The sequence below is a fragment of the Schistocerca cancellata genome, chromosome 1 (assembly GCF_023864275.1).
Source record: "Schistocerca cancellata isolate TAMUIC-IGC-003103 chromosome 1, iqSchCanc2.1, whole genome shotgun sequence".
NCBI classification, from domain to species: Eukaryota; Metazoa; Arthropoda; class Insecta; order Orthoptera; family Acrididae; genus Schistocerca; species Schistocerca cancellata.
The window spans coordinates 814,268,684-814,340,772 of NC_064626.1; positions in this window are offsets into that span (position 1 = coordinate 814,268,684).

A 72,089-nucleotide genomic window follows, 5' to 3' on the forward strand; every position below is an offset into this window, starting at 1 on the left:
AGACTGCGATGGAGCTCCGTATGCCACGGCAAACTGGCTGACACTGACGGCGGCGGTGCACAAATGCTGCGCAGCTAGCGCCATTCGACGGCCAACACCGCGGTTCCTGGTGTGTCCGCTGTGCCGTGCGTGTGATCATTGCTTGTACAGCCCTCTCGCAGTGTCCGGAGCAAGTATGGTGGGTCTGACACACCGGTGTCAATGTGTTCTTTTTTCCATTTCCAGGAGTGTATATGGTTTTGGCACTGGATGGATGTCATATGGTGAATTTTCAACAGTTTGTACATCAAGTTCCCGATTTTTAAATCGTCAAAACGCCTTTCACCTCTTCGGACAGGTGCATGAAGAAACGTTTATTTTTAGCTGTTCATAGTTACGAGGGGCTTTCAATAAGTAATGAGACACATTTTTTCCTCGGTGTATTTCGTTGAAAAAATGCTGAATTTTTTGTGAAACCTCATGGAATATTTCCGATTCAGATTCTATAGTTCCACGAAGTCCTGATAGGTGGCGGCGCTAAACGCAGCCTCCGAGGGCTACGAGAAAGACAGGCCGCGGCGCGTACGTACGGAGGTAGTCCTGCGCTCGCTCGCTCGCTCAAATCAGCAGACAAACTACGTTTCTACACCTGTTAACTCGTAACTAGGCGTGTGTCCGTACAATCGAAAACTGAGTCTTCTACTGGAATCCGCTATTATGGAATCTCACTGTTAGTATTTCTATAATGACGGGAAGTCCATTGGCCTACCTGTAATTTGTTACGGCTGTACTGGGGTACAATAAAATAAAATCATGCTAAAGTGATTACCAGTTGCATAAGGCACCACTTCTAGCATGTAATGAGTACTGTTAATCAGAAGAGACTAAATGCTATAAACAAGCCGTTATACCATTTGTATCGAATATTGATGTTAAATTAAATTTTGCTGTAGTACTGTTTGTGGTGTCACAGCCAGACACCACACTTGCTAGGTGGTAGCTTTTAAATCAGCCGCAGTCCGCTAGTATACGACGGACCCGCGTGTCGCCACTGTCAGTAATTGCAGACCGAGCGCCACCACACGGCAGGTCTAGAGAGACGTACTAGCACTCGCCCCAGTTTTACAGCCGACGTTGCTAGCCATGGTTCACTGAGAATTACGCTCTCATTTGCCGAGACGATAGTTAACATAGCCTTCAGCTACAGTTGCTACTACCTAGCAAGGCGCCGTATTCAATTGCTATAATACTTCTGTATCATCAAGAGCAATGTTCTATAAATGTGGACTAAAGTTAAGTATTCCAGAAGCTACGTACTTTTCTTTATAGCATTCATTACGTATCCTGTTTCAGACCTCACGCCAGACTGCTTGAGTTTAACGCGTGCATTTCGGCCTTCTCTAGCTATACAACACTGTTAATCAGTAAGACTTCACAATAGCAGATTCCAGTGGAAGATGCAATTCTCGTTAGTACTTACACGCCCAGCTGCGAGTTAACAGGTTTAGAAACGCATTTTGTCTGCTGAGCTGAGCGAGCGAGCGAGTTCAGGACTACCTTCGTGACGTACGCGCCGCGGCCTGTCTTTCTCGTGGGCCTCGCGCAGCCTCGAAGTGACGTCTGTAGCGGAGGTGCGTTCTGGGCAGAGAGCTGTCATTGAGTTTCTTTTGGTGGAAAACCAGAGCTTCGTAAATATTCACAGGTGCCTGCAGAATGTCGGCGGAGACCTAGCAGTGAACAAAAGCATGGTGAGTCGTTGACGCATCATCGCAAAAAGGTGGGCAAACCTGTCCAATATCCCGCGTGGCGGCCGGCCGCACACAGCTAAGACTCCTGCAATGTTGGAACATGCGGGCACTCTCATTCGACGTGACTGACGGATCACAATCAAACAACTCTCTGCTCAACTGGACGTCTCTGTTGGTAGTGCTGACACACTCGACCGTGAGTTGGGGTACTCAAAGGTGTCTGCTCACTGGGTTTCTCGCCGCCCAACAGAAGGCCATAAAGAGCAACCAAGGACCATGTGTGCACTCCGCGGAAAGCAGTACGTGGATGATGGGGAGTTTACTGATGCAACAAGAAGTTATCTCTGACGTCGACAAGTTGATTGATACAGTGGAAGCGTACAGGTCCTCCCATTAAAGTGGCATATGGCCGTCTCCTTGGACTGTGATTATGTTGAAAAATAGTGTTTTGTAGCCAAAAGGGTGGAGAATAATATGGTGCAGTGGAATTCCAAATAAAAAGAACCTGCTTTCAGAAAAAAATGTGTTGCATTACGTACTGAACGCCCCTTGTATCTCCACGTCATGTTTTACCTCTCAAGATCAAAGATATTGCCACGTCATTCCAACGAGATAGTAGTTTTTCGCATATGGCTTGTACGTGTATGGGGAGTGCGTGCATCATTTTGTGGTATACTACTTGGATGAGACCTGCTGCATTCATTTATCACTTATTCCATTATGTACACGATGTCATTTTGCAATCATTGCAAGAACACTCCAAGACGAGCAGTGATATTTTCGACGCATGTCGTAGCTGTTAAAAAGCTTTTTAATTCAAATTAGAAGCCATTCAGAGTTGACTTCTCTTATTATTGTACCCTCTATTTTAAACGAATTCTGCGAACACGAAGTTACGTAATGCTTGTCACAGATCATCTTGATGCAGGCAAACATGCTACTGGCAGTTAAAACTATAAAACCAGGACGGATAGCACACAACGAAATTTTAATTGATAGCTGAAGACAGAAACGTGTTATAGAAGTCGGAAATCATTATGAAGCACTTGTGCAAAGTTAAATGTCTTATTGTACGTGTACGGAATAGGAGGTAGAATATATTATTATGTTCGTGGGTGATCTGTGGTGTAAAGGATGTGAAATTTAGAACACAGAGCTGCTACCACTGGCAGAAAGTACTAATGTACACTATGTGATCAAAAGTATCCGGACACCCCCAAAAACATACGTTTTTCATATTAGGTGCATTGTGCTGCCACCTGCTGCCAGGTAGTCCATATCAGCGACCTCAGTAGTCATTAGACATCGTGAGAGACCAGAATGGGGCGCTCCGCGGAACTCTCGGACTTCGAACGTGGTCAGGTCATTGGGTGTCACTTACGTCATTCGTCTGTGCGCGAGATTTCCACACTCCTAAATATCCCCAGGTCCACTGCCCCCGATGTGATAGTGACGTGGGAACATGAAGGCACACGCGTAGCACCAAAGCGTGCAGGCCGACCTCGTCTGTTGACTGAAAGAGACCGCCGACCGTTGAAGAGTATCGTCCACTGACAAAGGCAGACATCTATCGACACCATCACACAGGAATTCCAAACTACATCAGGATCCACTGACATAGGCAGACATCTATCGACACCATCACACTTGGTGTAAGGAGCGTAAACATTGGAGGATTGAACAGCGGAAAAATGTTGTGTGTAGTACACATTGTGGCAATCCGACGGCAGGGTGTGGGTATGGTGAATGTGATCTGCCAGCGTGTGTAGTGTCACCAATAAAATTCGGAGTCGGTGGTGTTACGGTGTTGTGTTTTTCATGGAGGGGACTTGCACCCCTTGTTGTTCTGCGTGGCACTGTCGCAGCACAGTCCTACACTGACAATTTAAGCACCTTCTTGCTTCGCACTGTTGAAGAGCAATTCGGGGATGGCGATTGTATCTTTCAACACGCTCGAGCACCTGTTCATAATTCACGGCCTCTGGCGAAGTGGTTACACGACAACAACATCCCTGTAATGGACTGGCCTGCACAGAGTCCTGACCTGAATCCTACAGAACACCTTTGGGATGTTTTGGAAAGCCGACTTCATGTGGGGTCTCACCGGCTGACATCGATACCTCTCCTCAATGCAGCACTCCGTGAAGAATGGGCTACCATTCTCCAAGAAATTTCCCAGCACCTGATTGAACGTATGCCTGCGAGAGTGGAAGCTGTTATCAAGGCTAAGGGTGGGCCATCACCATACTGAATTCCAGCATTACCGACGGAGGGCGCCACGAACTAGTAAGTCATTTTCAGCCCGGTGTCCGGATACATTTGATCACGTAGTGTGCGTAGCCCGACTGGATATCGATTCAAGTTTCAATTACAGGCGATGGTATGTCACTCCATGTTGCTTCAACTCTGTTGGCAGAGTTCATCAAACGAAACGGCTCGCGAATACGTGGCCGGCAACGCATACAAGATGTCCTCAGTAGGTAATAGATTCGGAGAACACGCTGGCCTGAACGGCAGTCGAACACCGTCTATATGGACGTAGACCAGGAGAGCACAGGAAAATGAAGTCTCGAGTTGTCGTGTTGAAAGATAACGTTGCGCAGACTTGAGAGATAGAAATTCCGACCTTAAATGGACCAGAGGTGATAGTCTTGTTTACCCAGAGACAATCCGGACCAAACACATGATGCTCGTCTCGCATGACGATGATGAGAACAGCCTTACAACGTTCCTCGAAGCGTTCACACAGGGATACGCCCGTGTTGATGCCGTGCTCAGAACCGTATTCAGCGACATCGTTGGGCACGCCACAGTCGGCGCGGCTCTCACTGCTGCCGCATCAAGTAATGCAGCAGAAATGGTCACCCTGTTGACAGTACGTAGCGCTCCAGACGTCGTCACACTACCCGCGTGTATACTTTTCCTACTGCAGACAAGCCCATTTCCTGACGCATTGCGCATGACATAGTTATAGGATGCTGCGACACCGAAAAAATGTCTGTCCTATCGGAAACTCGCCTCCTGACACCTTTTATATCCAGCATGGTGTCGACTATCGCCGTGCTGCAGCCATACGAGTAGTGCACTGGGACCAACACAAGCAGTAATATCGCCAGAACGACAAAGCACAGTCACGACAAATCATGAACCTGCCACTTTCCAACATTCGCAAGTTCTCGCAGACTTTTGTCGTTACATGCCTTGGATTAGTAATCAAAACTTCCTCGGTCCCGGGTTCGAAACCCACCGCCGCTTAAATTTGGATTAATAAACATTGGCGGCCGAAGACTTACGACATAAGAAGTCACTCTCATTCTGTGAACGGCCTTGTCAAAGAGGGTGGAGGTGTGGAGAGGGGTTCCGGAGATTTTCTCGTCCTTGGGGTGAGAAACTGCCCCTAAAGGCTGAAGAATCAGCAATGATCAACGGCATGAAGATGCAAAAGGCAACGGAAACCACTGCATTAAAGACACATAACATTTTTCCACAGCACGTGTGGCCTGTAATTGAAAAATTTTCATGAAGAACTCTCCATTGGCGAAATATTTCAGAATAGTCCCCCATTCGGATCTCCGGGAGGGGGCTGCCGAAGGGGAGGTGACCATGACAAAAAGATTGAATAACTAACGAAAGGATAACTGTCTACGAGTAGGGGCGTGCAACGTTAGAACCTTGTACGTAGTGGGGAAGCTAGTAAAACTGAAAAGGGAAATGCAAAGGCCAACTTGTGTGGCCGAGCGGTTCTAGGCGCTTCAGTCTGGAATTGCGCGACCGCTACGGTCACAGGTTCGAATCCTGTCTCGGGCATGGATGTGTGTGATGTCCTTAGGTTAGTTAGGTTTAAGTAGTTCTAAGTTCTAGGGGACTGAGATGTTGAGTCCCATAGTGCTCAGAGCCATTTGAAGCATTTTTTTAAATGCAAAGGCTCAGTCTAGCTACACTGAAGTGAAATGGAAAGAAGAGATGGATTTCTGGTTAGATGAGTATAGAGTAGTGGCCTGTAATTGAAAAAGTCTCATGAAGAACTCTCCATTGGCAAAATATTTCAGAATAGTCCCTCATTCGGATCTCCGGGAGGGAGAAAATTATATAACGCCAGTAGAATTCGTTATGAATAGGAAGGGGGGGTGGGGGACAGAGAATTTGTTACTGCGAGCATTTGAGGTGTAGGGTTGTTCTTATCAGAGTCGAAAGCAAACCAACACCGACAACGATAGTTTACATATATATACCTACGTCGCAAACTGAAGATGAAGAGAGAGAGAAAGTATATGGGGATATTGAAGGGTAATATAGTACGCAAAGGGCGAAGAAAATCTAATAGTCATGGGGGACTGGAATGCAGTTGTTTGGGAGGAGTAGAAGAAAAGGCTAGAGGAGAATGTGGGCTTGGAACAAGGAATGAGAGAGGAAAAAGTAATCCGTAATACATTTCAGCTGGTAATACCGAATACTCTGCTCGAGAATCACAAGAGATGGAGGTATACTTGGAAAAGGCTGGGTGATACGGGAAGATTTCTGTTAGATTACATCATGATGAGACAGAGATTCCGAAATCAGATACTAGTTTGAAAGGCATACCCACGAGCAGATATAGACTCAGATCACAATTTAGTATTGATGAAGAATTGGCTGAAGTTTAAGAGATTAGTCAGGAAGAATCAATACGCAAAGAAGTGGGATAAGAAACTACTAAGGAATGGCGAGATACGCTTGAAGTTCTCTAAGGACATAGATGCACCAATAAGGAATAGCTCAGGAGGCAGTACAGTTCAAGAAGAATGGAGATCTCTAAAAAGTGCAATCACAGAAGTTTGAAAGAAAAATGTATGCACAAAGAAGGTAACTGTAAAGAAACCATGGGTAACAAAAGAAATACTTCAGTTAATGGATGAAAGAAGAAAGAACAAAAAAGTTCAGCGAAATTCAGGAATACGGAAATACAAATCCCTGCGGAATGAAGGAAACAGGAAGTACAGGGAAGCTAAGACGAAATGGTTGCATGAAAAATATGAAGAAACCGAAAAAGAAGTTATTGTCGGAAGGACTGCCTCAGCATATAAGAAAGTCAAAACAACCTTTGGTGAATTTAAAAGCAAGAGTGGGAACATAAAGAGTGCAAAGGAGGAAAGAGCGGATAAATGGTATGAGTACAATGCAAGTCTCCTTGAGGTCGAAGGTTTGTCTAATGTGTTACAAGAAGAAACAAGAGTCGATGTAGAAGAGAGAGGGGATCCAGTATTAGAATCAGAATTTAAGAGAGCTTTGGAGGACTTAAGATCAAATAAGGTAGAGGAGATCGATAACGTTCCATCAGAATTTCTAAAGTCTGTGGGGAAGCGGCAACGAAACGACTATTCACATTGGTGTGTAGAATGTATGTATTTGTCGATATATCATCTGAATTTCGGAAAAAATATCATAAACACAATTGTGAAGACTGCAAGAGCTGACAAGTGCGAGAATTGTAGCACGAACTGACGCTGCGGTTGGTAATGGAAGCAAGACTGAAGAAAAGTCAAGACACGTTCATAGGATTTGTCGACCTGGAAAAAACGTTCGACAATGTAAAATGGTGCAAAATGTTCGAAATTATGAGAAAAATAGGGGTAAGCTATAGAGAGAGACGGTTAATACACAATATGTACAAGAGCTAAGAGCGAATAATAAGAGCGAACAACCAAGAACGAAGTGCTCGGATTATGAAGGATGAAAGACAGTGATGTAGTCTTTCGCTCCAACTGTTCAATCTGTACATCGAAGAAGCAATAATGGAAATAAAAGAAAGGTTCAGGATTGGAATTAAAATTCGTGGTGGAATGGTATCAGTGATACGATTCGTTGATGACATTGCCATCCTCAGTGAAAGTGAAGATGAATATCACGATATGCTGAATGGAATGAACAGTCTAATGAGTACATAATATGGATTGACAGTAAATCGAAGAAAGAAGAAAGAAATGAGACGTAGCAGAAATCAGGATTGATGGTCACGAAGTAAATGAAGTTAAGGAGTTATGCTACCTAGGTAACAAAATAACCAATGACGGACGGAGCAAGGTGGACATCAAAAGCAGACTATAGCTGGCAAAAAGGGCATTCCAGGCCAAGAAAACTCTACTAGTATCATACAAAGGCGTTCATTTAAGGGAGAAATTTCTAAGAATATACGTTTGGAGCACCGCATTGTGCGGTAGTGAAACATGGACTTCAGGAAAACCGGAACAGAAGAGAATCGAAGCAATCGGAGAGGAAAGGCATATGTGGAAAACACTGACAAGGAGAAGGGACAGGATGGTAGGACATCTGTTAAGACATCAGGGAATAACCTCCATGGTAGTAGAGGGAGCTGTAGAGGGTAAAAACTGTAGAGGAAGACAGAGATTCACATCCAGCAAATAATTGAGGATCTAGGCTGCAAGTGCTACTACGAGATGAAGAGGTTGGCGCAGGAGAGGAACTCGTTGCTGTCTACATCAAACCAGTCAGAATTCTGACAATTAAAAAAAAAAAAAAAAAAGAAACGGTAGATGTCAAGTGCATGTACAGATAAACAAATTATTACAATTTCAGAAAAACTGGATGATACGTTCTGATATATTCAAGGTGAAGAGCTTCACAAATTGAGCAAGACAGTAATGCGCTGATCCACCTCTCACTATTATGCAAGCAGTTATTCGACGAGGCAATGATTGATAGAGTTGTTGAATGTCCTGCCAAATGCTGTCCAATTAGAGCGTTACATCGTGAAAATCCCGAGCTGCTTGGAGGGCCCTGTCCATAATGCTTCAACTGTTTTCATTTGAGCAGAGTTCCGGCGACCTAGCTGGCCAAGGTAGTGTTTGGAAAACACGAACACGAGCAGTAGAAACTGTCACCGTGTGCAGACGAGCATTATCTTGCTGAAATGTAAGCTCAGGATGGTATGCCGCGAAGTGCAAGAAAACGGATCGTGAATATCGTCTATATACCACTGTGCTGCAAGGATGTCAACCAAAGAGGTCCTGTTATGAAATGAAATGAAATGAACTCCAGACCGTTACTCCTTATTGTCGGGACCCATGGCAGGCGACAGTCAGGTTAATCTCTTACTACTGTCCGAGGCGTCTCCAGGCACCTCTTCGGTCTGGCATCTCATTAATGGCAGTATAATTGTCTTCCGTGGCAAGTCCCGCTTCGAAACGAGCCCCGATTACGAACTAGTGTCTGGAGAGGTCGCTGGATGTCTCCTCAGTTGAGAACGTTTGGAGCATTAGGGACAAGGCTCTCCAGCCACATCGTGAATTTGACGATGTAACGCGCCAATTGGACATATTTAGTCACAATACACCTCATGAGGACACCCAACGACTGTAAGAATCAGTGCTAAGCCGAATAACTGCTTGAATAAGGGCCACAGGTTTACCAGTGTGTTATTGACTTGCTTAACTTGTGAAGCACTTTCACTTGAACATCTCATCCATTTTTTTCTGAAACGGTGCTCATTCTTTTTCTGTACATCACATCTGCCGATTTACGTGCCATTCGTACATTGTCTTCGAGACGCGTCTACAGAATGTAGATGGCATTCATCCTACTTCAGCGGTTGTGCTAACATACTGATCATTAGCATATTCACCCAACTAGTAAACTTCAAGTGAATTGATGCTGTTTGTAATGTCATCTTCACAATGCAACAGTGCAAAAAAGGAATTAACCTCACTTTTCGCGACAATGCTGTGTCAAATGTAATGCACCAATGTTACAACGTATAGGGGAGCATGCGAGGCAGGTTATCAATAACTGCTTCCTCCTGTACTACGTTGGTTAATGCGCCATTTCTGAAGTGAAAGTTACTGTTGCTATTCAGTTGTCTTCGCAAGGCGGAGTGGTCCCCATTCCCTATCTCAGAGAAAGGAGGAGTTCCTAAGGATGTCTCGTATCGAACTATGGTAGTGTTGATTACACAGGTATCGAGGCAGTTCCATAGAGCCAACAGTGGCAGATTTTATAAAACAATGGACCTAATGACCTGTTCATGAGCTGCTGGTGAAAGTGTGTGATAAAATGACAAATACCAGCACACGAAGAACGTAGAACATGTTGCTCACTATAATATTTCACTGTTACATTGAATAACAATGTAGGTAGCGACTTATTCCAACTGAAAACCGACTGCATAACAAACCCTTACTTTGGTTAAAGTTCGGCGAGGAAGAAAGTCCGCAAGCTTCTTCAGGTGTGCCATATACAGCTCAAGCTACTCATAGAACTACCTCAATGTGGGAATTCTGATGGCTTCGTTCACACCCTGTTCCAGACATTATCCATGTGATTGAGATCAGAAAATTAAGCCAGCCCTTCGATATGCTATAGGATGCCAGAGTATTCGTCAAATCAGGAAACATACTTGCAGCTGCACAAACAAGACCGTTGTCATTTTTGAAGGCAGGACTGTCCACAGCAAATACATATCATGAAAATGTGTACAAAGGGGAACACTTAGTCACCGAGGATACTGGAATGAACATCCTGGTTCATGTTCATGGTAATCTGAATTAGTCAGCCCAAGTTATGGATTAAAAATATACCCCCATAGCATCACAGAACCACCTCTAGCCTGAACCACATGTTCCATATTTTGGAAACGCCTCTTCCGAACATCGCACAACATTGACGCTTGTATCATCTGAAAAGAGGAAATGTGGCGACGAGACGCATTGTACGCCTCTAGTCAGCTACTGTCCACTCTTTTTTTGGGAAGGGGGGGGGCGGGGGTAGGGAGAAGGTTTAGTGAGCTCCAATTGTCAGAGCAGCAATTTTAGTCGAATTTGAAGCTGAATGACTCTCGTCTCTGGTTCTTGATGATTAGAGCCTCTTTACGACCACTGTTCTTGAACCATGTTACTTTGGTGTGAATGGTACGAAGGTGGCTATAATTTCTCACCTTACAAGAACTCATCCACATACTTTGCCATGATCTACAAACACAATTAGGAATCATGTGATAGGTTGTACATCGTATATATGAATATATAAAGGAGACTGACATTGTCATGTACGTCTTGTAAATAATTGTTAACGCTTGTTGAATGAAAGGTGATGGAGTGTCTTTATTATAAAAACGACGTAATGAATGATTGCCTATACTAGTAGAGGCTGGAACGCCAGTGGAAATGAAATGGCTGGTGGAACTGAAGCCCTGGGTGGAAGGCCCACACAGGTGTGTTTGTCCTGCTTTAAAACAGGAAATAGCAAGATGGACGTCGTAGCACCTAAGCCCTGGAGCACAATAGAGTCGCGACCCTCCGATGTTGTAGCCGAACCTGAAGGATTATACTTCTGAAACGCTGAAAATGTTGGACGCAAGTGAGAGGAACGGAGAAGCGGCACCTCAGAAACCACGTAGGCTGGGTTGTTTCCAAGGATTTTTACTCAGAAGCATACGAGTATAGGTTTTTCCTCGCACTTTTCGCGCTGGACGACAAAAGACTAAAATATGGTTGGTCGGCGTTCGGAAGAATCTGTAGAGAGGGAGAATATTCTGTGGTTTCGGGACTATGATTCGTTTTCGGTATTACGATGGTGGGGAGCCACGCCTTGCTGAGAAGCCAGCGCTGGAGAGACGCGGTCTTCTGTTGCGAGCGCCCGTGTGCGACGGTCGCCCGATACCAGCTTTTGTTGGTACAGCCGGACTTGCTGCCTTCGCTTTCAGGAGAGTTCATAGTTAGAACAGTTAGGCACTGTAATGTTGCGAACCTATACGATTCTGGACTTCACCTACGGGTTGGAAGTCGTTGTTGAGTACGCAGCGTCCAGTAATTGAGAGCACATCCTCTGCCTATACTTACGTTAAGACGTTTCTGAAGTCCGTCCTTGTGGTTGGGAGTTCCCGTTTCTCGTCTGTAGAACACAGAGGAGAAGACAGTATTAGAGTATATTAGTCAGATGACCGCCTTCTGTCGTCCTAGTGTTTATTTTGTTTAGAGGTTATTTTGCGTCTGAAGTTCTTCCATCGTCGCAGACGTGTACGAGAACCATCACTCCGACGCATCTGACGCAGTACATACGGTGATATTGCTAATTGCTTTGGCTTATTAGGGGCTATAAGACTAAACAGCTGTGATCACGTAGGATTTATTTCCACTGACGTTGCACTCCATTGTAGATCATCTTTAAAAGTAGTGTCTTCTTGTGTTTGGGTACATAGACGATGTCAGTCATTTCGCGTCATTTATATTAGATCGCGCAGTCATAATAAAAGGGCAGAGTTGTTCAATGGCTCAGTAATTTTATTTAAGAAATATAAACATTTGTAATAAAGATTGTTTTTAATATACAATAAATGTATAAGCAGCAATAACGTTTATCATTTAGTAGTATTAGTTGCCTTCATCATTCATTTATGTTTAGATGGTAATTTATAGGATCTGCTTCAGAGGGTAGTCAGACAGGGCCAAATCTTCATTTTTAGCGTTTATTATTCTCCGTTGCGCACATTCATTTTACACCCGCCTGGAGTAGCATCTCGGACCTTGCAGATATGTTGGACAGTCGGCATTGATACACCTACTAGTCGACCAATTTCAGTTATGCTGTGCTCATCGTCACGTCTAAACGTAATAGTTCCCACCTGCCATTCTGTCATGCCTCCACGGCGACCTGTTATATTACAATGTATCCGTACAACCTACCGGTACATATATACAATTTTACTGCCGTGTCGTAAGGCAGATGTAGAGGGTCACTTGACCGCCTGTTACCAGTTCTACACTGAGTACAGTGTTCCAAAGTGAACAGTGTGCTCTTTTAAGGGATTACTAATACTTCGTCCGGTGAGCTTATTAAGTAAATACTGTACAGGGAGTTTATAAATTAGCTATACAAAAATAACCTTTGATACTGAAAAGAGTAAATAGCTTTCAGACCGTTGATACGGCACTGAATGCAGTATATCTTCAAGTCTTATTCCCACTTAACACTGTTATTTCCAGACAATCCCTCTAGGCCGCATGCGCGAACGAGTTATTCCAACAATCATCATCGAGATGTGTAACGGTGTAGACAGTTCACAGCGTTGTCTGTGGCTTCATGAATCCAAATCCGCTACTACAGTGCAGTAAAATAAATCGTCATAATGTTCGGATATGGGGTGAGCAGTAGCCACGTCACGTAATCGAACATGTACAGAACTCGTCTAAAGTAAATATTTTCAGTGCTGTAAGTTGTAACAAGACTTACGATCCTTTCTTTTTTGCCGAGTCAACTGTAATTGGCATATAGTACCTGGACATACTTGAACATTTTCTAACGTCTCATTTATAATATACAGGGTGATTCAAAAAGAATACCACAACTTTAAAAATGTGTATTTAATGAAAGAAACATAATATAACCTTCTGTTATACATCATTACAAAGAGTATTTAAAAAGGTTTTTCTTCACTCAAAAACAAGTTCAGAGATGTTCAATATGGCCCCCTCCAGACACTCGAGCAATATCAACCCGATACTCCAACTCGTTCCACACTCTCTGTAGCATATCAGGCGTAACAGTTTGGATAGCTGCTGTTATTTCTCGTTTCAAATCATCAATGGTGGCTGGGAGAGGTGGCCGAAACATCCTTAACATATCCCCATAAGAAAAAATCGCAGGGGGTAAGATCAGGGCTTCTTGGAGGCCAGTGATGAAGTGCTGTGTCACGGGCTGCCTGGCGGCCGATCCATCGCCTCGGGTAGTTGACGTTCAGGTTTCATAACTAACCTTTTTCGTAGGACTCTCCATACAGTTGATTGTGGAATTTGCAGCTCTCTGCTAGCTCTGCGAGTCGATTTTCCTGGGCTGCGAACAAATGCTTGCTGGATGCGTGCTACATTTTCATCACTCGTTCTCGGCCGTCCAGAACTTTTCCCTTTGCACAAACACCCATTCTCTGTAAACTGTTTATACCAACGTTTAATACACCACCTATCAGGAGGTTTAACACCATACTTCGTTCGAAATGCACGCTGAACAACTGTCGTCGATTCACTTCTGCCGTACTCAATAACACAAAAAGCTTTCTGTTGAGCGGTCGCCATATTAGCATCAACTGACGCTGACGCCTAGTCAACAGCGCCTCAAGCGAACAAATGTACAACTAAATGAAGCCCTATAGCTCCCTTAATTCGCCGACAGATGGTGCTTAGCTCTGCCTTTTGTCGTTGCAGAGTTTTAAATTCCTAAAGTTGTGGTATTCTTTTTGAATCACCCTGTATAATATGGGCACAGAATTCTTTTTCCAGCTAGATGACGTTCCTCCACATTAACATCGTGAAGTTGTCGCATATCTCCCTAGAAATATATTTACTTGGATTGGACGTGATGGAACAATATCCTAACCAGTACGGTAACCTGGTTTAACCTCAATGGACTTCTGTGTTGGGGTTTCATTAAAGATACAGCGTTTGTTCCTCCACTTCCGAGAAACCTCGACGAGGTACTGCCGCTATACATGAAGGCTTGCTTCATAGGATTTGGCAGGTAACTGATTACAAATGGGACATTTGTCGTGTTACGAAAGGTTGCCGCACTGAACATTTGTTGACAAGATATACTGCAGTCAGTGCTGTCTCAGAAATTTCTAAAACTTAAACGTGGTTGGGAAGTACATGCTTTAATAACTGAACAAGACCCTTTCACTAATTCAGGTGTCTATGAAACCGTCTGTAAAGATTGCCCTAGTTATTGTAGAACCATTAAAGCATGATGTAAGGAGCACCTGTTGGGTACGAAAGGGAGAAATGTTTATAATTCTTCATTTGCTGAACACTTACTTATTTCAGACCATCAGATTTATTCTTTTGAAGGGAGACCAGAGTAAAAAAACAAGTGTAACTAATATTTTCACCTGTCAGCTTATACCTGTTTTTCTAGTAAGATGGCGATCTGAGGAGAGCTGTTTATTTAAAGTTGAACGTGATAGTACAATGATGTCTATCGGAAAAAGATCTTTGGAAAAAGAAAAACACCTGAATATTCTGGGTGGTTATAATAAAATTGCAGCTAATCACAGAGGTGCAGCGCGGGCTTCAGTTATCGTATGACAGCAAAAATTGATAGATATTGTAAGGTGTTAATGCTGAACCGCTTTACAGTAGAAAAAGCTGGTTCCAGTTTTGGCCACCAAGTATAAAATTGGCACTGTTAATGTAACAAAGACGTGCAGAAATATTTCCATATGTAATGGATTAGGAACGGGACTTGGGCAGAAAAGGTCAAACAAATGGTAAAGGCATAATGTTGTTATTACAAATCGCCTCTTTCACAATTTATGTAATATGGGCACAAGAGACATCGACAAGATACTGCACAGCACCAGATTTGCACCTGGTGGGCAAAATTGGAACTAATTTTTCCAGCGTAAATCGGTTCCGCATTACCACATTAGCATATGTACAAAGCTTCGGTACCATACAACAATTATAATTCACATTTCGTGAGTAGATGCGCTTTAATTTTAAGAACTCGGTTTATTGTTCAGAGGGCAAATAAGTAGTAAGCGCAAAAGGTAAAGCTAAAAGGCCGAAGGGAATGTATAGCGGTGCTTGACTTGAAGGCAATATTATACAAAGAGAACAGGAAACAATTGAAGATGAGATGGACATAATATAGAGCGAGAAGAATTTTACGCAGCACGGAATGATCAAAGTCGAAAGAAGGTCCCTGCTAAATACCACTGCTTCTCCAGAAGAATGTAAAAATTCCAATCCAAAAGAAGGCAGGTTATGACAGGTTTGAATACAACCAACTCGTAAGTCTAATAACTATGCATTTAGATTTTATACGAATTAGTTATAGAAAAACGGAAAAACTGACGGAAACCACAGTCGGTGAAGATCAATTTAGATTCTGAAGAAATGTGGGTACACGTGAGGCAGTACGGACTCAATGAATTATCTGAGAAGACAGGTTATAGAAATGCAAACATACGTTTATAGCATTTGTAGATATAGAGAAAGCTTTTGACACTCTTTGAACGGCTGAAGACAATAGGGATAAATTACAAGTAAGGTTATTTACAACTTGTACAGAAACCAGGAAGCACTTAGAAAGAGTCGAAGACATGAAAGAGGAAGCAGTGCTTGAAAAGAGAGTGAGACCTGTTTCAGCCTGTACATTGAGCAAGTAGTAAACGAAACCAAGGAGAAATTTGGGAAGGGAGCTAAAGTTCAGGGGAAAAATAAAAGTTTGGTAATGTGCCAATGATACTATAACTCTGTCGGAGACAGCAGAGACCGTGGAACAGCAGTTGAACGGGATGGATAATGTCTTGAAAAGAGGTTATAAGATGAACATGAACGAAAGCAAAACAAGGCTAATGGAACGCAGTGGAAATAAATCAGGCTTGTTGAGAGAATTAGATTAGAAAATGAAACACTAAAAGTAATATGTACACTGTTGTTTTGTTGTGGTCTTCAGATGCAGCTCTCCATGCTACTCTATCCTGTGCAAGCTTCTTCATCTCCCACTACCTACTGCAGCCTACATCCTTCTGAATCTCCTTAGTGTATTCATCTCTTGGTCTCCCTCTTCGATTTTTACCATCCACGCTGCCCTCCAATACTAAATTGGTGATCTCACGATGTCTCAGAACATGTCCTACCTACCGATCCCTTCTTCTAGTCAAGTTGTGCCACAAGCTCCTCTTCTCCCCAATTCTATTCAATACCTCCTCATTAGTTATGTGATCTACCCATCTAGTCTTTAGCATTCTTCTATAGCACCATATTTCGAAAGCTTCTATTCTCTTCTTGTCTAAACTATTTATCGCCCATGTTTCACTTCCATACATGGCTACACTCCATACAAATACTTTCAGAAACGACTTCCTGACACTTAAATCTATACTCGATGTTAACAAATTTTTCTTCTTCAGAAACGCTTTCCTTGCCATTGCCAGTCTACATTTTATACCCTCTCTACTTCGACCATCATCAGTTATTTTGTTCCTCAAATAGCAAAACACCTTTACAACTTTAAGTGCCTCATTTCCTAATCTAATTTCCTCAGCATCACCCGACCTAATTCGACCACATTCCATTATCCTCGTTTTGCTTTTGTTGATGTTCATCTTATACCCTCCTTTCAAGACACTGTCCATTCCGTTCAACTGCTCATCCAAGTCCTTTGCTGTCTCGGACAGAATTACAATGTCGTCAGCGAACCTAAAAGTTTTTTTTTCTTCTCTATGGATTTTAATACCTACTCCGAACTTTTCTTTTGTTTCCTTTACTGCTTGCTCAATATACAGATTGAATAACATCAAGGATAGGCTACAACCCTGTCTCACTCCCTTCCCAACCACTGCTTCCCTTTGATATCCCTCGACTCTTATAACTACGATCTGCTTTCTGTACAAATTTTAAATAGCCTTTCGCTCCCTGTATTTTACCCCTGCCACCTTCAGAATTTGAAAGAGAGTATTCCAATCAACATTGTCATAAGCTTTCCCTAAGTCTACAAACGCTAGAAACGTAGATTTGCCTTTCCTTCATCTTTCTTCTAAGATAAGTCGGAGGATCAGTATTGCCTCACGTGTTCCAACATTTCTACGGAATCCAAACTGATCTTCCCTGAGGTCGGCTTCTATCAGCTTTTCCACTCGTCTGTAAAGAATTCGCGTTAGTATTCTGCAGCTGTGACTTATTAATCTGATAGTTCGGTAATTTTCACATCTGTCAACACCTGCTTTCTTTGCGATTGGAATTACAATATTTTTCTTGAAGTCTGAGGGTATTTCGCCTGCCACATACATCTTGCTCACCAGATGGAAGAGTTTTGTCAGGACTGACTCTCCCAAGGCTGTCCGTAGTTCTAGTGGAATGCAGTGTACTCCCGGGGCCTTGTTTCCGCTCAGGTCTTTCAGTGCTCTGTCAAACTCTTCACGCAGTATCATATCTCCCATTTCATCTTCATGTACATCCTCTTCCATTTCCATAATATTGTCTTCAAGTACATCGCCCTTGTATAGACCCTCTTTATACTCCTTCCACCTTTCTGCTTTCCCTTCTTTGCTTAGAATTGGGTTTCCATCAAAGCTCTTGATATTCATGCAAGTGGTTCTCTTTTCTCCAAAGGTCTCTTTAATTTTCCTGTAGGCAGTATCTGTCTTACCCCTAGTGAGATAAGCCTCTACATCCTTACATTTATCCTCTAGCCATCCCTGCTTAGCCAATTTGCACTTCCTGTCGATCTCATTTTTGAGATGTTTGTATTCCTTTTTGCCTGCTTCATTTACTGCATTTTTATATTTTCTCCTTTGATCAATTAAATTCAATATTTCTTCTGTTACCCAAGGATTTCTACTAACCCTCGTCTTTTTACCTATTTGATCTTCTGCTGCCTTCTCTATTTCATCCCTCAAAGCTACCCATTCTTCTTCTACAGTATTTCTGTCCCCCATTGCTGTCAATTGTTCCCCTATGCTCTCCCTGAAACCATGTACAACCTCTGGTTCTTTCGGTTTATCCAAGTCCCATCTCCTTAAATTCCCACATTTTTGCAGTTTCTTCAGTTTTAATCTACAGTTCATAAGCAATAGATTGTGGTCAGAGTCCACAACTGCCCCTGGAAATGTCTTACAATTTAAAACCTGGTTCCTAAATCTCTGTCTTACAATTTAAAACCTGGTTCCTAAATCTCTGTCTTACAACTATAATAATAATAATAATAATAATAATAATAATAATATAATCTACCTGATATCTTCTAGTATCTCCAGGGTTCTTCCATATATACAACCTTCTTTCATTATTCTTGAACCAAGTGTTAGCTATGATTAAGTTGTGCTCTGCGCAAAATTCTACCAGGCGGCTTCCTCTTTCATTTCTTAGCCCCAATCCATATTCACCTACTACGTTTCCTTTCTCCTTTTCCTACTCTAGAATTCCAGTCACCCATGATTATTAAGTTTTCTTCTCCCTTCACTACCTGAATAATTTCTTTTATCTCGTCATACATTTCATCAATTTCATCTGCAGAGCGAGTTGGCATATAAGCTTGTACTACTGTAGTAGGCGTGGGCTTCGGGTCTATCTTGGCCACAATAATGCGTTCACTATGCTGTTTGTAGTAGCTTATCCGTACTCCTATTTTTTATTTATTATTAAACCTACTCCTGCATTACCCCTATTTGATTTTGTATTTATATCCCTGTATTCACCTGACCAAAAGTCTTGTTCCTCCTGCCACCGAACTTCACTAATTCCCACTATATCTAACTTTAACCTATCCATTTCCCTTTTTAAATTTTCTAACCTAGCTGATCGATTAAGGGATCTGACATTCCACGCTCCGATCTGTAGAACGCCAGTTTTCTTTTCCTGATAACGACGTCCTCTTGTGTAGTCCCCGCCAGGAGATCCGAATGGGGGACTATTTTACCTCCGGAATATTTCACCCAAGAGGACGCCATCATCATTTAATCATACAGTAAAGCTGCATGCCCTCGAGAAAAATTACGGCTGTAGTTTCCCCTTGCTTTCAGCCGTTCGCAGTACCAGAACAGCAAGGCCATTTTGGCTAGTGTTACAAAGCCAGATCAGTCAATCATCCAGACTGTTGCCCCTGCAACTACTGAAAAGGCTGCTGCCCCTCTTCAGAAACCACACGTTTGTCTGGCCTCTCAACAGATACCCCTCCGTTGTGGTTGCACCTACGGTACGGCTATCTGCATCGTTGAGGCACGGAAGCCTTCCCACCAACGGCAACGTCCATGGTTCATGGGGGGGGGGGGGGAATATGTACACTATTGGCCATTAAAAGTGCTACACCAAGAAGAAATGCAGATGATAAACGGGTATTCATTGGAGAAATATATTATACTAGAACAATACGTAATTTCACGCAATTTGGATGCATCCTGAGAAATCAGTAGCCAGAACAACCACCTCTGGCCATAATAACCGCCTTGATACGCCTGGGTATTGACTCAAACAGAGATCCCCCCAGGGGCTCAGCATTCATTTGCTGAGTACGCGCTTGGCGACCCCGGGGTCCTGAGCTGGGGAATGGTCAGTGCCGCCAGTCTCCTGTCACTGTAAACCCCGGACATACTTCAGCGACCACCGCATGGCGCGGCGGTGGAATGTTGTGTTCTGCGGAGAATGGTAATCTTGGCTTGACCGCCTGGATTGCGAGGAAGGTAAACCTCTATAAAAACCCCTCAATCTTACGGTGTGCTGCGCGCCTATAAGATGCATGGCTGTTGGGGTGGAACAGTGGCAAGCGGGCAACATCTGGGGCACCTGCCGCACCCCACTTGTATGAGGCTTACTCAGGCACGCGTGGCTCTGTCTGAGCGGACCTTTAGTTCCCTAGCTGCTCGTGGGACCAGAATGGACCCTTCGACCTCTACGTTTCCCCCTACCAGTGGATTGGGTGGGCCACTGGTAGGAAAACACACCCAATCGAAAAAGCGACTTCGGGCTGGGAGTCCTCCAGCGCCTGGTGTTACTAGAGATTTATCAGACTGTCGTAACAGAGCACATGCTGATAATCAGAATGTGTTTTTGATTGTCAAACGGAAGGAAGGTAGCTTTGAGAGAGTTTCTCCCTTTTACATCCACAAGGGTCTTGAGGGAATTGCAGGAACACTGAAATCTGTGAAGCGTCTGCGCAATGGGACTCTGTTAGTTGAAACTTCTAGTTCCCGTCAAGTCACTTCTCTTAGGAAAGCAACCTGTCTCGGAGAGTACGCTATCGAGACCGAGCTCCACTCCACTTTGAACTATAGTAAGGGTGTTGTGACATGTAGGGACTTGGTGGATATCCCCAAGGACGAGTTGAAATCTGAGTAGGCTGACGAAGGTATTGTCGACGTGCAGCATATTATGAAACGAGTCGATGGTGACCTAGTCAAATCCGACTCGTTTATTCTCACGTTCAATTGCCCGAGACTCCCAGAGCATGTTAAGGCGGGTTTCTTACGTTTGCCAGTACGGCCATATTTCCCCAACCCAATGCTCTGTTTTAAATGTCAGCGCTTTGGGCATACTACGTTGGGGTGCAATGGGATAGCCACTTGTGGTAAATGTGGTCAGCCTGCCCATGAAGGAGCCGATTGTTCATCGCCTGTGAAGTGCGTGAATTGCTCTGGGAGTCACCCTGTCTGGAGCCGGGTCTGCCCCATCTATCTTGAGGAACGGAAGATACAGGAGATCAAAACAACTAAGAGCATCCCCTATGGTGAGGCCAAGAAGCTCTTTAAGGCCATGCAGCCTCCTGTGTTTACAACATCTTTCGCTCCCACTCTGCAGAAACCGGTACAGTTGGCCACTGTTGCTACACAAACGAAGGTTGCTAGTGTCAGCACTAATACCTGCGTTTGCCAGTGCACTTGTGCTGCTGCGGTTGTTTTGCAACCTGCAGCTCTCCCCACAACGTCGGACAAGGCCGTGGTTGCTGACATTGGGGTACTTCCTGCCCCTCCCCATACGGCACGTTCTGCCCAGGCGAGTAAAGCTCCAACTGTTGACAAGGTTCTGCATTCTAAGCCCCCCAAGACGAAGACGCCGAAGGTGAAGGTTTTGCCACCTGAGGAGACTAGTCAGGGTCAGTCCGATGACGATGCCATCGTACTATCTGACATCTCCCTTGGGTCGCCATCAGAGCTGATGGACATTGATGTCGACCAGGGGCGATATTCTCGCCCCAGGAATAAATCTCCGGCCAGTACGGGCTCTCCTCCAAAGCACAGGGGCAGGGTGAAAATTCAGGCACCCTGATCACTGGGTCCCATATTACAGTGGAACCTGAATGGGTTCAGGAAGCATGTGGCCGAATTACAACTCCTTGTACAAGAGCGCCCCTTGTGCTTATGTCTCCAAGAGACACATTTCCGGGCCACTGATGCTCCTTCTTTACGGGGCTATATCGTGTATCGAAAAGATGATCTGATGGGGGAAAGGGCAAAGGGTGGTGTTGCAGTTTTTGTCCGTGACATGCACCACTCATATGAGCTCCCTCTCGTTACGGACTTGCAAGCAGTTGCAGTTGACCTTCTTGTGAGGCGGAGGCTCACAATCTGTTCCGTTTACTTACCACCTCAGGATGCAATAGACTCTGAGGCTCTCACAGACCTTATTACCCAACTCCCCCGCCCATTTCTCCTTCTGGGGGACTTCATTGCTCATAATGTCTTATGGGGCTCTACGATTACTTGCCCCAGGGGTCGCATTCTGGAAAGCCTCATGGCATCCGAAGAACTGTGCATCCTCAACTCTGGTGCTCCCACTCATTTCTGTACTGCTTCTGGGTCGTCGTCAGCTATTGACCTTTCCTTTTGCTCTCCAGCACTCGCGGATTCTGCTCTGTGGGAGGTTGCCGCTGACCTCCATTCTAGTGACCACTTCCCCCTTTGGATTCGCCTCCTGGATGAGACTGTGGCATTACCAGTGCCACCCAGGTGGCACCTCTGCAGAGCTGACTGGACACATTTCAGCCAACTGGCTGTTTTGGAACACCGTGCCAGCGTCCACGAATGGGTAGACCATGTTACAGCCGTGATCTCCCATGCTGCTGAATTGTCCATTCCACGGTCATCCGGTAATCCCAAGAGGCGTCCTGTCCCTTGGTGGACCACTGAGTGCCGCTCAGCCATCCGAGCCCGCCGTGCAGCTCTGCGCCGCTTCAAGTGCCGTCCCTCAGCTGACAATCTTGCGGCCTTTCGGGTGGCAAGAGCCAAAGCGCGGCGAGTGATTAAAGAGAGTAAACGACGGTCATGGCAATCGTTCCTGAACTCCATCTCCCGCTCCACTAGTTCTACAAAAGTATGGGAAGCCATCAGGAGGATTTCCGGGAAACGCAGCCAACTACCTGTCACGGCATTGCTGCATCAGGGTTGTCTACTCACGGCGCCGAGAGACATTGCCCAGACACTGGCCATGTATTTTGCCGAATCTACTGCCACCATCAACTGTGATCCAGATTTCTGCCGCTACCACACTGCCATCGAGAGGGATCACTTGGACTTCCGGTCTCCAAATTCTGAACCCTACAACTGCCCCTTCACAATGTGGGAACTGGATTCGGCGCTGTCTGTGGCTCATGATACTGCGCCAGGTGATGATCAAATCCTGTACAGCATGCTGCAGCACTTGTTGCTGCCATCCAAGGAAGTTCTCCTCAATTGTTTTAATATGATATGGTCATCCGGCACGTTCCCTGACTCGTGGAGGGAGGCGATTTTGATTCCCCTCCTCAAACCGGGAAAAGACCGAATGCATCCCAGTAGTTACCGGAGTATTGCTTTGACGAGCTGTGTCGGGAAGACATTGGAACGCATGGTCAACCGTCGCCTGGTTTGGCTGCTCGAGACCAGGCAGCTCCTTAGCCACTCTCAGTGTGGCTTTCGGAGATGTCGTTCAACTATAGACAACATGACCCTGCTTGAGGCGGCCATCCAGCAGGCCTTCCTGCGTAACCAGCATCGTCTAGGTGTATTCTTTGACATTAATAAGGCGTATGACACTACGTGGCGCCGCCTTATCCTCAATCAACTCCATCAGTGGGGCTTTCGTGGCCATCTCCCCATCTTCATTCGGTCCTTTCTTTTCCGCCGCCTCTTTCGATACCGGGTTGGTAATGTGTTATCTGATTTGTACGTGCAGGAGAATGGTGTTCCTCAGGGAAGCGTTTTAAGTGTCACCCTTTTTGCCGTCGCCATTAGCAGTTGGAGGTGAGCCGCCAGCAGTGGTGGATGTGGGGAGAGAGATGGCGGAGTTTTGAAATTTGTAAGACTGGATGTCATGAACTGCTATATATATTATGCCTATTAAGGTAAATACATTGTTTGTTCTCTATTAAAATCTTTCATTTGCTAACTATCCCTATCAGCAGTTAGTGCCTTCCGTAGTTTGAATCTTTTATTTAGCTGGCAGTAGTGGCGCTCGCTGTATTGCAGTAGTTCGAGTAATGAAGATTTTTGTGAGGTAAGTGATTTGTGAAAGGTATAGGTTAATGTTAGTCAGGGCCATTCTTTTGTAGGGATTTTTGAAAGTCAGATTGCGTTGCGCTAAAAATATTGTGGGTCAGTTTAAGCACAGTCTTGTATAATTTTTCTAAGGGGACGTTTCAAAGTATCACGTCCACTATCCGTAGTCCTGCCCAGTGCTCCTTGTTTGTGGACGATTTTGCTGTTTTCTGTTCTTCCTCCAGTCTTGTCACTGCTAGTCGGCAGCTGCAGCTTACGATAAAGCGATTAGAGGCATGGACTGCGAAGACGGGTTTTACCTTTTCTGCAGACAAATGTGTGTGTGTTCATTTTAATCGTTCTCGATGTGCTTTTACCTCCCCTGAATTGCGTCTGAGGGGCACCATTCTTCCTTTTAGGGACACTGTGAGGTTCCTGGGCCTCACTTTTGATTCCAAGCTGTCGTGGTTGCCGCACCTTAAAGACCTCAAGGTGCGGGCCCTGAAGGCGCTGAATATTTTGAAGTGTCTGAGCCATCGGTCCTGGGGAGCAGATCGGGCGCGTCTGCTGCAGTTTTATAGGGCTTTCGTCCGGTCGCGTCTTGACTATGGATGCACGGTGTATGGGTCAGCGAGGCCTTCGTATCTGAAGATTCTTGACGCAGTACACCATGAGGGTATCAGGCTGGCTACTGGTGCCTTCCGTACCAGTCCCATCCCCAGCCTGTGTGCTGAGGCTGGGGAACCGCCGCTCGCCATCCGGCGGAAACTCCTCATGGTGCGACGGGTGTGTCAATTCCTTGCCTGTCCTACCTCCCCTGCATACCCTACTGTTGCCCGACCGCCTATGGAACGTCTCTTTTCCAGTCGCCCAAGGGCAACGAGACCATTTGGGATTCGTGCCAAGCATTTGCTTGAGTCCCTTGGTGTGGAGCGTGTGGCACCCCAACTCCAGGGTTTTACCCGCTTGCCATCCTGGTTGCTCCAGAGGCCCAGCGTCTTTTTAGACTTGTCAGAGTACCGGAGGGGCTGCACTCCTGCGTTTGTTTTTACCTCCTTATTTTATGATATTTTAAACCAGCATCCCGGCCATGTACCAGTATTTACGGATGGCTCTAAACAGGGGGACTCTGTTGGTTGTGCTGTTGTTTTCCCTGATCGAGTCGTCAAGTTACGGCTTCCTGCAGCGTTTACCATTTTTGATGCCGAATTGTTTGCGATCTTGCGGGCATTGGAGCAGATGAGATGTGTTCCCAGTCTTAAGTTTCTCATCTGTTCTGACTCCCTGAGTGCCCTTCAGACCATGTAACACTTGTACCCAGCGGATACGGTCGTCCAGAACATCCACGATGCCCTACTCCACCTGCAACGGCAGGGGAAGGAGGTTTCTTCCTGCTGGGTGCCGGGGCACGTGGATATTAGGGGAAACGAACTGGCGGATGTGGCTGCCAAAGATACATGTTACCTCCCTCACGTTGTTGAATGTGCCGTCCCCCTCCATGCTGTTACTTCCCTTTTGCGTTTTCGTGTTATGTGTCAATGGGAAGAGGAGTGGCTGGCAGTCGGTTAAAATAAGCTGCGTCTGGTCAAGGCCACCACGCGGCCATGGCGTACGTCCTACCAGTCATGCAGGCGGGATGAGGTTCTCCTCACTCGCCTCCGCATCGGGCACAGTCCCTTAACGCACGGTTTTTTACTCCGGCGGGAGGACCCCCCAATCTGCAGTGCTTGTGGCGTCCAGATTACGGTCCGCCACATTTTACTTGACTGTCCTTTATTCTCTGACCAGAGGCGGTGGTTTCCTTGCCACCGGATTTGCCCTCTATTTTGTAAGACGACGCAACGACTGTGGTTAAGGTCTTACGGTTTTGTGTCCTGTCCAATTTGTTGCCTCGGAGTTTAGGGAGAGGATTTTAATGTGCTGCTGGGTGACTGGCTCACCTACACTTTAGGTAAGAGGTCCGCCAGTCACGATTACCTACTTGTTTCACTTCGATTTCTGTTCTCTTTTCCTTGTGTTTCCTTTCCTCTTTTAGTGCGTTTCTTCTCCTCTTGTTTTGCCTCTGTATGTGAGGATTTGGAACTGCGTCAGGGCTGTGCCTTTTAGCCGTTCTCCTTGTTCGGTGTCCGTCTTCGTCCCTTCACTGCATGTGCTCCTGTTTCTATGCGTTTGGGCGCTGGTGACCACGCTGTCTAGCGCCCGAAAACCTCAAACCACACACACACTCAAACAGAGATTGGATGGCGTGTATATGTACAGCTGCCCATGCAGCTTCAACACGATACCACAGTTCATCAAGATTATTGATTGGTGTATTGTGACGAGCCAGTTGCTCGGCCACGATTGACCAGACTTTTCCAATTGGTGAGAATCTGGAGAATGTGCTGGCCAGGGCAGCAGTCGAACATTTTCTGTATCCAGAAAGGCCCGTACAGGACGTGCAACATGCGGTCGTGCATTATCCTGTTGAAATGTAGGGTTTCGCAGGGATCGAATGAAGGGTAGAGCCACAGGTCGTGACACGTCTGAAATGTAACGTCCACTGTTCAAAGTGCCGTCAATGCGAACAAGAGGTGACCGAGACGTGTAACCAATGGCACCCCATACTATCACGCCGGGTGATACGCCAGTATGGCGATGACGAATACACGCTCCCAATGTGCGTTCACCGCGATGTCGCCAAACACGGATGAGACCACCATGATGCTGTAAACAGGACCTGGCTTCATCCGAAAAAGTGACGTTTTGCCATTCTTGCACCCAGGTTCGCCATTGTACATCATCGCAGGCGCTCCTGTCTGTGATGCAGCGTCAAGGGTAACCGCAGCCATGGTCTCCGAGCTCATAGTCCATCCTGCTGCAAACGTCGTCGAACTGAAACTTCCTGGCAGATTAAAACGGTGTGCCGGACCGAGACTCGAATTCGGGACCTTTGCCTTTCGCGGGCAAGCGCTCTACCGATTGAGCTACCCAAGCACGGCCCACGCCCCGTCCACACAGCTTTAATTCCGCCAGGACCTCGTCTCCTACCTTCCAAACTTCACAGAAGCTCTCCTGCGAACCTTGCAGAACTAGCACTCCTGGAGGAAAGGATATTGCGGAGACATGGCTTAGCCACAGTCTGGGGGATGTTTCTAGAATGAAATTTTCACCCTACAGCGGAGTGTGCGCTGATATGAAACTTCCTGGCAGATTAAAACTGTGTGCCGGACCGAGACTCGAACTGTTCGTGCAGATGGTTGTAATGCAAACATCCCCATCTGTTGACTCAGGGATCAAGACGTGGCTGCACGATCCGTTACAGCCATGCGGATAAGATGCCTGTCATCTAGACTGCTAGTGATACGAGGCCGTTGGGATCCAGCACGGCGTTCCGTATTACCCTCCTGAACCCACCGATTCCATATTCTGCTAACGGTCATTGGATCTCGACCAACGCGAGCAGCAACATCGCGATACGATAAACCGCAATCGCGACAGGCTAGAATAAGACCTTTATCAAAGTCGGAAACGTGATGGTACGCATTTCTCCTCCTTACACGAGGCATCACAACAACGTTTCACCATGCAACGCCGGTCAACTGCTGTTTGTGTATGAGAAATCGGTTGGAAACTTTCCTCATGTCGACACGTTGCAGGTGTCGTTACCGGCGCCAACCTTATGTGAATGCTCTGAAAAGCTAATCATTTCCATATCACAGCATCTTCTTTCTGTCGGTTAAATTTCGCGTCTGTAGCACGTCATCTTCGTGGTGTAGCAATTTTAATGACCAGTAGTGTAGTTTTGCTATTTAGGCAGCAAAGTAACTGGTGAACGTCGAAGTAGAGAGGATATAAAATGTGTATTTTCTGTAGAAGGGGGAGAATTAGTGATAAACAGAAATTAATTTACATCTAACACAAATTTATGCGTTGGGAATTCTTCTCTGAAGGTATTTGTCTCGAGTGTGGACATGCGAGGAAGTGAAATTTGGTTGACAAATAGTTTAAAAAACAGCTGGATAGCATCCTCTAAAATGTGGTGCTACAAAATAATGCAGAGGATTAAATGGGTAGATCGAATAAGTGTCAGGCAGGGTTGGAGAAAAAGAAATAGAGGCCTGACTTGACTGCTAGATGCGACTGGTTGACAGGACACATCCTGAGGCATCATCGAATCGTCAGTTTGATGACAGATGCAAGCGTAGGTGGCAAGAATTGTAGATGAATATCAAGGCACGAATGCAGGAAGCAGGTGAAGCCAATGTAGGTGGCGGCAGCTACGCAAAGTTGGAGAGAGCTGTAGACTAGCGTGAAGGGCTGCATCATATCAGTCTTCCGACTGAAGACTACGGCAACAACGACAGCAGTAGTAGGCTGGTAGTGGAAGAGGGCAGGGCAGTACGGGAGACTGCAGAGGCTCCAGCGCCACGTGACTGGAGGGCCGCCAGCGCAAAGTTGGCGGGCCAGGCCGCGGCGCGCGCGTGCCGCGCCTCCCGATGGGGGCGCAGATGGCGGAAGGGAAGCGAGCCAGCGCTCCTGCTTCCGGTCGCCTCAAAGGAAGCCTCCTTGTCCTCCGAGGAGAACAGCTGCTGTCTCTGGCCGCGTGTCCTCCACATCCTGCCCAGACAAAGCGGGCCCTTCTCGGCACCGCCAGCTGGGGCCGTCCTCTTGTCTTTATTGTCGACGCAGAAGGCGAAGCTGTGCGTCTCAGAGTCGGTCTTTGTTGCCAGTTGTTCCTTGCAGTATTCACTTTATCCCTGCGTAGCTTGTGTTTTCCCTAAAATTCTTATTTCTATTGTTCGCAAGCAGTGCATCTTGAACGAAATTTTCTTGCAGTTGCCGTTAGCGGCCGACATCCAATGGATCGCGTAAGTTGCGTTTCGTCGCGTCTACGGCAATAACCTTTACTTTAAAAGAAAAACTTTCTTATATTTTAAAAATAGCTGCACAGCATCAACGGTTTCACGTAATAAAATTATAAACAGCCGACCAGTGCAATGGCTAGAGAAACTCTTTACCTAGGTTTCGACAAACATAAATTTGTCTTCTTCAGAAGGTAGCAATTTTACATTAGTAAGTACTAATGTACCATCGCCGTTTTTACAATTGTCGGCATAGATCCATGTGTCAAAAATAAAATATAGCCCTAGAGAAAAAATGGTTCAAATGTCTCTGAGCACTATGGGACTTAACATCTGTGGTCATCAGTCCCCTAGAACTGAGAACTACTTAAACCTAACTAAGGACATCACACACATCCATGCCCGAGGCAGGATTCGAACCTGCGACCGTAGCGGTCGCGCGGTTCCAGACTGTAGCGCCTAGAACCGCTCGGCCACACTGGCCGGCTAGCTCTAGAATTAGGGTTTGTCACGTAAATATAAAATAGCTCATGGATCTTGTAGCGCTCACAACCGACAATTGTAAAAACGGCGATTGTACATTAGCCCTTACTAATGTAAAATTGCTACCTTCTGAAGAAGACAAATTTATATCTGTCGAAACCTAGGTAAAGAATTTCTTTATCCATTGCAACTGGTCGGCTGTTTATAATTTTATTAAAAACTTTCTTGATTATTAGCGTGCATCATTTTCCCCTTCAGACCTCTTCTATAGCAGTAGCCTTTCCAGCTCCACTGTTGGGTTCTTCTTTAGAATACGAAATGCTAGTGGCTGTGTTATTAAGAAATACGATGCAATGTCCCTTCGGACATGCGTGCGTATCCGAGGGTACACTGCATCGTATTACTCAATAACACAGACACTGCTATTTTGTATTTATTCGCCAAGACTAGACCCTCGACTCTCAATAAATATGTCTTTCCTGGACGGGAACATCAGTACTGCGCGATTGCAGGGTGTGACACAAACACTTGGACATATCGAAGTTTGTGTCTGGCTGTGATTCGTGCACGGATAGCCGAAGCGGTTAAGGCGACCGCTCATCTGAAGTACGAAAACCAGGTTGGAGGACCCGTCCGGCACAAAATTTCATTGTTAGCATTCAGCTATGCAGCCGAAGGTGGTTCACACTCGCAACTGCAGATACATTTCCTTTCCTGTTCAGAACTGATTTTATGTGTCCAACTGGCTGAACACTACCTGAGAAACCAGTGAGATATCCAAGAATCAAAGAAATTTTAAAACGGAAGACGACTACAGGCTTCAGCTTCGCGGCTTTCGGTCATCAATGAGGCAAACACCCAGCCATGATGCGTGATAACTACATATAACTACGGCGAAGCCACCTCAGCTATTCTCTTTCACTACCTGTTATCGCCACCTAATAAGAAATCCATTTTACTCGGTAACTCCAGTTTTAAATAAGAAACTGAAAACGTCCTTTCGTAAGGGAACACATTATTGCTTTCCAAAAATGTGTTAAGGCAGTCAAGGATACCAGGAGAGTCCTGAAGAAGACTTCGGCAGATGGTCGAAACGCGGGTTTTTTAAAGCGTGACGTAACTTGTCCCTACAACATGTAAGATTTTACCTTCAATGACAACGGCCACGAAATCGTGCAGACTTGTACACCCTTTATTTTTTGTCTTCGGTTAACTAGTGGAACAGCGCTGAACGGAAACACGGCAGGAGACGGTCAGTTCAATTTGCCTTGAAATGTTGGCAATAACGTCACTTGCGGTAAACTGCTCGCAGTTCGGTGATCGTTAATTTTTTTTCCAAATAGTTCTTTAGCATCTGATTACGGTATTGTACACACGTGCGTCTACATCTACATACATACTCTGCTAGCCACCAAGCGGTGTGTGGCGGAGGGCACAACTGGCGCCAAAGTCACATCCCCCCCCCCCCCACCTCGCTGTTCCACTCGCGGATCGCGGGAGGGAAAAACAATTGTCTGAATGCCTCAGTACGAGCTCTAATTTCCCTTATTTTTGAATGGTGATCATTGCGCGATTTGAAAGTTGGTGGTAATAATATATGCTCTAGATCGGATTTCTGAATTTAGTGAGCAGCCAGCCTTCTCCGTTTAGTGCGTCGTCTATCTACAAGCGTGTCCCACTTCAAACTTTCTATGAGATTTGTAACGCTCTCGCGATGGCTAAATGTACCAGTCACGAATCTTGCCGCTCTTATTTGGACCTTCTCAATCTCTTGAATCGGACCCAACTGGTAAGGGTCCCATACAGACGAATAAAACTTTAATACTAGACGAACTAACGTATTGTAAGCAATTTCCTTTCTTGAAGGACTGCATCGCCTCAGGTTTCTACCAATAAACCGCAATCTAGAGTTCGCCTTGCCCGTTACTTGTGTAATCTGATCATTCCATTTGAGATCATTTCGAATAGTCACACCTAGATACTTGACGGATGTTACCGCTTCCCAAGACTGGGCATTTATTTTGTACTCGTACATTAATGGGGATTTTCGTCTTGTTATACGCAGTAGGTTACACTTACTAATATTGAGAGATAACTGCCAGTCATTACACCACGCATTTATTTTCTGCAAATCCTCACAACTTTCGTGTGATACTACTTTCCTGTAGACTACAGCATCATCGGCAAACAGTCGTGTACGTAGTGCTGCGAAACTCCACAGTGAGAAAGCTGCAGTGTTCTGCAAAACGTAAGAACGAGATAGATAAACATAACATATTAACGATTCGGCTGAAATGGTGAGGTGATGAGGTCAGAGATCTGTTAGTAGCGCACAGAAAGCTGGACATCGTATGGCGTGGCATGCGGTTAGTGTGACTACAGTACCAAATAAGGCTGGCGCCAACACGAGGCTGTTGAAGGAACGGAAGAAGACAGTGTGTGTCAGTCTGCGAACAGCTACGGTGCATTGCGATAGAGTTCTTCTGTACAACATGGTCCGGAGACAACATCTGGAGGACTTCACACGGGGAAGAGTAACCAGCAAAATGAAGGAGGGGTCAAGTGTGACGAGTGAAGCGTGGGACGAGTGTAGCCCAGGAGTTTGGTATTGCTCAGGTTGTTTCAGGTGCATGCGGAGCGTTCCGGACCGCAGACATTGTTGCACCATGAAGAGGTAGTCGTCGACTACGGTCAAGTACTGCAGCAGAAGGCCGACACAATCTTTTAAGTGGCAAGAAGGGACCCACGTTAAACAGCTGGTGCAATTGCAACCATATTGAACAGGATTCCAAAGAACGCAATATCACAGGCCACAGTGGCTCGGCGACTTTATGGACCTGGTGTCTTTGCCCGAGGTTTGCAATGGCGCCAGTAGCATAGATACTGGACCAACAAGGTGTGGGGTCGCGCGTTAGTCGCGGATGAGATAAGATTCAGTCTCAGTTGTGATGGCGTACTCTCGTATAGGCAGAAGTGGAAACACATTATTCACCTAGGAACATTGTAGAACATGACCGTTTTGGTGGGCCAGGTGTTATGTTGTGGTAAGGCATAATGTGGCATAGGCATACTGAGTTCCAAATCTTTGAATACGGCGCACTCACCGGTCAATGTTATTGTGATATTCCTTTCCCACGTACGTCTTTTCAGAAGTCTATTAGGCCCAGAAGTCATTTTTACGCAAGGTAATGTGCGACTGCATCGAACCGTGCATGTGGAAGTGCTCTTGAACCGAGAAGATATTCGGCGAGTAGACTGACTTGCCAGTTCCCCGCCTTCAATCCCATCGACAACGTGTACGATGCGCTGGGGAGACAGTATTGCAGCCTGTCCACATACACCAGCAGCGGCCGTCCAGCAGTTAACGGCGTCTGTGGGGGGAGGGAACGACTTTCCACAAGATCTGGTTCAAATGACTCTGAGCACTATGGGGCTTAACATCTGAGGTCATCAGTCCCCTAGAACTTAGAACTTCTTAAACCTAAATAACCTAAGGGCATCACACGCAACCATCCCCGAGGCAGACTGAAGTGCCTAGAACCGCTCGGCCACTCCGGCCGGCCCACAAGAATTCTTTACGAATCTTGTGGTCAGCATGGGCGAATATTGCAGAGGGTGCATTGCCGGCCATGTTGATCACACACCCTATCAAGAACCATATATCCCCTTGTGTAATTTCTAGGAGACCATCGGAAGTCGCGGTGGCTTGTTTGTAATTATTGTCTTTGAATAAACTTATCTTTTTTTATTAATTTCCTTGCGTATTTTTTAAGTTACCCTCTGTACTAAACTCTGGTCAGAGTTCTATCAAGCTGTGTTACGTAGCAGAGACGCGTCATGCGAACGTTACTTTCGTTCTGAAATTTCTTACATGACTGTCTATTACGTAGGTCTGCAAGCTAGATATAGAAGGTCTATGTGTAGACACGATCAGAAAGTGAATAAAAGTAAATGTTTTAGTATGCTTCCAACAAAACTAACTGAAATTTTCAAAATATGAATGAACGATTGTCTGAGAAGAAATAACTACCGAAATGGTTGTGTCTGCGTTTCTCATGTCTCAGGACTTATCATAAAATCAGGGTTATTTATCATCAGATACTGTCATATTCCAACAGGAATCGTCCAGATTCATTCATCATCCAAATATCTCGTGACAAAATTTCGCAATGGTCACTTGTTAAGTAAGAGACAATAGCACAATAAAATTTATTCTAACGTTTATAGTAATTCTAAGACAAGTACCGCAAGTAATAATCACCACACATGACACTTGCTTCCTTAAAATAAAACTGACATGTATTAAAACGAAAATCGTATGAGTTCTTTAAAACAACACAGGTAATAATTAGTTTATTATCTACCGGGCTATGTTGCTCATCGACCAAGAAAAGCTGTGTGTCTGCATCTTGAGCGGACATTTGTGCAATATGGCAGGATGCTTGATGATAACGGTTGTAGACTGTGGCTCTGCTACGAGAGAGACAAAGCTCACATATTCGCCTCAAAGTTTCTTCTGTGTCGTCGCACATACATTTCGTTATAACACTTTATAAGCAGACGTACTAACAAATACGTATGGAAAGCCGCGTGCAGAATCACTGTTTTGGAGGGGGGATTTGGAACATCGGGTAAAATGTTTTTGGTTGAGCCCGGACCAGCGGACATTTTTATAATCATTCTAACATCTGTCTTACATCTACATCTACATCTACATCCATACTCCGCAAGCCACCTGACGGTGTGTGGCGGAGGGTACCTTCAGTACCTCTATCGGTTCTCCCTTCTATTCCAGTCTCGTATTGTTCGTGGAAAGAAGGATTGTCGGTATGCCTCTGTGTGGGCTCTAATCTCTCTGATTTTATCCTCATGGTCTCTTCGCGAGATATACGTAGGAGGGAGCAATATACTGCTTGACTCTTCGGTGAAGGTATGTTCTCGAAACTTTGACAAAAGCCCGTACCGAGCTACTGAGCGTCTCTCCTGCAGAGTCTTCCACTGGAGTTTATCTATCATCTCCGTAACGCTTTCGCGATTACTAAATGATCCTGTAACGAAGCGCGCTGCTCTCCGTTGGATCTTCTCTATGTCTTTTATCAACCCTATCTGGTACGGATCCCACACTGCTGAGCAGTATTCAAGCAGTGGGCGAACAAGCGTACTGTAACCTACTTCCTTTGTTTTCGGATTGCATGTCCTTAGGATTCTTCCAATGAATCTCAGTCTGGCATCTGCTTTACCGACAATCAACATTATATGATCATTCCATTTTAAATCACTCCTAATGCGTACTCCCAGATAATTTATGGTATTAACTGCTTCCAGTTGCTGACCTGCTATTTTGTAGATAAATGATAAAGGATCTATCTTTCTGTGTATTCGCAGCACATTACACTTGTCTACATTGAGATTCAATTGCCATTCCCTGCACCATGCGTCAATTCGCTGCAGATCCTCCTGCATTTCAGTACAATTTTCCATTGTTACAACCTCTCGATACACCACAGCATCATCTGCAAAAAGCCTCAGTGAACTTCCGATGTCATCCACCAGGTCATTTATGTATATTGTGAATAGCAACGGTCCTATGACACTCCCCTGCGGCACACCTGAAATCACTCTTACTTCGGAAGACTTCTCTCCATTGAGAATGACATCCTGCGTCCTGTTATCTAGGAACTCCTCAATCCAGTCACACAATTGGTCTGATAGTCCATATGCTCTTACTTTGTTCATTAAACGACTGTGGGGAACTGTATCGAACGCCTTGCGGAAGTCAAGAAACACGGCATCTACCTGTGAACCCGTGTCTTTGGCCCTCTGAGTCTCGTGGACGAATAGCGCGAGCTGGGTTTCACATGACCGTCTTTTTCGAAACCCATGCTGATTCCTACAGAGTAGATTTCTAGTCTCCAGAAAAGTCATTATACTCGAACACAATACGTGTTCCAAAATTCTACAACTGATCGACGTTAGAGATATAGGTCTATAGTTCTGCACATCTCTTCGACGTCCCTTCTTGAAAACGGGGATGACCTGTGCCCTTTTCCAATCCTTTGGAACGCTACGCTCTTCTAGAGACCTACGGTACACCGCTGCAAGAAGGGGGGCAAGTTCCTTCGCGTACTCTGTGTAAAATTGAACTGGTATCCCATCAGGTCCAGAGGCCTTTCCTCTTTTGAGCGATTTTAATTGTTTCTCTATCCCTCTGTCGTCTATTTCGATATCTACCATTTTGTCATCTGTGCGACAATCTAGAGAAGAAACTACAGTGTAATCTTCCTCTGTGAAACAACTTTGGAAAAAGACATTTAGTATTTCGGCCTTTAGTCTGTCATCCTCTGTTTCAGTACCATTTTGGTCACAGAGTGTCTGGACATTTTGTTTTGATCCACCTACCGCTTTGACATAAGACCAAAATTTCTTAGGATTTTCTGCCAAGTCAGTACATAGAATTTTACTTTCGAATTCACTGAACGCCTCTCGCATAGCTCTCTTCACACTACATTTCGCTTCGCGTAATTTTTGTTTGTCTGCAAGGCTTTGGCTATGTTTATGTTTGATGTGAAGTTCCCTTTGCTTCCGCAGCAGTTTTCTAACTCGGTTGTTGAACCACGGTGGCTCTTTTCCATCTCTTACGATCTTGCTTGGCACATACTCATCTAACGCATATTGTACGATGGTTTTGAACTTTGTCCACTGATCCTCAACACTATCAGTACTTGAGACAAAACTTTTGTGTTGAGCCAACAGGTACTCTGAAATCTGCTTTTTGTCACTTTTTCTAAACAGAAAAATCTTCCTACCCTTTTTAATATTCCTATTTACGGCTGAAATCATCGATGCCGTAACCGCTTTATGATCACTGATTCCCTGTTCTGCGTTAACTTTTTCAAATAGTTCGGGTCTGTTTGTCACCAGAAGGTCTAATATGTTATCGCCACGAGTCGGTTCTCTGTTTAACTGCTCAAGGTAGTTTTCAGATAAAGCACTTAAAAAAATTTCACTGGATCAATGGTACAATATATTAAGCTAGTTTAGAACCACGAACAGAGGCTGGCGGTCAGGCAAATTAAAATTGCAAAAGATTTTAGAAATTAATGCTCCGCTAACGGCATCATTTTTATGTGCAAAAACATTCACCCTCGTTCGGATCTCACGTACAAAAACAGTCACCGTTAAATAACTCCATATGTAGCGAGACTGATGATTCAAATTTGGTCCACGAATGTATAGGAGGTTTAGGGGTTTGTAAAATGTTTGTATGTTTGGATTTTATGTGCAAGGAACACGTTTTTCTGGGAAGTACTTGAACAGCGACACTTTTGTACTTTGAACTTTTACGAAGTATATAAAGTCGAAACAATTTTTGTTTTATCGAATATCTTTTTCCCTCGTCGAGATGCAATAGTTTGAAGTCGAGCTAAATATAGCACGGAGAATTCGTTCTTACGTAAATTGAATGCACGGAAGCGGTTTAAAGTAAATAAAATTAATAAAAATGTGTTCTTACGGCAAACTGAAAGCCCGTTGTCAACAGCCTAGCTTTATTCGGATTAAAGTGTAGGAACAAGTTTTCTGTGAGTTTTTTTACGCGTTCCACTTCCGTGTTTCCAACCTGTATGAATCTGTTCATCTTTTTTAAGAAGACAAACATATACCCTGTTGAATGGTCATCCTGTTGTTTTGTGTGAGTTCTGTCCGTTGGTATGGGGTAAGTAACATGGGTCGAAAGACAATCAAAATTCTATACCGGATCAGCCGTCGACAAGGCAACAAAAATCTATATCGGTTGCCAAGGTATGGTTGTCTAATGCCCAAAATTATGGTAGAGTAAAAGCTGGGAACCGGAATGAATAATAGTCCTATCACGGCACCAAAAAGCGAATATGTCCTGGGCAGAGTTAGGTATGTGAAAGAAGGGAAGTAGCTTTTTATGGACTCGCATTAGGGAGGACGACGGTTCATTCCCGCGTCCGGCCATCCTGATTTAGGTTTTCCGTGATTTCCCAAAGTCGCTCCAGGAAAATGCCGGGATGGTTCCTTTGAAAGGACACGGCCGACTTCCCTCCATAATCCGATGAGACCGATGACCTCGCTGTTTGGTCTCTTCCCCCAAAAAACCCAACCCAACTAGCTTTTTGATTTATCTGGCACTTCAAAGACGTCTAAAACAAAACGTCTTGAGATATTCACGCTATTTTACTGGTTAACCCTACTTCTCCAGCGCAGTGAGCTCTCTTAGCTGCAAGGTGATGGCACATTTGCAGCTTGGAAGATATAGGCTTAAGTCTCTGATACTGTGCCAAAAATCCAGAGGATGCGCCAACGATAGTAAACATATATATCATATGGAATTTTAATGACAAGTTGTGTCATATTGCACGACATGACAAATGCCATGTTGGATGAAATGATGGCATGTAGCATGATTGCATGATGGATGAAATGACGGCATAACATCCGTATCATGTTACTTTACTTGAGACGGTGCATTACGTCGTATGACACGGATAGTGAAACTAACAAGTAAAAAAGCGTGAGAATGTCAAGGTGTTTTGAGGTAAATACCTTTAAAACTACCAGATAAATCGCGTTTTTGGTTCTGTGAAGGGATCATGTTTCATCCTGGTGGATGTATAGAATATTCCAACCAAAATAGTGTTGTTCTCTCCTTCTTCTCATCACATATTAATCTCCCTCTTGTCATCACATATTAATGTGACATACATCGTGTGATGGATCTAGATCCTATAATGATTCCAAATTCATGAAGGACATTTGGCAGGTTGCCAAATCATCGTCTTGTTCTAAGCGAGATGTCGTACCTCGCCCACCATGAAACTCGGCAAACAAAATCTCTTCGGCTGGCACACCATCACAGCTCTACATTAGCGGAATTAAAAAAAATCATTAATTGAATGTGTAGAAAAGTCGATAACGGTAGCAAATATAATTACAGTAATTTATATTTAAAGTCAATTTAATAATTACGTACATTGTGGAAGCGAGCAGATAAATTACGGAGAATAATTACATTTTAACAAAGGCTTGACTTCAATGAAATTACCTTTAACAAAAAATAGGGTATAAAAACTCTGAAATCAGCTGTAGGGAATTTAAGCTAGAGGACAGTTGAAAGACCTGTGGCACAAATTTTTTAAGTGATTAAGAAATTCGTAACGGAGGTGAACATTCAGTAACAAATGTCGTATGCCGTTATCAACTTTGATGATATAAATTAAATAAACTAACATTGCCAGTTAGTTCAATAACGAGGTATTTTTGTTCATTTTTTTATTATAATACCTCTCAACTATTCATGAACGGATTCTATGCGTTAAAACAGCTTCGTTATGATGTGCCGTTAATATTAATTTTCAGTCTACCGGAAACGGATATGCAAAAATAAGTGTTTTGGACATGGTCCTTCCCTCCTTTATGAGTCGTAATCTCGAGCAAGGATATTATGGGATAGCTGTATACCTTTTTAAAGTTATGGTTCAAATGGCTCTGAGCACTATGGGACTTAACTTCTGAGGTCATCAGTCCCCTAGAACTTAGAACTACTTAAACCTAACTAACCTAAGAACATCACACACATCCATGCCCGAGGCAGGATTCGAACCTGCGACCGTAACGGTGGCGCGTTTCTAGACTGTAGCGCCTAGAACCGCTCGGCCACTCTGGCCGGCTTTTAAAGTTATGCTCACGGCTATCGGCAGTGAAGTAATGTCATACTTCGACACGTTTCACATGTGTGACACTATAAATCCACATCTACATCTACATGATTACTCTGCTATTCACAGTAAAATGCCTGACAGAGGGTTCGATGAACCACCTTCAAGCTGTCTCTCTGCCGTTCCACTCTCGAACGGCGCGCAGGAAAAAAGAGCACTTAGATTTTTCTGTGCGAGCCCTGATTTCTCTTATTTTATCGTGATGACATTTCTCCGTATGTAGATGGGTGCCAACAGAATGTTTTCGGAATCGGAGGAGAAAACTAATGACTGAAATTTCATGAGAAGACCCCGTCGCAACGAGAAACGTCTTTGTTTTAGTGGTTGTCACTCCAATTCCCGTATCATGTCTGTGGCACTACTTCGCGATAATACAAAACGAGCTGCCCTCATTTGTACTTTTTCGATGTCATCCGTCAGTCCCATCCGATGCGGATCCCACACCGCACAGCAATACTCCGAAATAGCGAGGACAAGCGTGGTGTAAGCAGTGTCTTTAGTAGACCTGTTGCACCTTCTAAGTGTTCTGTCAAGGAATCGCAGTCTTTGGTTGATTCTACCCACAACATTATCTATGTGATCGTTCCAGTTTAGGGTACTTGTAATTGTAATCCCTAAGTATTTAACTGAATTTACAGCCTTCAGATTTGTGTGACTTATCGCGTAATCGAAATTTAACGGATTTCTTTTAGTACTCATGTGAATAACTTCACATTTTCCTTTATTCAGAGTCAATTGCCACTTTTCGCACCATACAGATATCTAAATCATTTTGCATCTGATGACTTTACAAGACGGTAAATGACAGCATCATCTGCAAAGAATCTAAGACGGCTACTCAGAGTGTCTGCTATATCGTTAATATAGATCAGGAACAATACAGGGCCTATAACACATCCATGGTGAACGCTGGATATTACTTCTGTTTTACTCGATGACTTTCCGTCTGTTACTACGAACTGTGACCTTTCTGACAGAAAATCACGAAACCAGTCGCACAACTGTGGCGATACTCTGTAGGCACGCAGTTTGGTTAAAAGATGCTTATGAGAAACATTGTCGAAAGCCTTCTGGAAATCTAAAACTATGGAATCAATTTGATATCTCCTGTCGACAGCATTCATTACTTCATGTGTATAAAGAGCTAGTTGTGTTTCGGAAGAACGATATTTTCTGAATCCGTGCTGACCATGTGTCAATGAATCGTTTTCTTCGAGGTACTTCATAATGTTCGAATACAGTGTATGTTCCAAAACCCTACTGCAAATCGACGTTAGTGATGTGGGACTGTAATTCAACGAATTTCTCATACTTCGATTTTCGGATATTGGTGTGACTTGAGCAATTTTCTAGTTTTTAGGTACGGATATTTCTGTGAGCGAGCGGTTGCATATAATTGCTAAATATGGAGTTATTGTATCAGCATACTATGCGAGGAACGGAAGCCTTACTGATTTATGTTGATATGCGACACTGAGGATATCTATTTCTATGTTTCTCATCTTGGCGTCCGCAGCTCGTGGTCGTGCGGTAGCGTTCTCGCTTCCCGCGCCCGGGTTCCCGGGTTCGATTCCCGGCGGGGTCAGGGATTTTCTCTGCCTCGTGATGACTGGGTGTTGTGTGCTGTCCTTAGGTTAGTTAGGTTTAACTAGTTCTAAGTTCTAGGGGACTGATGACCATAGATGTTAAGTCCTATAGTGCTCAGAGCCATTTGTACCATCATCTTGGCAGTTGTTCTTGATCGGAATTCTGGAATATTTGCTTCGTCTTCTTTGGTGAAGGAGTTTCGGAAAGTCGTGTTTTATAACTCTGCTTTAGTGGCACTGTCATCAGTGACTTCACCGTTGTTATGGCGCAGTGAAGGTATTGATTGAATCTTGCCACTGGTGTGCATTATGTATGACCAGAATCTCTTTGAATTTCTGCCAGATTTCGAGACAGAGTTTCGTCGTGGAAGTTATTGAAAGCATCTCGCATTGAAGTACGCACTATATTTCGAACTTCTGCAAAACTTTGCTAATCTTGGCGATTTTGCGTTCTTTCAAATTTGGCATGGTTTTTTTGGCTGCTTCTGCAACAGCGATCTGACCCGTTTTGTGTACCATGGGGGATCAGTACCATCACTTATTAATTTAAGTGCTACATGTCTCTCAATAACTGTCTATATTATGTCTTTGAAACCAGTTAACAACTTTTCTAGCCTTAGATGATCAGTTAGGAAGAAGTGCAAACGGTCTCTTAAAAAGGAGTTTTTATCAGATTTTTTAAGTAGATATACTTTGCGTTTCTTTTTGATGGTTGTAGGAGTTACGGTACTGATCGTTTCTATAACTGCTTTACTGTGTTTTACCTGCCACCTTGTAGACGGACGCCCTTTCTGTGGTTCCCTGAGGCCCTCTAACCTAAAAAACCGCCCAGTCCCTTTACACAGACCCCTCTACCCTGTGACCGCTTCCTGTGTGTAGTGGACTGCTGACCTATTAAGCGGAACCCGGAAACCCACCACCCGATGGCGCAAGTCAAGGAATCTGCAGCCTACACGGTCAGTGAACCCTCCAATCGGCTCTGCACCTAAGGACCACAGTCGAACCTATCGACGATGCTGCAGAGCGAAAGTCTTCAATACTATGTATAAAAACAATTAAAACAGAAGTAAGTTACACACGTCGTTCCACGCTAAGACATTGCGCAACAACAGTGCCGCATTGTCAGAAGAAAGTTCATGTCTCGGGTATCCCGCAGAGTTCTGCTACGGGGCGGATGACAGGTGCACGATGTGCGACTGAAACTGCACGGAAACTGATAACTTATTCCAATGCTAAAGTACGCTAGACACTACGATTCTTGTGGGAAAAACGCCTAAATTTCACGCACAGTCATCGTGAAATTCTGGTGGTATACGGAAAAAATGCCATGTCGCGTGCAGCCGCACTGAAATGGTGCTAACAATTTGGCCAAGGCCATACAGAAGTGAGTGATCCTGATCAGGAAGCCCAGCCATTACACCATGCGATTTCCATCTTTTCCGCCATGGTCGCAGAATCGAATCGTGCCTCGGGCATGGATGTGTGTGATGTCCTTAGGTTAGTTAGGTTTAAGTAGTTCTAAGTTCTAGGAGACTGATGACCTCAGCTGTTAAGTCCCATGGTGCTCAGAGCCATTTGAGCCATCCATCTTTTCAGCATGCTGGAAGAATTTCTGGAGGAAGAGAAAGAGAGTTTGAAACGAGGAGGACGTCCGCACAGCGGTTCTCGAATGATTCCGTGACCAAAGAGCGGATTTCCATCGTCGAGGAGTTGAACGATTGATGGTAAGCTCCAACCGTTGTTTCTACAGTCTTTGTGACTGTAAGGGGCAGTCAAATGAAACGAAACACCCGCAAAAACGGGACCATGGAATGGCTACATTCAGATGTAAGCAGCACAAACGTTATCCCACTGGGGGACGAGGTGATCAATTGCTGCTTCGTAGAACGCGGTCGGTCCCTGACGGGTCCACACTACTCTTCCCCGTGTCAATGAAACCGACGTCCGTGCATGTCTTTCTTCAGGTCGCCAAAGATGTGAAAATCGCACGGTGAAGAATAGAGGCTTCACGGAGCATATTGCAGTGTTTCCCACACAAATCGCTAAAGCGTAGCCTTCGTCCGATTGGCAGTGTCGGAGGCGGGTGTTAGCGTGCTGCAGGATGATTCCGTCCGACAGAATTTGCTGGTGTTCTGACTTCATGGTGTGACACAGTTGAGCCGTGGTAAAAATTGCTGTTTTGAAGAGCGAGCCGCAGCGCGTAGTGTGAAGCAGTCGCCCTCAGCTCCTGGCGGTGGCGCCGCTGTGACAATCGCAGCTTTTGTGTATCCTTCTGGTGGGAAAGGGGAAAAGTTGCCTGTTCACGTGCACTTAAGGGGCGCTATGAGCTCGGAAGGGGGAGTCTGTCAGTCTCGGCGAGTTGGAGTCAGTTGGTCAGCCGGGTCGGTGTGGGGCAGTCAGTGTCTGTCTGTCGTCCGGAGTGCTAGTATGTGTTAGGCCGCCACTCTGCTCGTGTTTGCTCAGGCAATGGACATTGACGGTTGGATCGATCGGTTGGTCAGTCGCGCACTGAGACACAAGATGACTTGTCCGCCTTGAGCGTCGGCGCATGCGAGGTCGCCACGTGAGTCCAGTGGGCCGCGCCGTATAGCGCGGCCGACACGAGAGCAGCAGGAGCCAACCCACGACATCGGTCTGGTCGGTGCGAGCTGCGACGCCGTGAGACATGAGATCGGCGCGCCTTCCTGCGTCCGTCGAAGCGAAGGCTGAAGAGCGGCGTAATAAGCTGCTGCCAGCCCGCCCCCTTTAGGCGGAATCGAAACCCAATAAAGGAAAAAAAAATAAAAAATAAATAAAAAAAGTCGAAGCGACTGGCAGCGGACGGTTCGGGAGAGCGTTTTGGGGGTGCTGCGCCAGGTCTTCGCCAGACATCGCCGTTTGTTAGAAGTTAAGTGACTCGTGATATGTTGTTTCATTTACTTGTTCAATTCTACTTGTTTTCTTGGTCAGTCTCTCGTCCCCAGCTTGCTCGACTGTCTCCCGTCCGCATTTGTTAGGCAGTTAGTGTCTGTCTGTCTGTCTGTCGGTCTGCCGCACGTTAATAGCTGCCTCTGTCATGTTTGTCGGATTCGGTGTTAACGAATATATTGCTTAAGCTGTAAAGGCCGAATTCCTGAAATATGTTTTCATCTTGCCTATCATCTTGAGAGGCGTTATATGTGTAATGTAGAGCATGTTTGTACATTTTATGTAAAACTGAGTTTCATGGATTTTTATTTAAATTGTCATTTTAGTATATAAAGTTGCCACCCTTCCACCGTAAGAGTTTTCTTTTAAAAACAAGTTGCACTTTCGGTGGCAAATAATTTTAATGTGAGTGTTTTGTACCATTTTCATCCCTCTTACGGGGTGCATAGTTTATGTGTTTGTGTGAGTTGTTAAAATTTTTAGTTGAAAGTAATCTAGGGTGTTGCAGATTTGCACCAGTGTAGTCTTTCAGAGGTTGTTGTGAGCGGTCGTGGCTACGGCCGTGTAAAAAGGAAGCGGCAAGGTTCTCAGCCCGAAAACTCATACTATATATATAAAAAATGTTATTTCTGCGTCTGAATAAATTGTAACTTGATATTTACAGCGTGCTTTCTGATTATAGTTTTGAATCTGTTAAAAGAAATTAAAGCCGGCCGCGGTGGTCTAGCGGTTCTAGGCGCTCAGTCCGGAGCCGCGCGACTGCTACGGTCGCAGGTTCGAATCCTGCCTCGGGCATGGATGTGTGTGATGTCCTTAGGTTAGTTAGGTTTAAGTAGTTCTAAGTTCTAGGGGACTGATGACCTCAGATGTTAAGTCCCATAGTGCTCAGAGCCAAAAGAAATTAAAATAAAAAAAGCTTTTAAGAATAAAATTTGCATTTATTGAAAAAAAATGTTTTTATTGTTTCTTCAGTTACCATTGGCAACTACCTCCACGCTCACATAGTATGATTAAATGTGTTAATGTTCTTGATGAATCGCTAGTAAATAAAGTAAATTCTTAAGAAAAGGTTTTGAGAGTAAATTCACGGTTCAGCAGTTCCTGCAAAGTATCTTCATAGCGCTGTGCATTGATTGTGGTTTTACGTTTGAGGAACAGCCGAGGGCCCCTGCAGTCTAAGAAGAAGGTCATCATGATCATACAAGAACTTGTGTGAACAGCTTTGGCTTCTTTTGGCAGGGGAGAAGTAGGATATCTCCACTGTTGGCTTTATGGCTTGCCCAAGGACTTCAGTGATTTTGTTGGGAAACACTGCAACATGCTGCGTACAACCCGGATCTTTCACCGTTTAATTTACACATCTTTTGCGACTTGAAGAAAGTCATGTGTGGACACCGATTTCAGTTCGGCGAAGAAGTGTGAGTGGGTACGGTGGTCGACCCGTCAGCGGCCGATCGCTTTGTACGAAACAAGAACTGATCGCCTCGTCCCCCTGTGAGATAAGTGTCTTAACGTATGTGGTGATTACTTTTGAATGGGATCATTCCATGATTGTGTTGTGCATGGTGTTCAGTTTTCTTTTGAATACCTCCCGTAAGCTGCAATGTAAATTAGTGTATTTGTCACTTGGAAGTGTACTGCAGTACTTACTGGCCTGCAGTTATAAAATGTAATTTACTTTTAGAAGAGTCATAAATAGTAGGTATTCAAGACCTATCATACGGCATAACCTAGAACACTGCAAGAGTAACCTGTTGATTGGTTCAAATGGCTCTGAGCACTATGGGACTTCACTTCTAAGGTCATCAGTCCCCTGGAACTTAGAACTACTTAAACCTAACTAACCTAAGGACATCACACACATCCATGCCCGAGGCAGGATTCGAACCTGCGACCGTAGCGAGTAACCTGTTGAATCGCCTGTCATTTGAGTTGTTTAAATTTCACAGGTAATTTACAAAGGGCGCAACGGCAAGCATAATTAAGGAAATTTTTCTTGTTCGTGTGCAGTATAGTGGAAAATTATTATCCCAGAGTTCATCAGTAGCATTCATTGGCGATCTATGACCGGGTGTTTTGAACGAGTGAGAGTTCTGTAGCTTCACCTACAAAGATGAGTGGTAAGCGTGTCTGACTGCTATGCAGGTAGTGTCAGTTGAGTTCCTGCTCGACCGTGAGGCGAACGAGAAACGAGGTATTTTAAATACTGAATATAAATTCGATCCCCAGAGCACTACCAGCACCCACAGTAAATAAACAGGGCTTTCTTATAATATAACTCGAGAGAAAATAACAATATTATGAAAAGGATAGTTGCTGCTCGCCATATAGCGGAGATGTTCGGTCGTGGAGAGGCACAACAAAAAGATTTTTGGAAAGTCAACTCTCGGCCAACAATTCCTTTGTCGAAAATAGACAAAACACACACAAAGACAAACACACACACACAAACACACACACGCAGTCGCGTGCAAACGCCACTCATACACGCATGACTACAGTCTCCGGCAGCTTCTCTGCTTTCAGGCCGGCCGGAGTGGCCGTGCGGTTCTAGGCGCTTCAATCTGGAACCGCGCCACCTCTACGGTCGTAGGTTCGAATCCTGCCTCGGGTATGGATGTGTGTGATGTCCTTAGGTTAGTTAGTTTTAAGTAGTTCTAAGTTCTAGGGGACTGATGGCCTCAGATGTTAAGTCCCATAGTGGTCAGAGCCATTTGAACCATTCTGTTTTCAGACCAGGCAACCTTAGCAACGACATACTTATATGTGGGCTCATACTGCTAAGTTATTTGGAAGTATGACTCGATTTTATAATTACCAAAATAACATGACATTCCCTCTCGACCGGCAAAGTTTAATTTCGTTTGCTGTGCCCTTTCTCGATTCTTATGGCCGACAGTGTGCGATATTGCCATTTTCTGATGCACACATAACGTAAAACCGCATATATATCAGAGCGTGGCATATTAAATGCAAACGTCGTTTGCAAATTCCAATGTTGTAAACGAGACAGCATTGCAAACGCCACTTATGAATATTTGTCAAGCATTATAACACATCCCTATTAGACGCCAATATGCTGATGGTGTGTGGCAATATGAACCCTAGCAATACCAAGGAATTCCCTTTGACACACATTACCTATCCTAAAAACCCATCTTAAAAAAAATGGTTAGTTGTTGTCGACTTATATTAACAGCATACCTTTTAGCTACTTGTCAGTAGGGTCCAGAACTTGAAAATATCTCTTAGTTCACTGTTAGCAATACAACGCATTTTAATTGTGTTTATTACCAAGCCCGGGTTAGTTTATGATCACCACAAAAATGTTAAAAATGCTCATTTCGTTAATTTTTGTTGACTTTTACTCTCAAGGTACTATTTAAAAGAGATGTTGAAGTGTAGGTAATGTCCTGTACCTGAAAATATTGAATATAATGTTATTTGTGGAAAGCGACATAACAATAATGAAATCTGGTAGAAGGAATCACTAGAAACAATATATATATATATATGTTTTTTTTTTAAGTTTTAAAATGTACGATAATTGACTAGATTACAATATTTTCGTAAGGTGGGCATAAAATAATCCCCCCCCCCCCTTTGGTACTGCGAGGGATAAAGGTTTTTAGTGCCAGTTGATAGAGGTACAATATGATTTTAGATGATCTAAATCTGATGTTTCGGCTTTTCCTCTGTTGTGTTCAATTTGAACACCAGTCTGATCCAACAGAGACTGTATGGGAGGTGCAATTTTGTCATATGATGACGTGATGGAGACAGTGGCTGTTGTTTGAAGACAAATGTTGATGGTGTTGGGACAGCAACCAGCCACAAATTTACTTTCAGTTCCTTTATTCAAGGGGTACCGTTACCGGTTTCGAATCGTTGTGATTCATCCTCAGACGGTTTACACGCTTTCATTATGACATGTCGTGTGTTTTTTAGAGATTAATTGTCCTAAAATATAAATAATACGTAATTATAAACATGCCACATACAGATGGTTGCGTTACAGATTTTCGTTGCATGTGACTTACGTGAAATGTTGGTTTGGAGTGTTTGTTTTCATAACATTCGTCCAACAGATGTGAATACATTCCCACTGCATTCTTATTGTTGCACACGTAAATTAATCTGTAAAAAAAGCACACCACATGTCATAAAGAAAGCGTGTAAACCGTCTGAGGATGAATCACAACGATTCGAAACCTGTAACGGTACCCTTTGAATAAAGGAGCTAAAAGTAAATTTGTGGCTGGTTGCTGTCCCTACACCATCAACATCTGTATGGGAGGTTTGGAAACAACGATCGGCATCGAGTCGTGACTTTAGGCCACACACCGTAGCACGGGTTAATAGACTGTGGCCATTTAACGAGGTGCAGAATTCCGCAACTGCGCTGCGTGTGTAGCAGTGAACAGCACGGCCCCGGGAAGCCGGCCCGCCGCAGCCAGCTGCTGGTAACGGCCGCTCTGCGCTCCGCCATATGGCGCACGCCAGGCACTCGCTGGCCGCCGCAGCAACTGGTGGTGGCCGTACAGAACTGAGCTGCACACACCGTACCGTACCGTGTCGCGCCTCAGTTGCTGGCCATTCTGCAACCCGCCCTGCTTCCGCTCCCAGGCATTTGCCTGCGGCAGCTGGCCACGCTGTCAGCGCCGTTGTCGCACTGTGCTACACGTAACGACCAGATCAGGTTCGCTGAACAGACTGGGTGCCTGTGTTACGCACACCGTCTTCGGTTGCGATCGCAGTGCCACCGATATCGTCGGATACCTCTCCTACGACCGACCTCTGCTGAAGACTGTCCATCTTTTCAAAACAGTACGCCATCACGTGCGCTGTCATCAACGTAGCCAATTTCATCGCCCGGAGGAAAAGATTTCAGACTACAATCCCGTAAAATTCAAACCAGTTTTGTTTTTCGGTGATGATGGCCGACGCGACACGAAACATGGACTGCGGGAAACTGATAAGTTCAGTCAAAGGAGGAGTTTGCGGCAACCTGAGGATGTAAAATATGATAATCGGGATACAGTTAGGATGGTATGTACTGAAATCGCATGTTTATTCGAAACCAGAAGTATGCAAAACCTTTATCGGAAACTTTAGGTGTAGATTATAACCTCGAAAAATAATTTGTTCAAGTGAGAAGCATAGAGTATCTTATGTGACTTCGTAGGCTTCCCCGGCGTAATAAGTCTTGAGAGTCTCTTCGGGTTTGCTGCCAGACTCGATTCAATATTTCAGCGATCAAACTGTTGGCCATCTATAGGAGAACGCTGCTCCTGCTAATGAGTCCCGCTGACAACTGATGTCAGGCCGCAAATCGACGTCCTATGTAGGCCTCCGTACCGTACACGGTTCTCAGCGGGACTCATTAGCAGAAGCAGCGTTCTCCTGAAGATGGCAAAAAGTTGGATCGCCGAAATAATGAATCGAGTTCATTTTAGGATCCGGCAGCAAACACGAAGAGACTTTCAAGACACGGCGTACCTTATGATTAAAGTTACTGTAGTGGGTCTTTTTTGGATTGCAGTGGAGGATATCAGCTGTCTAAAAATTATTGTTACTCGTTACTGGTGGTTTTATGAAAGTAGGCCAGTGATTCTTCTACATGAAATGGTTTTGCAAATGTGGTGTACGTATGTGTTTCCACTCTTTATTGGTGTAAGTGTTCAGAGTATCTTACTCCAAACTTTATTTTTGTCTTTCACACGTATATTGAATGACTGTCATTGCAAGTTAAATGACCTGCACAACTTCAAATAAAAATCCGATACTCACATTAAAGATGCAGTTGTGGTTCAAGTAAATCTAAAAGTGACCCTTTGATATTTGACATCTGGAGACTACATATTTTTAATAAATATGTCTATTACACTTTCTGAAAGTACCATTTTTAAGTTTTTGTGTGATATGTTGATTTATGTTTACGGTGCTCTAAATACTGATTTAAAAGCTAGTATTTTCACTCTTGCAACGCCAAATACTACGAAATTTTTAATTTATTCTATACCGAATTTTTGAATGCTTCGTCGAAATGCACTAAAAGGCACTGTAATGTAGTTGAGTTTGTTTTCTAAAAGCTATATTCAATCTTTTACTGAGCTTATAGAGCTTATAGAAGACAGGACATTATACAAAAATTCAACTGATGAACAAGGAAAAGCTGAATACAGAAGACTAAGGAATTTAGTTAATGGAGAAGCTAGGAAAGCAAAAGAAAATTTTCTTGAAGAAATGTGCAGGGAAGTGGAAGAAAATGTGCAAAACGGAAGAACTGATTTAGCTTACAAAACAGCAAATCAATTTTTTAACAAACGTAAAACAACACTCTCAGGCACAATAGAAAATAAAGAGGGGAAAATGCTGTTTGGTGAAGACATGGTGAAGAGATGGAAACAATACATAGAGGAGTTGTATGCCGGAACACCTCTTTCGGAGGAAGTAATAGGATGAGAACAGCGTGTAGACGAAAGTAACAAGGAAGATGACATTCTGCAATACGAATTTGACAGAGCTCTAAAAGACAAGCGGGACAACAAAGCAACGGGTATTGATGACATCCCTGAAGAACTAATAAAGAATGCTGGTGTCAGCATGAAAATGATGCTGCTTAAACTTATTGCCGGTCGTTGTGACCAAGCGGTTCTAGGCGCTTCAGTCTGGAACCGCGCGACCGCTACGGTCGCAGGTTCGTATCCCGCCTCGTGCATGGATGTGTGTGACGTCCTTAGGTTAGTTAGGTTTAAGTAGTTGTAAGTTCTAGGAAACTGATGACCTCAGATGTTAAGTCCCATAGTGCTCAGAGCCATTTTTAAACTTATTAGGTCCACCTATAACACAGGTGAGATACGACAGACTTCCAGAAATGTATCATTGTTCCTATACCGAAGAAGGCAGCAGCTACAAAATGTGAACAGTACCGAACTCCAAGCCTAATATCACATGCATCAAAAAATCTTATAAAAATAGTTCTGAAGAGAATTGAAGAGAAGATGGAGGATATGCTGAGTGAAGATCAGTTTGGCTTCAGAAGGGGATTGGGAACAAGAGAGGTGATTCTGGCGCTGAGACTTGTTATTGAAAAGCAATTACAGAAAAATAAACCAACTTATATTGCCTTTGTAGACATGTAAAAGGCATTTGATAACTTTATCTGGCAAGAGATGTTCAGAGTGTGGAGGAAAAGTGGAATAAAGTACAAAGACATCCGTGTGATACTCAGTTTCTGTAAGTATGAGGTGGCAGTGAATAGGAACTGTTACGAGGAACAAGAAGCAAATATTAGAAAAGGGGTAAGAGAAGGATGTGCTCTCTCTCCTCTTGTATTCAGTGCTTACATCCAGGAAGCCGTAGACCAAGTTCGAGAAACTACTGAGTTGTGGATCAAGATTAATGGGCAGAAGATAGACAAGCTACGTTATGTAGATGATATTGCTATAGTCACGGAGACAAAAAAAGATCTAGAGGAAGTCCTCAGAACAGTGGAAAAAATTCCATGCAATCAGTATGGAATGAGAATAAACAATAAAAAGACTAAAGTGATGGTATGCAGTGCAGGAGCAGAATATGAACCTCTGAGAATGAGAATTGGAAGGGAGGAGCTGGAAGTGATAGAGGAATTTACTTACCTGGGAAGCAAAATCACAAGGGATGGTAGAAGCCGGAAATAAATTGCGAGCAGAATGCAAAAGGCCAAAATTGCATTTCACCGGAGAAGGAACTTACTCACCAGCAACAACATCAGTCTGAAAATAAGGAAACGTATCATGAAAGGTTTCGTTTGGAGTGTGGCCCTATACGGATGTGAAACTTGGACAATTGGAAGAGAAGAGAGAAGACGGCTAGAGGCCCTGGAGATGTGGTGCTGTAGAAGGATGATGAAGATCAGCCTGAGAGTAACAAATGAAGAGGTGCTTAGAAGAGTACAGGAAACCAGGTCTCTGTGGAGGCACATCCAAACAAGAAGAGACAAACTTGTAGGGCACATCCTAAGGCACAACATCATTGTAACAATAGCATAAGGAGATATTGAGGGAAGGAATTGGCGGGGGCGCCCAAGGATATCATACATGCAACAGATATGAGTGACGTTGGATGTAACAAATGGCTCTGAGCACTATGGGACTTAACTTCTGAGGTCGTCAGTCCCCTTGGATGTAACACACACGTGGAAATGAAGCGGAAGGCAGATAGGAGAGAGGAATGGCGATATGCTGCAAACCAACCTCAGGGTTGAGCACGAAAAGAAAAAGAAAGAAAGAATATTCAATCTGAAATAATAATTCCACCAGAAATATTGTTACTTCGTTTCTCAAATCAGCTAGGAAAGTGTTTAAAGAGCAGTGAATTGTCCACTATTAGAATCTGATTATCTGAATATACTGCCGGTATTGCATTCATTTTCACCACTTTTAGAATAAACTGAGTTGCTGTGAAACCACAAATCTACTATTAGACAGATAAATAACACTTGCTTCCAGAATGAAGTCTGGAAGGTAGGTGATGAGGTACTTTCGGAGGTAAAGCTGTGAGGACGGCGTCGCAGTCGTCCTTGCGTAGCTCAGTCTTTAGAAGACTTGCCGGTAAAGGCAAATGTCCCAAATTAGGGTCTCAGTCAGGCACGCCGTTTTAATCTACCAGGAAGTTTCAATATTTACTTACAAATTTTATCCATCCGTCATATAATAGACACATCTATTTTCACCACGTAAATGAACGGTTTTCTGCTCATAATCTCATTGACAAATCCTTTGTACACCGAAGCCGCATGTCCAGCCACCTACCGAGCGGGGTGGCGCAGTGGTTAGACACTGGACTTGCATTCGGGATGACGACCGTTCCATCCCGCGTCCGGCCATCCTGATTTAGGTTTTCCGTGATTTCCCTAAATCACTCCAGGCAAATGCCGGGATGGTTCCTCTGAAAGGGCACGGCCGACATCCTTCCCAATCCTTCCCTAATCCGATGAGACCGATGACCCCGCTGTCTGGTCTCCTTCCCCAAACCAACCAACCAACCAGCCACCTAGCATAATAAATCGTACTCTGAACAACGTGTTTTGGAGAGATCGTTAGTGCGGTGTATCACTGAAGCTAAGTATTTTCGTAAGAGACATGCGTATGAATATGTAAAACATCAGTTACGGCTGGTTAGCCTCAAAGGTGGTAGTCTCTTCTAATGTTAATCGGTGATGAAAGAAAGGAAGTGGCGACACAAAGTTAATGCCTTTTTAACTTTCGTGGCATGGCGTTTTTCCCTTCATCTTATATATTCGCAAAACTTGTCTGGTGATTCCAACAAGTGAAGACGGAGTGTACAGAATTCGCCACGTTCATTTCGAGCCAGATGTAACTCATTTACATGGATTCGGCATCTTTTTAAGAGCAAGACCGCATTGCAGTACTCGTCTCCAAGCACACAGATGTGCCTTGGAGGTTAAAATCTAACCTACTTCATACATGTAACAGATTATAACCTAACCTCCCAAACCCTTCACAAACTGGCGAATGAGATGGGACCCACCATGATCAAGCTGTCGACTGATGTTATCGGGCGACCTCTGGCGACGGTGTCTGAAGACCGTTGCAGGTGCCACTGAGACCACATCCTTAAACGTGTCATCGGCGGAATCGATCGTCTTTCTCCTAAAAGAAACGTAGGGTGTGATGTTTACCGGATCTGTTAGAAAGGACAGCGTCAATTATAGGACGAAGTGAAAAGTTCTCTGCCTGGTAAGCAAAGACTCAGAAGTTTTAGGATACGAATGCACAAATTTTTCACAGTAGGCCGCTTATGAATCATTTCACTGCGTTTGCAATGGCTTCAGTGATTTTTGGAATAGGAAATATTAACCAAAGAATTAACAGGAAGGCTGTTAAGGAGCGTAAGTACAAAGTTTTAATTACGACCTTGTAAAAAGAAAATTACGTGATAACCTTTTGTCTGTTTGCAGGTAAATGACTACTGTCTTGGTAGACATTAACATTCAAGCGCCACAGCACCGAATGACGCGACTATAGAAACCAAAACATGGCGCAGTCCGTCCGCAACTCGTGGTCTAGGGGCTAGCATTAACGCGTCTGGATCACGGGGTCCCGGGTTCGAGTACCGGCCGGGTTGGGGATTTTTCTCTGCCCGTTGGCTGGGTGTTCGTGTTTTCCTCATCATTTCATCATCATCATCATTCGTAACAGTGGGTAGATTGGACTACGTAAAAAATTGGACTGTGTAAAAATTGGGACTTTGTACGGAAACTGATGACCGCGCAGTTGAGCGTCCCACAAACCAAACATCATGGCGCAGCCTGCTTATAAAATAGAGCGTTGCGTGCAGCGACAATTCGTCGAAGATCAATAGCGTTGGAAAAGTACACGCAAAAGTGCTGTCAGAAAGCACCATCAAACAACACGGTGGTTAGGTGCCTCCAGAATGGTCAAACAAGTCTGAAAGACAGAGAGCTAAGTGGTAAACATCTCTCTGTGAAGACCCTGGAATCACAAGAGAAGTGGAGGACTTGGTGCTCGAAGAGCCGTGTGATCCTTCTAAGCGATCAGGTAAAATGTGAAGAGAGGACGTCCTCTAATTACGTGAGGGCTTTTCCTTAAAATTAGGACCTCCCTCCTTCCTGAGATTTGCTGGGACACAACGCCCCCCCCCCCCCCCCCACTAGTGACGTTTACCTGTGGTAAGGTAAAAACACGCAAAAATTAATCTTTGTATTTGTTTTAAACACTCATTAAAACACTTTAATAAAACGTGTTTTTTAATTGGTTTGGCCTACTGTGGACCACATGAAATAACTTAAGTATTCTTTCTTTTCTCCTTTATTTCTTTCCAGTAATTTTTCATTTTCTCCCTGCGTTTTTCTCTTCATTCTTCCGTCCATATTGCACCTGTCTTTTTCTTTATTTTCTCCTGGACGTTCTTGAAACCTTTTACTTTTGCTCTGAAGCTTCCTCTTTCTCATATTCCTTCCTTTATTATTTCCATTTCCTTCAGGTCTGCTTTAGCTTCTTTTATTCACGTCATTGAACATATGGGGTTTCTGTCAAACAAGTTAAAAATTCTTTTTGTTATCCTGTTTTCGTCTAGCCTTTTTAGGTGTCCATAGAATACAACTCTTCTCTTCCTCATCGCGTCTGATATTTGCTCTATCTTTTCATAAGCTTCTTTATTACTTCTTAATTTTTGTTTCCCATTCTCGTAATTTGGTTCCAAGATTTTCCTTACTCTTTGCATTTCCTTCTCTTCTAATTCATTTGATTTTGCTATTTGTAAAGTGTATTAAACAGTGTTTTTAACACGCGTTTAAAAACTCTATTTTAATTTCGCCAATGCTGAGTAGTATTAGGACGGTCAGCAGCCAGACACAGGCGGAGAACAAGGCACCACAAACATAGTAGTGACCGTTTTGACGGACCCCTATCTTATTAACCTATTATTGGTTCATAACATAAACATTAAGTGCCATTCAAACTTTTCTTACTTTGCAGCTGAAAGACAACATTGCTCTTTCGTTCGTATAAACTGTACGGTTACGTAGCTTTTCAATCTCTTGCTTTACGAGATCACTAACAGAATTCCTGTCGGTGAATTTCGGCATAGCTTGCTTCCGCAGACGATTGATTTCCTGCTCGCCCTTGTGTTTCGACATGTCGGTGTATCGTTTAACAGACACACTTTAAAAGTTGTCACACAAATTCATCCGTATCACTATAACATCGGCTTTATATGCGTTGCAGAATATCATGACTGAGTCACTGACTTAAACTCAGTCACTTCGACCGGCATAGCAGAAACTCGCCGAACGAAATCTGACACTTGTGCGGAACTTGTTTCAAATCAGCGAATCCCGGGCATGCAGGCATGTACGGCATTCATTTCAGTTCAGAAAGGCCATAGCGATTGATGAGCATTTCAATGCTGTCTACACTCCAGATTAATTATATAAAATATTGTCCATTCAATAATGTACATTATCTGAACTAGAAAGCTGAATTTGGATTTTCATTGCTCCCTCCCCTTCAAACAACATTCGGGGAGATTACTTTCCATTCTTCATGTTCCCCACATCTTAGTACAGTAGGTGAAAAATATCAAAGCGATGCGCACTATTTAGGGTCTTCACTCCGCTGGGATAAATAGAGGTCTCATTCTTGCACTGCAGAGCCCTCCTCGCAGGAAAACTGCACAGTATACTACGGATGCAGCAGAAGCATGCCGATTTTCAAACAATTCAGAATCCCCAAGATTGACGAAGTTTTACATAAGCTCGAAATTTAGCGCGGTTTTCAATGCTAGATGCCTTTAGTAGTGCACACAACGGAACTCTCTCTCAAAATCTGGCAGGAAATCAAAAGAAATTCTGGCCGTGTGTAAAGTACACCAATGGTAAGACGCAATCAGTACCTTCACTGATCTACAGAAATGGTAATGTTACTGTTCACTTTAATAATCCGGCCAGCGGACGAGGTCGGTAGGGACCTGGCCCTTCCAGTTAACGATAGTCAGGCGCTACCAGAGGGACGAGCGAATGGTAACATGGGCTGACCAACAGCATCACGAGCTAGGTCTAGTGACCCCAGCCAGTCTAGCGTACAACTACGAGGTGCATTCAAGTTCTAAGGCCTCCGATTTTTTTTCTAATTAACTACTCACGCGAAATCGATGAAACTGGCGTTACTTCTCGACGTAATCGCCCTGCAGACGTACACATTTTTCACAACGCTGACGCCATGATTCCATGGCAGCGGCGAAGGCTCCTTTAGGAGTCTGTTTTGACCACTGGAAAATCGCTGAGGCAATAGCAGCACGGCTGGTGAATGTGCGGCCACGGAGAGTGTCTTTCATTGTTGGAAAAAGCCAAAAGTCACTAGGAGCCAGGTCACGTGAGTAGGGAGCATGAGGAACCACTTCAAAGTTGTTATCACGAAGAAACTGTTGCGTAACGTTAGCTCGATGTGCGGGTGCGTTGTCTTGGTGAAACAGCACACGCGCTGCCCTTCCCGGACGTTTTTGTTGCAGTGCAGGAAGGAATTTGTTCTTCAAAACATTTTCGTAGGATGCACCTGTTACCGTAGTGCCCTTTGGAACGCAATGGGTAAGGATTACGCCCTCGCTGTCCCAGAACATGGACACCATCATTTTTTCAGCACTGGCGGTTACCCGAAATATTTTTGGTGGCGGTGAATCTGTGTGCTTCCATTGAGCTGACTGGCGCTTTGTTTCTGGATTGATAAATGGCATCCACGTCTCATCCATTGTCACAACCGACGCAAAGAAAGTCCCATTCATGCTGTCGTTGCGCGTCAACATTGCTTGGCAACATGCCACACGGGCAGCCGTGTGGTCGTCCGTCAGCATTCGTGGCACCCACCTGGATTCGTTTTTCGCATTTTTTTCGAATTTTCAGGTCGTCATGGAGGATTGTGTGCACAGAACCCACAGAAATGCCAACTCTGGAGGCGATCTGTTCAACAGTCATTCGGCGATCCCCCAAAACAATTCACTACACTTTCTCGATCATGTCGTCAGACCGGCTTGTGCGAGCCCGAGGTTGTTTCGGTTTGTAGTCACACGATGTTTTGCCTTCATTAAACTGTCGCACCCACGAACGCACTTTCGACACATCCATAACTCCATCACCACATGTCTCCTTCAACTGTCGATGAATTTCAATTGGTTTCACACCACGCAAATTCAGAAAACGGATGATTGCACGCTGTTCAAGTAAGGAAAACGTCGCCATTTTAAGTATTTAAAACAGTTTCATTCTCGCCACTGGCGGTAAAATTCCATCTGCCGTACGGTGCTGCCATCTCTGGGACGTATTGACAATGAATGCGGCCTCATTTTAAAACAATGCGCATGTTTCTATATCTTTCCAGTCCGGAGGAAAGAAATCGGAGGCCTTAGAACTTGAATTCGTACACCACGCCGCACATGTTGATGAAAAATAATGCCTAACTGCTGTACGGATAACGACCCTGCTCCGGCCATTGACTTTCTGATGTGATTACTGAAATTTTCCTGGTGTAAAGAGCATTCCACTAAGTTTCGGGACAGCAGCCGGAATGTCGACTTCTTGCCACAATATTTCGGCTGCTGACCGTTCAGCCATCTTCAAGTGGGTGTTTTGCCCTGGAGACTGCTAGTTCACATCGGAGCCTTTATACCGAAACTTGGCGTGAAGACGCACGCGCGAAGATAGTCGCTGTATTAACGACCTGTCTCCAATGCCGTGCCCTCTTCGAATGTAGGTCCAGCGATGGCGCGCAAGCCCATGCGTAATGTGATACTAGATGTGCGACCGAGTGAGGTGGCGCAGTGGTTAGCACACTGGACTCGCATTCCGGAGGACGACGGTTCAATCGAGCGTCCGGCCATCCTGATTTAGGTTTTCCGTGATTTCCCTAAATCGCTCCAGGCAAATGCCGGTATGGTTCCTTTGAAAGGGCACAGCCGTCTTCCTTCCCCGTCCTTCCATAATCCGATGAGACCGATGACCTCGCTGTCTGGTCTCCTCCCCTAAACAACCCAACTAGATGTGCACTGTCTGTCGACATGCACATCTTTCACGCTCTGCGCGCGTTGTCTAACCCAAAGCCATAGCCGAGCATTGTATTTCCATAGAATATTCCATGCATTATTCTGTGACGGAAGAACGGAAACATTTAGCGCAAGATCTTATTAATCGTGATCGCAGCTTTCAACTGGATGACGTGTGGAACCAGGCGAATTCTTTAATTTCCTCGGAAAGATAACATGTCTAGCTACAGTTAATTTTATTGAGTTTGATATCTGAATTTTAACTCTGCGAGTGCTGTTTCTGACAGAGAGGGCACAGGTAGTATCACATTACGTACGCGTCCGCCCCGATAGCTGAATGGTCAGCGTGACGGACTGCCGTCCTACGGGGCCCGGGTTCGATTCCCTGCTGGGTCTTGGATTTTCTCCGCTCAGGAGTTGTCTTCATCGTCATTTCATCCCCATCCGACGCGCAGATCGCCCAATGTGGCGTCGAATGTAATAAGACCTGCACCAAGGCGGCCAGACCTGCCCCGTAAGTGGACCCCCGGCCAGTGACGCCAAACGCTCAATTCCACAATACGTACGCGGCTGCGCGTCATAGATGGAGCAATATTCGAAGGGGACGCGAAACTCGACGGAAGGCACTCATCTAGCGGCTACCTTTGCTCATGCGGCTCCGCGTCAATTTTTGGAATAAATGTAGCGATGTGGACTAGCAGTGTCCAGTGTAAAACATTTACCTGCAGATTGCAGAACGGTTGTCTGCCGAAATATCGTGGCCATAAGTCGACCTTATCCGGCTGCAGTACCTAATCTTCATAGAATACATTGACTTTCTGGCTATATTTCTTGTTGTTTATTCAGTGCTCCCCTCATGACGAATTTGATTTTGTTTACGAATTACTCTTTTGTATCAGGAGCGATCATAAAATTCGTAACCATTCAAAACCCCTCCGAACCAAGGCAGCAGTTACAATACTGTAGTTGTGTCAGGCCAATTCAGATGATTTCCTTAGCCAAGGACGATTGCTTGATGTATCATTATGATACCAAAATGAAAGAACGAAGTAAGCGAAGTATGTTGATTCATCACTGCTGGAAAAAGACGAACCAGACATGGGCAAGTTCATACTGTGTATTGCGATATTTTGGTGTAGTACTAACGGATTACGCTCATAAGGAACACACTACCGTCCGCAGCTCGTGGTCGTGCGGTAGCGTTCTCGCTTCCCACGTCCGGGTTCCCGGGTTCGATTCCCGGCGGGGTCAGGGATTTTCTCTGCCTCGTGATGACTGGGTGTTGTGTGATGTCATTAGGTTAGTTAGGTTTAAGTAGTTCTAAGTTCTAGGGGACTGATGACCATAGATGTTAAGTCCCATCGTGCTCAGAGCCATTTGAACCATTTTTGAACACACTGCCACAGGAGCATACTATTGAAACAACGTAATGAGATTGCCGACTGTCAAGATGAAGCCTCGTGAAACGCTGGCCCCGTGACAATGACCCAGCTTATTCCGTACAGGACACAGTCAAGTTTCCTGCTCCTATGCGCCTTCTGGTGGCATGGGCCTCGCTAATATACACTAAATCGCCAAAGAAACTGGTATTGGCATGCATATTCAAATACAGAGATATGTAAACAGGCAGAACATGGCGCTGCAGTCGGCAATGCCTATGTGAGACAATAAGTGTCAGGCACAGTTGTTAGATCAGTTACTGCTACTACAGTGGTAGGTTATCAAGATTTAAGTGAGTTTGAAAGTGGTATTATAGTCGGCGCATGAGGCGGTGGGACACAGCATCTCCAAGGTAGCGATGAAATTGGGGTTTTCCCGTACGACCATTGCACGAGTGTACCGTGGATATCAGGAATCCGGTAAAACATCAAATCTTCGACATCGCTGCGGCCGGAGAAAGATCCTGCAAAAACGGGACCAACGATGACTGAAGAGAATCGTTCAGCCAGACAGAAGTGCAACCCTTCCGCAAATTGCTGCAGATTTCAATGCTGGGCCACCAAAACTGTCAGCGTTCAACTAAACATCATTGATATGGGCTTTCGGAGCTGAAGGCTCACTCGTGTACCCTTGATGACTGCACAACACAAGCCTTTACGCCTCGACTGGGCCCGTCAACACCAAAATTGGACTATTGACGACTGGAAACATGTTCCATTCGCACGAGTGTCATTTCAAATTGTATAGATCGGATGGATGTGTATGGGTATGGAGACCACCTCATCAATCCATGGGCCCTGCATGTCAGCAGGCGACTGTTCAAGTTGGTGGAAGCTCTGTAATGTTGTGAGGCGTGTGCAGTTGGAGTGATATGGCACCCCTGATACGTCTAGATATGACTCTGTCAGGTGAAACGTACGTAAGCGTCCTGTCTTAGCACTTGCATCCATTCATGTTCATTGTGCATTCTGATGGACTTCGGCAATTCCAGCAGAACAGTGCGACACCCCACAGGTCCAGAATTGCTACAGAGTGTCCTCAGGAGCTCTGTTCTGAGTTTAAACACTTCCGCTGGCCATCATACTCCCCAGAAATGAAGATTATTGAGCATATCTCGGATGCCTTGAAACGTGCTGTTCAGAAGAGATCTCCACCATCTCGCACTCTTACGGATTTATGGACAGCCCTGCAGGTTTCATTCTGTCAGTTCCTTCTAGCAATACTTCAGACATTGGTCGAGTCCATGCCACGTCGTGTTGCGGCACTCCTGCGTGCTCGCGGCGCCCTACGCGATATTAGACAGGTGTATCAGTTACTTTGGCTGTTCAGTGTATCTCCAACGAGGAATCTGTACAGGACACACTCAGATTTCCTGCTTGTATGTGCCTTTCGGTCACTTGGGCCTAACCAGTTGATCTCCACCGAGGAATCTATAGTTGTGTGCCGCATTCACGAGTGGACTGTGTTTTAGTACTGAGCCGGTCTGCGATTGATTGTCAAAGACCTCGGGGCGCATTTGCTACCCTGCCACCGCACTTGGAGGCGATAGAGTCGCGACTATGCGAAATAAAGGAGCATGCATGGCCCGGCTAAAAGTTCTCTGGGTTCTGTCTACCAGGTGTACTCTATGTGTTGCCGGACGTGAGGTGTCGCAACGCCGAATCTGGTTTTACTGTGGGCTGAGGGAAGATTCTGCAGAATCTGTGTGGTGCCGCTTTGGCAGTTGGCTGCTTGGTGTCTTTCTTTGGCCGACGTAATGCACCTTGCAGTAGAGTAACTTTGGTAGCTGTGCTGGATGGTTGCTAGATACGGCCTATTCATAGAGAAATTGCACATGCACGATCAGAAACACCAGGCGGAGTTGCCGACCACTCCTCGTATTATACACCTGCTGTGGATGCTTTCCGGAATACGTTTCGTGATGGAGAACAAAGTTCGCTTGACTGCATGGTGAGCGTCTCGTTTGCATGCAAATAATTTTTCACCGGAATTAGGAAAAGAGGCTCATATATACTCTGAACGTTCCCGTGTGTGTCTGGGTTTTAATGTTGCTGAAATCGACTGCCCCTAAGACTTTTGTCGATTTAAAAATTTGTTTTTTCATGAATAGAGGTAAAACTGTCTAAAATTCATTATGTGTTTGTTGAGACAATACATTTTAAACGTTCTTGTTGTGTTGGCCCACTTATTGTAGCGCCGTTAAACTTTCTGTATTTCTTTTGAATTTAGATGTTTATGATGCTTGAAGTAAGTTACGAAAGATACAGTGAAGAAAAACTAAATTAACTGGATACGTAATTCGATATAACAGTTTCACAAAAAACATCTTGAAAGTAAAAATTCTGAGAAAAAATCGAAAGGTAGCCCTTAAGATCCACCTTTCAAAGTAATATCAGTAGAACGAACTGCAGCAATTACGGCCGAAAGGTACAGGAGGTGAGGGACAGAGGATGGCTACATCGCTAAGGCATTGCGTTTAGTGTCTGACGATGATGACTGACTTATTTCAAAATGGTTCAAATGGCTCTGAGCACTATGGGACTTAATTTCTGAGGTCATCAGTCCCCTAGAACTTAGAACTACTTAAACCTAACTAACCTAAGGACATCACACACATCCATGCCCGAGGCAGGATTCGAGCCTGCGACCGTAGCGGTCGCGCGGTTCCAGACTGAAGCGCCTAGAACCGCTCGGCCACCCCGGCCGGCAACTGACTTATTTAGTTCTGGCTAAAAACGTAATGTTCGGGTTTCCATACCTGAGTGGTCCTACGACTTACAGGATTAATTTTAGCTGCAACCTGTCGTTATTAGTGACACAGGAACATTTCATCTGGTGAAGTGGAGTTAGTGAAGCATGTGTATGAAGTGCCTTAATCTTTAGGTCATTCTTCAAATGACCGATAAACTGGATTCAGTTTCATATTTCTAGCATGCTACAAATTAGAGCGCTCCATAAGTACACATTTGGTAACAGCTTAATCCATTACTTGCAGCACGTAAAGTTTTTAAAACTTGTGGTAAGGTCTTATGGCACCAAACTGCTGCTGTCATCGGTCCCTAACGTTACGCACTGCTTAACCTAACTTAAACTAACTTATGCTAAAGACAACACAGACACCCATGCCCGAGGCAGGACTCGAACGCCTTACAGGGGAGCCGCGCGGACCGCGACAAAAGGCCCTAGACCACTCGGCTACCCCGCGCGGAAGTGCGACGACGTTCTAACAATATGCTTCATACGCCCGCGTGGAGAATGTAAAGGAATATGAGAATAGGGAATGTGATGAGATGCAAGGTTTTGGTAAACATGTAGGGGTTACGAAAAATTCCATGCCCCATTTAAAACAAACGCGATATCCTTAGCACAAACTTTTCAATCATTTCTCTTCTCCGAGAAGAATATCAAGTGACATTTTCACGTGGGAATATTTGATGAAAATGAGCGTTTGGCGTCAATGGCTGGGGGGCCCCTTGCGGCGCAGATCCGGCCGCCTTGGTGCAGGTCTAATTACATTCGACACCACATTGGGCGACCTGCGCTCCGGATGGGGACTAAATGATGATGAGGACAGCACAACACTCAGTTCCTGAGCGGACAAAATCCCCTACCCAGCCGGGAATCGAGCCCGGGCCCGTAGGGCGGTAATCCGTCTCGCTGACCACTCAGCTATCGGGGCGGACTGAATATTTGATAATTTGGTGGTGCCCTAATTCACATTAAACGTGGCGGAACGAGGACGCACTTATCAGCAAGGGATATCCCCCCCCCCCCCCCACACAATGGAATATTTTGGTGAGGGTTTGTCTTAACCAACAACTATCATGTCGTTGGAGCTATCGCTCGGTGAAAAATTTCCTGTACGCTACCACATAACTATGTAATTTCTTCCCGTAGACTCGAGGGACGTTTTCATAATTGACGAGGCGTAAAACACACAGCCATTAAAAAACTTCCGATATTATCTGCTTGAGACTACATGGAGAGATTGAAAATGCTGCAATGGGGTGCAGGGGAGAAGAGGACAGGATTTACCACATGGAGTTTCTTATAGCTCACACTGAGATCGGTTTTGTCTACGGTTGGGCTAAAAAGTCAGACTGCCGTTTCTTAGACGGTGATATGATCAGTGGTGGAGTAAATGTAGGCTCATCAAAAAAATGGCTCTGAGCACTATGGGACTTAACATCTATGGTCATCAGTCCCCTAGAACTTAGAACTACTTAAACCTAACTAACCTAAGGACAGCACACAACACCCAGCCATCACGAGGCAGAGAAAATCCCTGACCCCGCCGGGAATCGAACCCGGGAGTGGGAAGCGAGAACGCTACCGCACGACCACGAGATGCGGGCAATCAAGTCTTAAATTTAGCTTAAATTCATTTCTTTTGGACAACTCCTTCTACTCCATAGACGAGTTTCTGTTTTTAAGAAATGAAAAAAATGTACCTCTAAATGTAGTTGCGTGTGTAGAACTAAAACTTTCACTAATATTAATATTAGCACTATTCATGTGTGTACACACCGGGTGATCAAGAAGTCAGTTTAAATTTGAAAACTTAATAAAGCACGGAATAATACAGATAGAGAGGTAAAGACTGACACACATGCTTGGAATGACATGAGGTTTCATTAGAACAAAAAAAAAAAAACTATTGCTAGACGCGTGAAAGATCTCTTGCGCGCTTCGTTTGGTGATGATCGTGTGCTCAGCCGCCACTTTCGTCATGGTTAGCCTCCCAGGTCCCCAGACCTCAGTCCGTGCGATTATTGGCTTAGAGGTTACCTGAAGTCGCAACTGTATCGTGATCGACCGACATCTTTAGGGATGCTGAAAGACAACATCCGACGCCAATGCCGTACCATAACTCCGGACATGCTTCACAGTGCTGTTCACAACATTATTCCTCGACTACAGCTATTGTTGAGGAGTGATGGTGGACATATTGAGCATTTCCTGTAAAGAATATCATCTTTGCTTTGTCTTACTTTGTTATGCTAATTATTGCTATTCTGATCAGATGAAGCGCCATCTGTCGGTCATTTTTTGAACTTTTGTATTTTGTTGGTTCTAATTCAACCCCATGTCATTCCAAGCATGTGTGTCAATTTTTATCTCTCTATCTACATTATTCCGTGATTTATTCAGTTTTCAAATTTATACTGACTTTTGGATTACCCGGTATATCTTGTAAACTGACTTGTTCTACATCATATCGATAAAGCAATCGGTAAAATGATCGACGGAACATGACATAACTAAAACTAACTACAACTAAACACATCCATGCCCAAGGCAGGATTCGAACCTGCGACCGTAACAGCAATGCGGTTTCGGTCTGAAGCGCCTAGAACCGCTCGTCCACAGAGGCCGGCGGTGGTACGGAGGCGCGATGCGACAATATTCGTTCTCGTGCTCACGAAACCAGTCCTGGATTATGCGAGCGGTGTATACAGGGGCCCTGTTATCTTAGATTACAGCATCACCATTGGGCAACAAAGACTGTACTATGGAATGAAACTGATCATCGTAAACGGTCACATAACCGTTGGCAGTAACGTGACCTTCCAGGATAGCCATAGGGCCTACGGTATATTACGATATGGCCACGTTTTACCCTTGGGACGTAAACTCTGCCAGAAGATGGAAACAGTGTGAAACGAGACCCACCCGAGGAAATCACTTTCTTACATTGTTCCATAGTCCAGTTTTTATGGCTTCGGCACCACGTTTTCCTGTTCCTGGCATTTACTTCGCAGATGAGTGTTTTGGAATTCCAGCTCGCCCTGCTTCAGCAGCTCCCTTCGTTTTGTTTTGGTACTGACAGGGCTCGCAAGTGCGCCATTCAGTTGTGTCATTTTTTTAAAAACATAGCTGCACAACAACAACGGTTTCACGTAATAAAATTATAAACAGCCGACCAGTTGCAATGGATAAAGTAATTCTTTACCTAGGTTTCGACAAATATAAATTTGTCTTCCTCAGAAGGTATCCTAAGAGCAATGGTTCAAATGGCTCTGAGCACTATGGGACTTAACATCTATGGTCATCAGTCCCCTAGAACTTAGAACTACTTAAACCTAACTAACCTAAGGACATCATACAACACCCAGTAAGGGCAAAGAACATCATACTTTACAGTAGAAAAGTATGAAACTTATAAGCCAAGACTGAATTTTAAGACAAATTAGAGAACTCTTGCATTACAAAAGTATGATAACGACGACTGGTACTTACAATTTTACATTAGTAAGGACTAATGTACCATCGCCGTTTTTACAATTTCGGCATAGATCCGCGTGTAAAAGCGACGATGGTACATTAGTCCTTACTAATGTAAAATTGTAAGTTCCAGTCGTCGTTATCATACTTCTGTAATGCAAGAGTTCTCTAATTTGTCTTAAAATTCAGTCTTGGTTTATAAGTTTCATACTTTTCTAATGCCCTTAGCATACCTTCTGAAGAAGACAAATTTATATTTGTCGAAACCTAGGTAAATAATTTCTTTATCCATTGCAAGTTGTCGGCTGTTTATAATTTTATTCAGTTGTGTATGATTTCTGCAGCTTTCGTTCTCGTATATTCCATCACGGTCATCGTCAGTGACCGTCTGTCGCGATCACTCCACACACAGTGTCCTCCGGCTTGTGATTTGGCAAAAGACAGTTTTCCTCTTTCCCTGTATGCGGTATAAATTATCGACACGCTGTCACTTAAACATCAAACACTTCGGTTACCTCAGTTACAAAATCACCCACCATACGTGCACCATCATAGTTGCCATTCCGGAATCTGCCTCACACAACTGAGCGAAATCTCGGTAAACCTAAATCTGGTTGCCCGAACGGGAACTAGAACCGAAATTTTCCCAAATACGTGGGCCATGTCTTACCAGTGCGCCAGCTCACTGTCTTTTACAGCTAATGAGCGAAAGACCCCTTCGGCTAAGGCGCCTGCAGTACTTTGTGTGACGGACGGCTGTGCGAGTGACTCTCGGTGACTGCGCTGTCTGCCGACTCGCCCCTAGAGGGCAGCGCACAGACACCTGCTCCGGCCCGCCCGCTGCTGGGATTACTTCCACCGCCCGTGGCCCTGACTGCCGCCGCTATCTGGCACCGTGCTGGCGCCTCCAAGTCACGGCCTTTGCGCACGCTGTCTCCAGCAATATGGCTGCATCTCGACAGCTTTATCTCATCTGATACGTCCTAAGACTTTGCTAGCGCACAGCGACACACAGGTATTACGACTTTCACGAATTATATGTTCCTAAAATCTGAAAGTTTGCGATTCAAATAAAATATACACTTTGTTCTCCTTCTCACAAAGGATAAATATTACCACCTCTACAGAGAAAAAAAGTACATTGCTGATTCTTTAATTTTACGCAGGCGGTCAGTAATTTTGTGGCCTAGCAGTGAAAAAATATTTTAGGCTACGAAGGATAAAAATTTATATAGTTATATTTTGGAAGAGGTATTTCCCTGAGATCCCAGCGAAAGACTATTTGAGGTCAACAATGCATTTCTTACTTGTGTATTGAGATCAATTGTTTTCCACTAGTTACATTCCATCCTGGAAGTGCAATTTTGGAACACCTACATTTGCCATAACATCTTTATTACAGTAGAAACTTTTTTGCAGCTGTCAGATATGGTGAACAGCATGGACATTCCAGCAAGTGATTCTTCACACAATTAAGTTCACCCAGCACCCAAAGTACCTTCGAGGGTACATGCATGATCGATCTCGTCGTCTAATCTCGTTGAGGTGCTGTCAGAACCGCATTTAAATGACCATTTAGTTGTTTATTCTTCACTTCCATAGAAAAGCCTTCATTCATTTGTTCAATGCCTTTTCCTCCATAGTCTTGGTTCTCTTTCAGACTGTTTTGTTTTCCTACCTGCTATAAAATCCCTCCATGACAATACCATCACGTGGCCTCTCAGTCTGAAGTTCCATAGTACTCACGACTCCCATATCCAACCTCCTTACCATTTCAGAAATGTCCTCCTACTTCAGTAACTCTCTTTCAGTTTATGCCGTTTAGTGCTCGTTTCCCAGTATCACATCACCCGTCTCACATTCATCGACTTCCACTTCCCTTTGCATGGCAGTCTCTACATGTTCGACACACACACGCACACACACACACATACATACACCGCCCCCCCCCACACACACCAAAACCTGCCACCGCTTAAATTGTAATTAATAATTACCACTGGCAACTGAAAACTTCTGGCATAAGAAGTCACCCTCACTCTGCCAACGGCCTCGCCAAAGAGGGCAGAGGAACGGACGGAGGTTCAGGGCCCTCTCTTGTACTTGGGATGGAAAACTGCCCATAAAGGCGGAAGAATCAGAAATGATCAACCGCATGAGAACGCAGAAGACAATGGAAGCCACTGTATTACAGACACATGTGTATCAACAGTACATGTACTCTATAATGAAAAAGTCTCGTGATGATCTCTCCATTTCCAGACTATTCCGGAATAATCCCCCATTCGGATCTCCGGGAGGCAATTGCCAAGGGAGAGATGACCATGAAAAGAAGTTGAATAACCAACGAAAGGATAATGTTCTACGAGTCGGGACATCGTCTGTCTGAAGCTTGAACGTGGTTGGGAAGCTAGAAAATCTGAAAAGAGAAATGCAAAGGCTCATTCTACGTGTAGTAGGGTCAGTGAAGTGAAATGAAAAAAAAAAAAACACGCATTTATTGTCAGATGAGTATAGGATAATATCAACAGCAGCAGAAAATTGTGTACCGGGAGTAGGATTCGTTATGAATAATAAGGTAGGGCAGAGAATGTGTTACTGTAAACAGTTCAGTGATAGGGTTGTTTCTATCAGAATTGACAGCAAACCAACACCGACAACGTTCAGGTATACATGCCATGGTCGCAAGCTGAAGATGAAGAGACAGAGAAAGTATATGAGGATATTGAACGGGTAATACATTACTTGAAGGGAGATAAAACTCTAATACTAATGGAGGACTGGAATGCAGCTGTAGGGGAAGGAGTAGAAGAAAAGGCTACAGGAAAATATCGGCTTGGGACAAGAAATGAAAGAGGACCAAGACTAATTGAGCTACGTAATAAATTTCACCTCACCTAGTAATAGCGAATACTCTGTTGAAGAATCACGAGAGGAGGAGGTATACTTGGAAAAGGCCGGGAGATAGGGGAAGATTTCAGTTAGATTACATCACGATCAGCCAAAAATTCGGAAATGATATATTCGATTGTAAAGCGTATACAGGAGCAGAAATAGATTCAGATCATAATGTAGTAGTGATGAAGAGCTGGCTGAAGTTTAAGAGATTAGTGAGGAAGAATCACTACACAAAGAATTGGGATACGAAAGTAATAAAGAATGACAGATATGTGTGAACTTCTCTAAGGCCGTAGATACAGTAATAAGGAATAGCTCAGTACGCATTGCAGTTGAAGATAAACTGACATCTCTAAAATGTGCCATTACAGAAGTTGGAAAGAAAAACGTAGGTACAAAGGAGGTAACTGTGAAGTAACCATGGGTAACAAATGAAATACTTCAACTGATCGATGAAAGAAGGAATTCAGGAGTACACAAGTAGAAGTCGCAGAGGAACAGGATGCGTTGGGAAGCTAAGACGAAGTGGCTGCAGGAAAAATGTGCAGAAATCGAAAAAGAAATGATGGTTGGCAGGACTGTCTCAGCATATAGGAAAGTCAAAACATCCTTCGCTGAAACTAAAAACAAGGGTGGTAATATTAAGAGCGCAACGTGAACTCCACTACTTAATACAGAGGAGAGAGCGGATAGGTGGAAAGAGTACAGTGAAAGCCTATATCAGGGGAGGAGATATGGCTCATGTGATAGAAGAAGAAACAGGATTCGATTTAGAAGAGATGGGGTATCTGATGTTATAATCACAATTCAAGAGAGCTTTGGAGGACTTAGGATCAAATAAGACGGAAGGGATGGATAAAATTCCATCAAAATTTCTAACATAATTGGGGAAAGTAGCAACAAAACGACTATTCACGCTGGAGTGTAGAATGTTTGCTCTGGCGACATACTATCTGACTTTCGGGAAAATGTCATCCACGCAATTCCGAAGACTGAAAAAGCTGACAAGTGCGAGAATTATCACACAATCAGCTTAACAGCTCATGCATCTAAGGTACTTAGAAGAATAATATACAGAAGAATGGAAAAGAAAATTCAGGATGCGCTAGATGACGATCAGTTTGGCTTTAGGGAAGGTAAAGCCACAAGAGGGGCAATTCTGATGTTGCGAGAGAAAATAGAAACAAGACTAAAGAAAACTCAAGACACATTCATCGGATGCGTCCTATAATGTAAAATGGTGCAAGATGTTAGAGATTTGAGAAAGAAAGGGGTAAGCTATAGTGAGAGACGGGTAATATACAATACGTACAAGACCCAAGAGGCAATAGTAAGAGTTCGCGACTAAGAACGAAGTGCACAGATTAAAAACAATGTAAGACAGGGATTTAGTCTTTCCCCGTACTGTTTTATTTGTACATCGAAGAAGAAATGATGGAAATAAAAGAAAGATTCAGGAGTGGAATTAAAATTCAAGGTGAAAGAATACCAATGGTATGATTCGCTGATGACATTGCTGTCTTCAGTGAAAGTGAAGAAGAATTATACTCTCTGCTGAATGGAATGAACGGTCTAATGAGTACAGAATATGGCTTGAGAGTAACTCGCAGACAGACGAAAGTAATGAGAGGTAGAAGTGAGAACAGCGAGAAACTTAACGTAAGGATTGATGGTCATGAAGTAGATGAAGTTAAAGAATTATGCTTCCTAGGAAAGAAAAAGAAAAAAAACTGTGACGGACGGAGCAAGGAAGACTTCAAAAGCAGACTAGCATTGGCAGAAAGAACATTCCTGGCCCTGAGAAGTCTGGTAGTGTCAAACTTAGGCCTCAATTTGAGGAAGAAATTTCTGAGAATGCACGCCTGGAGCACAGCATTCTACGATTGTGAAACATGGACTGTGGGAAAACCGGAACAGAAGAGATCCGAAGCATTTGAGATGTGGTGCCACAGACGAATGTTGAAAATTAGTGGACTGGTAAGGTAGGAAATGAAGAGATTCTGCATAGAATTGGAGAGGAAAGGGATGTGTAGAAAACACTGACGCGGAGAAAGGATGATAAGACATCTGTTAAGACTTAAGGGAATGACTTCCATGGTACTAGAGGTAGCTGTACAGGGTAAAACTGTAGAGGAAGACAGAGATTGGAATACATTCAGCAAATAATTGAGGAATTGAGGACGTAGGTTGCAAGTGCTACTCTGAGTGAAGAGGTTAGCACAGGAGAGGAATTCTTGGCGGGCCGCAACAAACCAGTCAGAAGACTGATGATTCAAAAAAATTAAAATTAAAATTAAAATGCTGAAAGAGAGCATGTCAGAACATCAGTATTTTGCTTCATTACATGAACGACGAAGATATACACCTTATGGCGTTTATAATATAATTTGATACTGTATTACCCAAATGCCTGACAGCTAGACACAGAATCCAATTTCTAGGTGGATATATGCACAGAATTTTAGCCGACCAATGCAAAAGATTTTTAGGGGATATATTGGTGCAAAGGAATGCATTTGCAAGATATTACTGAACGGCGTTTGCTTACATTGCTCTGCACCGTTTATTTGGCGTAAAGGATTGCTGTTCTGTTTCCTTGCCCAGCGCTAACAACACAACAATGCCGTGTAGCCCGTAGGCTGTATCGTAACTTCATAAACACATCCGCACGAAGCTGTTACATCGCGCCTTTCACAGTCAGCAGCCGTGCTGCTCTCCGCATTTAATGCTCCCTGCGGCAGCCTTTACACAGCACTGTGGATATAGCCTTCTGATTACCCAAACTCATGGAGGTTGACCGTGCTGCCTCAAGTCCTAATCTCACTGCCACAATGGAGACAACACGTTCAACACGAGTGGTCTTCATACTGCTAAAGCTCATCTGAGAAAATATATTTGACCTGCATCATCGGCAAATGGGATTGTTTAGAGCCATTAAAGTTTGTGAGCATCGTCTCCAGGACGACTAGGTGCTCTCAGACTTGAAAGACTTTATCCGTTTTCTGCAGCGATTTGCTACAAGAGAATCAAGTAAACAAAAGCAGGCGGAAGGTAAATGAGGTTCTTCATACGTCATATTATGAGAATCATTCTGTTCTTTAAAACTACGCGTACCGTACAGTTTTATTTTTTATTTATTTTTTCAATCCTAGCTTTTTTTTGTTTAGCCTTGCGAATCGTACCTAAGTTGTGGAATATGCAGCAGGCGCATTGTTTTTGCAAGAAGCGCGAGTAAGGCTCGCGCATTGAGAGTTCCATACAAAATTAAAAAATGTACGTATACATTACATTCACGCTGGCAATTGAGACTTTGAACTATTTTTTTCCTGTTGTCGATATCGATACTGGAAAGGTATTGCTATCGGGAATTAAAAGACCGTATCAAAATCTCTGCTGCATTTGCTCAGACTACATCGGATACACAAAAAGAAGCGAGCAGGGCCCATCAGTTTGTGTATATACAGAAAGAAGGTTTAATAAACCAATTTCATTTACTTAATAAAACATATTTTATGTTTGCACGCAGTAAGGTTCATCTAACATGCTTTTGACAGATGATAAATGCTTCCTGCCGACTTTCATGATTCTAGATCAACGGGAAGTACTCTATAGGTTTTGATGAGTGGGTTTGAGAGTTTCAAAATATACGACATAAATGGCCGAGTCTTTACATCGCATTGACTTAGAACTTTCAATTTCTTACACCGTCAAGGAAACATAGACCTCAGTACGTGGTATAAATTTGA